The sequence below is a fragment of the Anabrus simplex genome, chromosome 12 (genome assembly GCF_040414725.1).
Source record: "Anabrus simplex isolate iqAnaSimp1 chromosome 12, ASM4041472v1, whole genome shotgun sequence".
Taxonomy (NCBI): domain Eukaryota; kingdom Metazoa; phylum Arthropoda; class Insecta; order Orthoptera; family Tettigoniidae; genus Anabrus; species Anabrus simplex.
The window spans coordinates 16,952,466-17,024,554 of record NC_090276.1 but is presented as its reverse complement, the minus strand read 5'-3'; the positions used below and the strand labels follow the sequence as shown (position 1 = coordinate 17,024,554).

The 72,089-nt window shown below is 38.3% G+C and overlaps 2 protein-coding genes across 2 annotated transcripts in view; one reads left to right on the top strand and one right to left on the bottom strand.

The window, feature by feature from the left end:
* LOC136884440 (ankyrin repeat and BTB/POZ domain-containing protein 2) overlaps positions 1-4,669 on the top strand; it is a 309,915-nt gene extending 305,246 nt beyond the window's left edge. The window contains exon 21 of the mRNA XM_067156605.2: positions 1-4,669. This exon is cut by the window's left edge and continues 1,021 nt beyond it. The gene's annotated coding sequence lies outside the window, so the exon portion shown is untranslated.
* Positions 4,670-29,669: 25,000 nt separating this feature from the next.
* Positions 29,670-58,187, bottom strand: Syx13 (syntaxin 13). The gene is made up of 5 exons (XM_067156817.2): positions 57,713-58,187; positions 57,401-57,566; positions 45,421-45,688; positions 35,283-35,365; positions 29,670-32,407 (listed from the first exon to the last, which is right to left on the bottom strand). Exons 1-5 carry the CDS (start codon positions 57,943-57,945, stop codon positions 32,312-32,314), a joined length of 846 nt encoding a protein of 281 aa, XP_067012918.2. The 5' UTR covers positions 57,946-58,187; the 3' UTR covers positions 29,670-32,311.
* Between the last annotated feature and the right edge of the window lie 13,902 nt (positions 58,188-72,089).

Genomic DNA, 72,089 nt, shown 5'->3' with positions numbered 1-72,089 from the left:
TTAAGTAATGACGAATTTTACTGTTCCAGGACAAGCATGATTTGTTATAAACATTCTTTGTATGTTGAAAAGCAATTTCTGTTTTCTGAATTCTTGAAGCTACTGATTTATTTTCATTGCCATATTCTTTTGTTTTTATCATATATTCAGCTTATAGTCTGTTCACTCAGATGAAAATGCTGCAGTTTTTAAGTTACAGTAGCTTGTTGATTGATCCTGAAACTACTAAGTGAGACACAGGGATCACCCTTCATTCCAGAACTGCAAATTTTCTTAAGTGGGGAAGAAATTATTACACTTTATATCAGTAACCATCATCATCATCATCATCATCATCATCATCATCATCATAGGCATTCACTCGCTGGCGAGTACGATTGTCTTCTGAGTGTATTTGCATTGTTGGTTATGAGATCCTTATGTGGTTAAAGAGATCATTTCTCGAACCTGGTGATTATTCCTGCTCTTATTTTCTCATCCTTAAACCATGCATTACATGCAATGAACTTGATGATCTGATCCATATTGTACACTGTAGTTAGGCAAAATTTCTTCTAAAGAAATCTCAAGCGCAAAATCCACCAATTCAATACAGTACATATGACATTTAATAACAGGACATGTTTCAATCTTAATTGGGCCTTTTTCAGCTGAATAATTAGGACAAGATTTAGAAGTTAAAATAACATATTAAACAAGACAGAATACTAGTTTATAACCAACATATTGATATGCAGACTATGCAGCCAGCGATTCAGTGTCGAGTGTTGGGTGGCGGGAAATAACCTGATGCCCTGAGAGGGCCAATGGCTTAGGGCAAAGAAGCTCTCTTGGGGAGGTGATGGTCCCGCAGAGTAGGAAACGCCTCTGAAACCCATCAGGTAGTGTCTGTATTTCAGGTTAGGGGAGGCTGAAAGGGCGTCTCTTGTTGAGGTCAGGAGTGGCTGTTTAGATCCCTTGGGAGGGTTGGAATCAACAAAGGCATGTGGTCGTAAAACTTTTCTCCAACCAGCCAACAACAGACCTCGCCAAAGACTGTAAACTGTTCAAGATGACGGTGGTGATCATGATCCTGTTACATCTTTTAATGGGCTTGTGGGTTCATCGCTGCTGTTCTGAATGTTGTGAATCCTCATGAATGATATGGCAACTCATTATAAACTATAAATTTCATACAGATTCCATAGTGACTTGACAATTCATGAATATTAATTCTACAAGAATTGATATTTGTTGGTCCACCTATTCAATACATAAATTTAGTCATATAAAAAAATGGTACACACCGTATTTATGTGAATAATCCCCGTACCCTAACTTTAGGAGGACTGAATTTGAAAAAAAAAATGCCAACATTGACTCAAATAAAACCTGCACCCCAATTTCGTGCCTCAATTTTTTTTTAAAAATGCGCGGGTATTATTCGTGTAAATATGGTATTTCAACCCTATTTGGGGATCTTCCCTTTGTCATTTATTCCAAAGCAAAAAGATACTCCAAGACAGACCCTACACATTGTTTTTTTAACTTAAAAATTAGTTCTTCAATGTTTTCATCATTTTATCTATTTAAATTGTTTTAACATATTTTATATCTGTTTAAGATGTCTTTCCAATGCATATAGTTGGCTGAAGATGACCTACAATTAGGGTTGAAACATGTACCATGTATTATTATATTATATTATTATTATTATTATTATTATTATTATTATTATTATTATTATTATTATTATTATTATTATTATTAAATTTCACTTATTTATAGTGCTTTAGTCTTGTAGAATTAATATTCAAGAATGCATCTGCTCATTGGCTGATCATATGCTCTGTCCTCCCAATTACCAATATAACTTTTGCACTTCTTCATATTAGGCTTTAGGATGTCCTTGCATTGTTTATGCTATCCTCTCAGATTTCACTGTCCATCGTTCAATGAGAAAACACCATGTGTTAGGGAAGCAGCCAGTTCCAGTGAAATTGCACGCAGTAGTGTATATATTTATACATTCTGATGTAAGCTTTAACAACGAGCTTGAATTTCCCCAGAACTGCTTTTGAGGCTGATATGGAACAGAAATTTCTGCTGGGGAAGTTCAAGTTGTTTTGAATAGTAGGTGTATTTTTCCTTAAAAGCATTTGTGAAAAATGTGGTGTTGGATTAGTTGCCCCTCAAGAATCATCTAGTTGAGAGCTAGAGGTTGCATTCAGCCATAATTTTGCAATTCTAAATATGAATGTTTGCTGCACTTGACTAATATCAGGTATATTAATATTATAACTGAGAATGTTCCCGTTGCCTCCTTGGCATATTAAGTTGCTCTATAAGCTTCTTTTGTTTCTCTTTCATTGTTCACATTCCCCTAAGGCCCAGTGAATATGTAATAGATTGATGTACTATATAACAAGTGAAGCAATTTGCTCCTGTGTGCGTGTATGCTCAGTTTGTGTGCATTGTATATAGACTTGTGTTTGCTTTTTCATCCAGTCCCTATTTCACAGTGATCCTGATAATCCTACTTCTTTTTTTTATTTTCAAGTAGGATTAAGGTGAAGATATTGGTCAGTCAACAAGATTCATTCCTAGTTCTATCAGTATCCAGCTAGTCATCAGAGTGATAACATCACATATTTTCACTTCTCTAGTATGCGATGTACTGCTGTAAGAAGCACTCTCTGTCAGCCATCATCATAAATTTGATTAATTGATACTCACTTGAAATAAATTTGGACGGACCATCTTGTGTTTTTAGACATCAGAAATTTTCTTATTACATTTAAATCATTTCCATTAGCATATACAAATATCTGAAATATGCCAGCCTTTGAATTAGGTTATCAGTAATCCCAGTATTAAATTGCACCCCACCCCCCTCAAAAAATGATTAATTCGGATTCAAAACATGCTTCTCCCCTCTCTATAATGATACTCCTTTGTCCTTCCCGACAGCAGTACATCTAAAGTATATTACACAATAAAATAAAATGAAAGTTCTGTGAGAAAAAAATCTTTCTAGCTTGTTTCACATCCAGCAGCTGGTTTTCAGTTTAGGTTTTCTTGAAGCATTTAGCCCCCTATAATGACATTTTCATCTTCTGAACCACAAGCTATTCCAGTGTAGATGTGCTTAATGTAGGCCTCAATTCTGTCTGATTTTTCCTAACAATGAACACAGTTTCTGTGAGGTATGCTTAATACTGCAAATACAACGTTACTTCACACGTTCCCTCCGGCAGTGAATTATGATGACTTGGTTCTACGTCGTATAGGCCCACCAGTAACCCGTTGTTATCTTTAGTTATTATCGGTTCGGGTCACCGATGACTTGACAAATTTGATTTTGGTTAGTCCCTACAATGAAATCCAAAACAATGCAGATGCATTATTGTTCAGGAGACATTCCAACTTATTTACCTCTGCAACAGTTTTACGATTCAACAAGTGCGTGACCCAGAAATGACCCCAGAAGTAAATTATAGTTTCTCGTTCATTGATCTGTTTTGTTATGGGAATATGATAGGCCTATGTTGATTATATTTTTATATTATGCTTAGTAACAAAATAATATCACAAAAGACAAAGAATTTATATTAAGAACAATATTTAGTACAAAAAAAAGAAAACAGTTAAACAGCTACTTGCAGTTTAAATGGAACAAAAAGGTACAGCTATTACCATCTAGCAGACCCACAAATGATCAAGATGCTAAGTACAAAGCAGCAGAAATATTGGCATCGTGAGTATTTTCACAATTATCTCTTTCATTGATATATCAGTGTGCTGAGTGCAAGAGGGTTAAATTTAAATCGCGTCTCTCTCAGTTAGTACAAAATTCTCCTTAGACAGGAATTGACTATATCCGTCCCTCTCCGCTTTTGCCCTCGTTCTATCCAAAGTTTGTGAGTAGTGAATTCATTGGAAAATATATTCCTGTTTTTAAATTCAGTGATTACTTTACCTTTGTCAGGGTATCTTTTGGGTTTTTATCTTTGTGAGAGAGGTAAACTGTTTAATCTTTACATCTTACTCTGTGTCTTCAGAAGAGAAACTTGATCAACCACAACTGCAATTAGAGCACTCTACAGAAAACTTAAATATATTATAATGTATTAATCTGGGCCATAAAGCACCAGTCAAAATATTTTTTATTTGTTTAGGAGGTATTTTCAAGATATAATCTTCATACTCATAAACAGTTGACCGACTGCTATGCACATGAATGGAACAAAATGAATGAATGCTTTTTAAAGTTTTACCTTCATTCCTATAGTCTTATTGTGTCCTGTGAAATATATTTATATATATATAAAATCCATGCCAGATTTGTATATTATTACATGTTTTTTTTTTTTTTATGGCAGATTTTCATTTTGATGTTCCTTCTCTCAGGGACTTTTTTCAGTCAGTATGTTGAAACTGTAAATGTGCTGCCAAATGTATGTGCATCACATTTTGAAACACTTTTCACTTACATGGTTCAGTCATATTTGTAATCCAGTGTATGTATGTCGAACCTGTATCCCGTTTCTCTGCAGGGTCGGGTATATTTGTAACCCAGTGGTTTTTTATATCTTATATTTTGTATGTGGTTGTAAAATAATGTCATGTTGTATGTATGGTGTAAATTATTCTTATTGTACAGTAAAATTCAGCTCAGACTGGTAATTTATCACTTGCCTTGTGTGCTTTATTTTATTTTCGTGATAATGTGATGAGCAAGTAATAGACAATATCTCTGCAGTACAGTATTTCTCCTTTGCAGTCATAGGTCATCATCATCATCATCATTTCCCCTTATCCAGCTCCTGCCGGGTTGGGGTATTTGTGACACTTCTCCATCTTCCTCTTTCTTTCCACCATTCCTCTTCCACGATCTTGTCCCAGTGTAAATTTCGTCTTCTTATGCCACTCTTCACTGATTCAATCCACCTTGTTCTAGGTCTTCCTCTTGTTCTTGCACTCTGCCTCCAGCATCTGTCTTGGAAGTCTATTCTCCTCCATTCTCTTTACATGTCCAAACTACCTTAGTTTATTCTTTTCAACTCTGTCACTTAGCTTTCCTATCTCAACTTCCTTCCTAACATCTTCATTTCTCCCTCTGTTTTTCCTTGTCTTTCCTATCATACTTCTTAGGAATTTTGTCTCACTGGCTTGAATTCCACTCTCTTGCCTGCTACTCAAAGTCCAAGTCTCAGCTGCATAAGCCAGTATGAGTACATAGTACATTTTGTACATTATCTCTTTACTTTTCCTTGGTACTTCCTTGCTCCAAACAAGTTTTCTTATACTTAGGTAGAATGCATTACCCTGGGGTAACCTGCTAATCTCCATGTCCACCCTAGCATTTTGCATTAATTCACTTTCTAGATATTTAAAGCTGTCCACAATTTCCAAACTCTGACTTCCAATTTTCACAGTGCCCTTTCCTTGCCTTTCCCCTCTCAACATCACCATAGTCTTGCTTTTCTCTGTACTGATTTTCATGCCATACTTATTAATTTTTCGTTCAGTTCATCTAGTTGTTGTTGCACTTCTTTGCTGTCCTTTCCCCACATCACAACATCAGGTATGTATTCCATTTATACAGTCATACAAAAAGTAAAGTTATACACAGACAAAAGTGTTCTTAAAAAGAAAAGTCTTTTGTTTTTCAAGTGAATGTAATTTCTTGAAAAGAATTTGAAGGCATTTTGAGAAAGTAATTTGCGACTTGCTACGAAAATGAAGTAGCTCCCCTTGTCCAGCTGCTGGCGGGTCGGGGCATTTATGGCACTTCTCCATCTTCCACCATTCCTCTTCCATCATTTTGTCCCAGCCCAGGTTTCTTTTCCTTGCACTCTTTATTGAATCGATCCGTCTTGTTCTAGATCTCCCTCTCGCTCTCTTTCCCTCAAACTTCATCTCCCTTGCCTGTTTTAGTGTTTTCTCCTTGATCGTCTTTCCGTGTCCAAACTATCTTAGTTTATTCCTATCAATTCTCTCATTTAGATTTTCTTAATCTACCTTGTTAATATTGTAATGGATATAGTGTCTGCCATGCCAACTTTCTATGGGATGGTGACATCACTCTAACAGCCCACCTGCTTACTCTTCGACCGCACCAATAACGAACAAGGCTTAAGTGCTAGACCAGCCCCCTCTCGCTTCCGCCCGTGGTAGCGTGGCATAGGACTATGGAAATTACGAGACGAGTAACCTGGAGTCTTCCATCTCGCAAGGTTCCTGGATACATCCAGCATCTGGACAGTTCTGGAAGGACTGGTACAGATATATAAGACAGGAATGACTCGCCTGGGTTGGAATTGGTGCAGTTCATTTGTGAGCTCAGTCAATGAGTGACTGAAGTAAGTGAACTGCTGTGACTGTCGGGCTAGTGTGCCACAGTGCGGACTGACGGCAAAGGAGAGAACGTGCAACGTGGGACCTTGTGTGTGAATGTAAAACTGTGTAGGTGTACACAAATTTTGTAGTGTGTGGCTGTTTTTTAAATACACTGTACACTGCTCTAGGGTGCAAGTGTGTGTGATGTGTGACTTTGCAAGATATCTGTTTAGTTTGTAAGAGTAATCTGTAGTGTTACAACAAGTGAGAAATTAAGAGAGAGAGAAAGAGCGTGAACTTTGTAAGTGTATGTTATGAGTGAAAGTTATGTGCTTGCTAGTCCTGTGTAGTTTTAGTGCTTAGCTAATAAATCTTAGTATAGAAGCTACCAGTCTAGTGTTAATTTATCAACTCATCACAATACATTTTATTGTCATTAAAACCGATACATGTTTCAAGAAACTTAGTTGCTCTTTTCTTCAGCAGTGTAAATTACCAAAATATTCTCAGACTTTTACATTTATATACACCTCAGTCCCGAACCTTGTCTCATGAACATAATTTTAGATATCCATAAAACTGTTAAAAATGATTAAATGATCTTTTTTTTTTTTTTGCTAGGGGCTTTACGTTGCACCGACACAGATAGGTCTTATGGCGACGATGGGATAGAAAAGGCCTAGGAGTTGGAAGGAAGTGGCCGTGGCCTTAATTAAGGTACAGCCCCAGCATTTGCCTGGTGTGAAAATGGGAAACCACGGAAAACCATCTTCAGGGCTGCCGATAGTGGGATTCGAACCTACTATCTCCCGGATGAAAGCTCACAGCCACGTGCCTCTACGCACACGGCCAACTCGCCCGGTATTAAATGATCTAAAACTGAAACTGTGGCTTCTTATGAGATCACACAACCAATCAGTTCTTGTATTCTCATTACCTTAAAAAACTATAAAGAAATAAAAATGATAAAATGATATGTCTAAATGTTAAAAACTAACAGCTTTTTTGTCACAACCGTTTCATTATTGACTTTCAACACTATACTCTGCATGGCTTTACGTCTAAATTGACGTTTTGCGAAACAAATGAGCATCACCTCACCTCTGTTGCCGCACACTACTGCCGCGAGAACAGCTGATGCAATACGGCCCCAGTAAACAGCCCTCGTACAATGTAATACCATACTCGGAAAAGCTAATGAATCGGGATTGAAAACAAATTCACTCAAACTACACTTACTAACAACATCTGACACTACAAAGAGAATACACTATTAAGAACAAAAGAGAATGAGGAAAAAACACATCACTCACCGCTAATGGCTGGGAGAGGAAGAAGGTTATGCCCTACAAAGGGAACACTCCACTGATCTCAGCATCACTTTCCTGCCACTTGTCTTTCCCAAACTACACTGAGACATACAAAACACGCATGAACTATGTACGCTAATGAACACACGGATGTAAATAATAAATAATACTACAGGTATTTTTATACACTAAACCTTTATTGTACTAACTTATGCTGTGCTAAACTGTAAGCTACACTAGACTGTACTATACTAGAGAGATAAAGACTAATATGAAAAATACTAATCACGCAAGAAAAATGGAAAAGATCGCGAGTCGTACCGAATACCATACACGCTGGGCGAGATAGGTTAACCACTTGGTGAATGTAAATATTAGAGTTGGCAACTAGGTTTCGAGATCACACTCTGCCAATATAACTCCATATGAAAGGCAGCTTCGGGTTGGTTGGATGTCTATGTTTCAATGCATAACCACCAGACACACCCAAAATCGGCCAAAAGTCAATTTAGAAATAAAGCGGCGCGGAGTATAATTTACACCGCTGAAGAAGAGAGCAATTAAAACTTCTTGAAACATGTACGGATATTAATGACAATAAAATGTATTGACAAGGTTGATTAAATGTGTTAAATACATAAATGTATGATTAAGTTGAAATCAATACAGACCTAATTAATTGATCATTATGGTTAAAATAATTAATTCCATTCTAACATTGTCATTTCTCAATCTATCTTTCCTATCATACTTCTTAGGTATTTCATTTCACTGGCTTGAATTGTATTCTCCTCTCTGCTTGTCATTGTTGAGGTCTCAGCAGCATAAGTCAATATGGATACAAAATACATTTTGTACATAATCTCTTTACACTTCCTTATTCTAGACAAGGTTTCTTACACTCTGGTAGAATGCATTGCCCTGTTGCACCCTCATGCTAATCTCCATGTCCAGCCTTGTATTCTTCATTAATTCACTCCCTAGGTACTTGACACTGTCCACAATTTCAATCCTTTCACCACCAATTTTCACAATGCTTTTCCCTTGTATTTCTCCTCTTGATATCACCATTGTCTTGCTTTTCTCCGTGCTGATTTTCATACCATACTTCTCAATTTTCTTGCTCAATGCCTCAAGTTGTTCTTGTTCTTCTTTGTTTTTTTTGTTTTTTCCTCCAGACCACAATATTGTCTGCAAGGAGTAATAACTTCATCTACCTATTCTCATATGCTTCCTTTGTCTCCTTTACAATTTTATCCATAACCATTAGAAACAAAAAAAAGGTGACAGCACACTCCTCTGTCTTAGTCCAGTTTCATTTCTAATGAAGTCCTTTTTATATTTTATTTTCGCTTTGCTCTAATTGTGTTATTCGACCAGAATATTATTTCCCTCTGTTTCAAGTTCTTTATTCCTACATTCCACCCATTCTAATTTCATTCTTTTTTTTTTTTTAATAGAAGAAAACCTTGGGTTAAGTCACGACTTCAATCTCTGAATGATGACCTGCTTCATATTTCTTTCATTAGCAGTGCATTTCACTTAGCATTATCCAAAGTAATAATTGAATACGACTCGTAGAAGATCTTTTGTTCAAAACTAAGATTTCAGTGGGTTTTTTTTTTTTTAGCACTTTGCGTACAGATGTTGCATCTTTGAATCCAACCAGTCATCAAGCTCATGACTAAAAAGGAAAGGACTCGGATATATTTACTCTTCTTCAGGGTAATTCTTTTCTTAAGGGGCAAAATATTATACAAATTTAACTGTGGTATATGTTGAATATCCTTTCAATTGCTGTAGATCTTATAGAGTTGTCAGAATTTTACCCTGAAAAGGTGTTCTTAACCGTGCCCTACGAGTACCCCATCACACACAATTTTCATTTGATCTTTCTCTCTCTCTCTCTCTCTCTCTCTCTCTCTCTCTCTCCATTGGTGCCCTGATATGTTACAGTAGAATCAGAGTAACCTTCATCTATTTTAGTGTTATCCAGGAGTATGAAAATAAGAAAACCTAAAACCTGTTTTCCAGTTAATGACCGGGTCAGGGATGGAATGAATGAAGCCACCGTCTTGCGGCGAGGATAGAAATTGTAATCGAAATCAACTTTCAACCTATTAGGTTGTGTTACGTACATTTAGTGTGTGTAGAAGGGATGTTAAATACAGAACAAAAATGGCCGACCAGACACCAGTGGGATCCGAACCCACAACCTCCCAATTCCACTGGTGTCCTGTTGGCCATTTTTGTGCTGTACTTAGTATCCCTTCTAGACGTACTAAATGTACGTAACACGACCTAATATGTTAAAAGTCGGTTTTGATTACAGTGCGGTCATGAAAATTCCATATTCATTGATGGAAATTATGACGGCTGCTGAGGCGTGTCACACTCCTATTGGGCAATGATTAATGACTGACAGATGAAATGAAATGATATTGAAGAGTGTTGCTGGAATGGAAGATGACAGGGAAAACTGGAGTACCCGGAGAAAAACCTGTCTTGCCTCCGCTTTGTCCAGCACAAATCTCACATGGAGTGGCCATGATGAGAACCACGGAACCCAACAGTGAGAGGCCGACACGCTGCCGCCTGAGCCACGGAGGCTTACTGTTATCCAAGAGTAGTTTTCAGAATCAATGTAAGGAAAGGGTAGATTATTAAAGTCAATCAAAGGCATTTATATTGACAATTGGGCTGCAGTGAGAATTGGTGGTAGAATGTGTTCTTGGTTCAGGGTACTTTCTGGGGTTAGACAAGGCTGTAATCTTTCACCTTTGTTGTTCGTAGTTTACATGGATCATCTTCTGAAAGGTATAAAGTGGCAGGGAGGGATTCAGTTAGGTGGAAATGTACTAAGCAGTCTGGCCTATGCTGACGACTTGGCCTTAATGGCAGATTGTGCCGAAAGCCTGGAGTCTAATATCTTGCAACTTGAAATTAGGTGTAATGAGTATGGTATGAAAATTAGCCTTTCGAAAACTAAATTGATGTCAGTAGGTAAGAAATCTGAGAGAATTGAATGTCAGATTGGTGATACAAAGCTGCGACAGGTAGATAATTTCAAGTATTTAGGATGTGTGTTTTCCCAGGATGGTAATATAGTAAGTGAGATTGATCAAGGTGCAGTAAAGCTAATGCAGTGAGCTTGCAGTTGTGATCAACAGTATTCTGTAAGAAGGAAGTTAGCTCCTGGACCAAATTATCTTTACATCGGTCTGTTTTCAGACCAACTGTGCTTTACGGGAGTGAAAGCTGGGTGGACTCAGGATATCTTATTCATAAGTTAAAAGTAACAGACATTAAAGTAGCGAGAATGATTGCTAGTACAAACAGGTGAGACCAATGGCAGGAGGGTACTCGGAATGAGGAGATAAAGGCTAAGTTAGGAATGAACTCAATGGATGAAGCTGTACGCATAAACCGGCTTTGATGGTGGGACCATGTAAGGCGAATGGAGGAGGATAGGTTACCTAGGAGAATAATGGACTCAGTTATGGAGAGTAAGAGAAGTAGAGGGAAACCAAGACGACGATGGTTAGACTCAGTTTCTAATGAATTAAAGATAAGAGGTATAGAACTAAGTGAAGCCACAGCACTAGTTGCAAATAGAGGATTGTGGCGACATTTAGTAAATTCACAGAGGCTTGCAGGCTGAACGCTGAAAGGCATAACGGTCTATAATGATGATGTATGTATGTAGGTAAATATTTTAAACCCTTAACTGAATTTACTGAAGGATGGTACACCACTTACACTTAGAATTCAGGGCATTACTAGAGAACCCATGTGTAGATCTGTATGATTTCATATTCCTGTGAAGACATTATACAGCCAAATTTCAGTCCTTACCTACAGTCAAAATCTGTTATGACGACTCCAAGGGGACCACCAATCAACGCTCATTGTAGCCAACAGTCGCACAAACCGGTTTTATCTTTTGTTGCTAAAAATGTATTATCTGTAGGCTTTAGGCTGCACACTTAAATGTTTAATTAACGTCATATTAAGTTAAAACTACAAACAGCGTAACTGAACTAAGTCAGGTCCATTGATCGGCACATTATTTGTTTTTTGCTGCTAAAACCATCTACATAAAGATTCTTCACTATCTTTGTGCAGCCCGCTTGATTTTCTTTTCATATGCCCAGTTCCTTCAACATGTTTCCCTAGTTTCCAGTCGCCAAATTATGTGTGATTTTTATCCAATATTAAACACTTTCCTTTTCGTTTACGACATCTTCACAGTGGTGCTTGTCTTGACTATTTAACAGACAGACTGGTTTGAAGTCTACAATAATAAGTGTTACATTGTTGTCAGCCATCCCCAAAAAACACGTAACAAAAAAAGGTTATTGGATGTTATAGCCAACACATTTCTCCAAAAATGTGAAAATAATACGTTATTTTAAATGATGTATTGTGATAAGCGACATCATACTAAGCAATCTTTTAAAAATACAGTGTTTATACAGAAATCAGACAGGACCATTAGATTTTGCCGTTATATCCAATATGTCGTTAAAAGCGATAATTTTTTTAAAAAATGTTTTTTAACTTAACCATTGTGGTTTGATTTTATAATGGTCCATATTGACTACAATCTCTACTCCAATAAATACACATTTAATATTAAAAATCAGCCTTCCCAATATTTAGAGTTATTTAATTAATTATTTATTTTCACTTAATATACTGTACATGTTCCAGGGATTTTTATTGTCCTCTTCCTCAGCAGTTTTTCTCACACTGCCAAATCTCTTCGACCTATTCACTTACTAAAAAACACCAATCTTATTCGTAGCAAATCTTCTTGTAACCTTTATTGCATATTTAGTTCTAAAAATCACATAGTTAATATTTTATGTGTGTCATAAATAAAATATGTCAATAATGAGCACTATTCTATTTACAGTCTTAATAAAATATCTTTGCCTTGTCTGTTACCTACGAATATAACCAATATATTAAAAGTAACGTGTCTTAGAATTTACAAAAATCTTCCACTCTAGAGTTTTTGTCAGTTAATTGTTGAGGCTACTTCCACCTGTCCTCAAACACTCCCTCCTCACTCCACACTAAGTGAATCTATGACACATGTAAAATATAAACTAAGAGATGTTTAGAACTAAATATATATGATAAAGGTTACAAGAAGATTTGTTAAGAAAAAGATTGGTGGTTTTTAATAAGTGAATTAGTGGACCCATGTTTCTCCGCAGCATTCATTATAAATAGATCAAATAACTCATCTTGATATCTCTGTCGTAGTCATATTGTTTTGCCTGCCCTTTTCAATGGTTTTATGACCATTTAATAAGAAGCGCGTTATGGTATGCCACAGTTTGTAATTAGAATTAATTCATTCTGACGTCATAGTGTTGTCTGTTTGGTAAAAATATATCCATATATTCGCCTTTTATTCCTGTAGTTCTTGATGTAAAGCTTTGTATTGTGTTGTAGAAGGCAATGGCATTTTTAATCGCAGTTCTTCTGTATAGAACCGTTCTCCTGTGAGCTCATAGGTTAGTCTCAAAGGAGCCTTTTTTGCCATGACGAGAACTTTTTTAAGATACATGGCCTTCACTCTTTCTAGTGTAGCTAGGTTATCCTTCAATAGGTATTCCCAGATAATGTCTAGGGCATATGTCATGATGGATTCTGTTTCTATGTAGACCTTTTTTCTCACAGCAGCATGTAAGTTACAGTATTGGGAACGCTCTGCCATCTGTTGAATATATTTGGAATCTGGGAAAGTTAGAGAATTGAAGAGTATCTAACAGCAAATAGTATTCTTCCTTGATCAGAGAAAGTATATACTCTCTGGCTTGACAGGTAGCAATCAAATATGGCTGCATGCAATGACATTAATACGGATGAAAAAAACATATATCAGAATATTAATGAAAGTGTTAATCGCTTAGCAACCTGCTAAGTACAGAATGTATTGTGGGCTCGGGTAAGCATTCACCTGCAATTATTGGAGTGATCATTTAATGATTTGATTTGATGATTACTCACAGTTGGCTGAACTTAGAGGCCTATCAGTGTCTCGTGATTCACCGGCAAGTAATTCCGGAGAGAATGAAACAAAATTGAAGCAAATCAGCCCAGTAGAATGGACGAACAGACTTCCAAAGCTGTTTTTACTAAACTCTTTTAATATATAGATAGGTCCAAGAGATATTTGGCAGTGTGAGAAAAATCGCTGAGAAAGGTCTTCGAAACATGTACGGTATAGTAGGTGAAAATAAATAATTAATGGGATAACTCTTAAGTATTGACAAGGCTGACTTTAAACATCACATGTGTGTTTATGGGAGTAGAGTTAAAAGTGATGTTGCAATAAACGGTTTTGACTACAGTTCCTATTTGAAGTTACTGTCCATTTTGTCAGTAGAATATAAAGCTTTGATCACCAGTCTTCTTACTGAAGTAAATGTGCTTGCTTGATCAGTTGGTAAATAGGATCTTTTGTAAATAAAGTGTTCTTTGTACTACAGAATGTGTGCGCTCAGTGCATTCAATTTATGTAGGAAGATATTTGTTAAGATTCTGTTATGTACAGAGCAATAGCAAATTTTTATTGTATAATATTCCTGAATTCTTCTAACTGATACAGTGTTGTTACTTTCTGCTACCTCTTGTAAATTGTTCCTGACTTGAAATGTTCGAAGCTTGTGAGAAGATTGTGCTGTGTAGATTAGGTGAAAGCCATAATCTCTTATTCTATGTTACAAACACATGCTGTGCTGGATTACCCAGTAAGGTTTTTTTTTTTTTTGTCAAATGATGTCTGTAGAATATTTTGAGTGGTATCAAGGATAATATTTCTTTTTAACAGTGAGTAATATTTAAAGTTAAAAACTTCATAATTGATCCATATTGAACTGAGAATCACAATGCTAAAAAGAGAGATGTTCCACCTATTCAATACAATAATAAACTGTTGCACAAATTAATGTCCCAACATGTTTAATATGGTTTGGGACCGGTTTCGACACATATCTATGTCATCATCAGCCGATAGAAAAACGTGACAAGAAGTCAACACACAAAAAACATTAAAGGGTAACTGTAACACTTATGACACTTTCTTGAAGAAATTAATAATCTAAGTTCATGTAGCACTTTTCAATGAAGATAATTTTTGTAGAGATCATAAGCAGTGTGATGTTCTTGAGCACTCTTATTGTAGATCTGTAATGACATTTTTGGAAAACGCAACAGTCATTCAGGTGCGGCGGGTCTAACATCATCTAAAACGAAAGATCAACGAATATTACTACATAATATTACGGCATATAAGTTGTTTATTTAATACCATATAAAGCCTAATTCTCTTGCGCATAAATATCACTTTAAGTGACAAAAGCTTTGCATCTGTTGAATGATGCGCTCTGTTTGCCGTTTCGCAGAGGTAAACATAAGGAGCTTAAATTCAGTCGGGGTGCACTTGCACATTCATTGCATTAAGGAGTGAGGGTAATTGTTTCCACCTATTCAATAATACACCAGTGTGACGTCATTAATACATCACGTATTTATTAGATTTCAACATTGGGACCGGTTTCGGCATTAGTGTTTGCCATCATCAGCCAAAGGAAAATTGTTACAAGGCTTTATACAAATCAATATTAACATAATTTTAAAATATATGTACATACAAATTGAACCATAGTCTTAAATTCTTTTGTAATTTGGTGTACAGCATAAAACTTTTAATTGAAACTACTAGCATATTTCTTATGCAATATATTATAATTTGTTAACTCTGTACAATCTTTTGGATATGAATAGTTAAAATGTTGTCAAGTCCTTATAGTTGTTGCAGAATGCTGATTAAGCATCCGGTTCACTTAAAATCAACATAAGATTTATTCTGAAGCCTCCACCTTATCAATACATTTGTTTACATACTATCATTCACAGTACCGGTTTCGACCCTTCAAGGGTCATCCTCAGCTGACAATTACAAATATAGTTCTTAAAAAAGCATCACAATGGGAAATATTGTACAGTCGTGACAATTGTCCAATTTAACAGACCATCGTCCGACTCGTTGGCTGAACGGCCAGCGTACTGGCCTTCGGTTCAGAGGGTCCCGGGTTCGATTCCCGGCCGGGTCGGGGATTTTAACCTTAATTGGTTAATTCCAATGGCATGGGGGCTGGGTGTATGTGTTGTCTTCATCATCATTTCATCCTCATCATGACGCGCAGGTCGCCTACGGGTGTCAAATAGTCAGACCTGCACCTGGCGAGCCGAACCCGTCCTGGGATATCCCGGCACTAAAAGCCATACGACATTTCAACAGACCATCTAAAACAAATGATACAATTAAAATAATAAAATAAGTCCTCTTTTCTTGGTTTATAAAAGTATTATGTAGTATAAAAAGACATGTCATTTGCAAATATTTTGTTATTTTGATCAGCGTAAAAATTGGAACTTGCAATGTTATGTATGCACTGATAGTAGTATTCTTGAAGTGTCCATTATTTTTGCGTTAAAACTTATGGCTAATTCATTAAAACATTTTGGATGTTTATTCTTGCGATAACTATATCGTTTATTTCCCCGTGTTCCTCTGCTGGTAGTATGAGCGTCTTGGAATGACTTGGACACTCTTTTTGAGGAATTGGGTAGTTGTCTAGTATTCAGTTCGAGGCATTGTCAGTATATATGTACAAGATTCATAATATATACTAATGCTGAGTTGATAGTAAAATGCGTTTTTAAGAATAAAAATTTTTGTTTCTAGTGCCGTGCTTCTTAATTTGAGGTTGTATAATTTTGTCAAGTGTCAATTTGTTTTACAATACTTGATGTCTTGAATTTTGAATGATAGTGTGAAGGCTTCTTCCTTTTATGTTGTAGACCGTATTTATCTGTAAGTAGAAACGAAGTGTGTGAGAAGTTGCGTCTACTAGGTTTTAAGTTAGAGGTAAAAGAGTGTGTGTTGTACTTACCACAGTAACACGCAGTTACCTACACTTGGCAGTTCTATTCTATTTAACTTAAAAATATGGTCAAAACTAAAATGGATCTTCTTCTCTATCATAAGTCTTGAGAAAGGAGGATATTGATCCTGGGGCTTATTTGACCCACATATTTTATTTTCATCTTCTTGACATAACTAATATTGAAATGTGTTGTCAAACACTAGTGGATATTTAAAACCGATTGTTATAAATAGACTGGTCAAGAACGTTGTTGTGAATGAAACTGTAAGCGTCTTGACTTCGAGTCTCATGTAACGTCAAGGAATTGTCAAGAGTACAATATTAAGCTGTTTCTTAGTTTTAGGCTGCTGCTTAATTGAGAAGGAACATCCTAGACACTTGATACAGTCTTGTACAAATATCATTCCCGTTGATGTGTTGCTTGTAATGAATACTCCAGTCGCCTGGGTGTGGTTAACTAGCCTCCTCCACTCTTTTCTGTCCTTCCACTCTTCCTGCTCCATTACTTCTGCCACATTCAATCCAGCTTCTCTAATGTCCTCCCAGATCTGATCCATCCACCATCTTCTCGGCCTTCCAACTGGTCTCTTTCCCTTAACTTCTCTTTCCAATTTCCTTCTTGCTACCCGTTCCTGTCCCATTCGTTTTACATGTCCGAACCATCTCAGTCTTGCTTTCTGTATGTTCTGTATTAACGGTTCTATATTTAGCTCTTCTCTGATTTTAATATTTTGAATTCTATCTCTTCTTGTCTTTTTAACCGATGTTCTTAAAAATGTCATTTCCACTGCTGGGATCTTACTATCTTGTCTCTTATTAGTTACCAGCGTTTCTAGTCCATATGTTACAATTGGTATGAAATACTGTTTATATAATGTAAATTATACTTTGTCATCCCATAAAAGCTCTTTGACTTGATAAAATGTTGTACCTTTACTTAGTCTGTTATTAATTTCAGGGTTGATTTCATTACTTCTGTTAATAATACTACCCAGATATGTAAATTGTTCTACATTCCTAACCATTCTCCGTCTACGTTCACTTGGCTTCTCTTTTCCACAGTGCATGACTACAGTTTTCCTTTTACTAATTACCATTCCAAACTCAGATTTTCATTCGAAACGTCCAGTCTCCTTTGTACTTCCTTTTCTCCCTTTCCCCAAATCACCACATCATCTGCAAATACCAAAGCATTCACTTCAGCACCACCGATACTCTGTTTTACATGTTTTATTATTTCATCCATCAGTATAATAAACAATAATAGTGACAGTGCACTTCCTTGCTTGAGACTTTTTTTTTTTAATAAAATGTTTCAGAGTCACCACTCCCCACTTGTACACTGCTTTTACTCTCATGATACAACATTTTTATCTTGTTAATTACTGATTTTGGTACATTCCTTTTCAGTAGGCATCATAAGCTTTTTCCAAATCCAAATCCAAAAACACAAAGATAATTTCCTTGTTCCTTTCCAGATGTTTTTCCATTATCGTTCGCACTATAAATATCAAGTATATTGTTAATCTATTCGGTCCAAAGCCATATTGTTCTTCCTCTAACTGTGTTTCTATTATATCCCTCAGTCTTTTTTCTATGACTTGCTCCATTATTTTTAGCCCATGTGATAATAAGGTTCAGGCCCCCCCCCCCCCAAAATAATGAATAAGCCTTGAAGAACCGGACCAAATGATGGGAATTTTTGATTGTTGTTGCGATACCGAGCCAACAGTGGAGATAATATCCTTAAAGACCAATTAACGACCAGTGGTTGGAAGACGATGTACACAAGTTCTTTCATTCAAAATGAACACATTCGGTCACTTAATGCAATAAAAAACTGTAGAAAATGTCAGAAAGTCTGTTTTTTATTCCGTTTTAGCAGATGAAATCACTGACATCAGCCAAATGGAACAGTTTTCTCTCTGTGTACGTTAGGTAGAGGACCAAACCTTCAAAATCAGAGAAGATTTTCTGACATTCGTCCCCGTTTTTGACGTCATTGGAGCAGGTTTGGCCAACACAACATTGGAGACCTTGTCAACATTAGGGCTTGAGCTAAACAAAATGAGAGGCCAAGGGTACGATGGTGCTGGCATTGCTTTCACTGCCCTTTCAAGTTCCAACCATGTTATCGGGTTCTCTTCTTTTTCTCCATCTATTATTTCCATTTTCTTCTCTCCTTCTTCCACCGAGCAGTCATCCTCATTATGAAGTTTTTCAAAATACTTTGCCATCACCTTCTGAAGACCCTTTTCGTCATGTACTATGGATCCATCTTCTCTCTAATGCCTTGGTTTTTTCATGATTTATTCTTTTCGATTTTATTACTCTGTATAACATTTTTCCTTTTCTTCCTTGATACTCCTCTTCACTTGTAGTTTCAATCTTTTGTATTCCACATGTAATCTTTCTATCTTTTTCTCATCTCTCTGAAATGTTTTTTTGCTTTTCCTTATCCATTTCTTACTAATATAACTTTATATATACAACTCGCTTTTGTTCGTTGGGGTCTCCGACCCCAAAACCCCAGTTGCTCTTTGTTAGAAGTGATCATTTGGAAAACTACTGTGGCAAAATGGTACGTTGTATCAACAAACAGATTGCACCACCAGATGGCACATTTAGTGACCTACATGTTTGGTCCTAATAAGTTTCTCGTATATTGGAATTTTAGAGCATACATGGAGGTAAATGTTTCGATCTGGGGCAAATTTTGAACGTTTTCACAAGCTGATAAAATATTTCCTCACAAGGTGGACAGCTAGTCTTGAAACTTGGGAGGCATATCAAGGATGAACCAATCTACAATTTTGGTTCTCTGACGTTTAGTCGTATCTCCACCAGGTACACTTTAGACTGGTTTAGAAACTTAGATTAGGCTGAAATTTGAGTACAGTCTCCACTTATTTCTTTCATTATACCATACTTACATGGCAGCTAGAATTATGTAATTTGGCTTGCATATGACCCACAGACTTGCCAGTGAGTCTGCTGAATTTCATTATTCCATCAGTCTTGTAGTGAGGAAAGCAACGGGAAACTACCTTGCTCCTCATTTCCCTAGTACGCCTCTTCAGTGATGCCTAGGCCATCTATGACAGCTGATGGCAGAGCTGTTGAAGATCCCACACATACATATCAGTCCTGTAAGTGTGCCTAACAGTAAAATTAATTGTGGGAAATGTACAAAATTGACATAAAATCAGAAAATGTAACTCTATCAATAAGGCATAAGGGATCAAGATGCAACTAAAAGTCATAGGACAAAAGTTGTAGATCTCTTCATGACGTGTGACAAATAGAACGTTTTGGAATTTCTCTGTCGGTTAGAGGCTAAAAGTTATAATTTAGCCACATTTCAATTTTCTAGCGCACATGAAAGTTTGCATCTGCCCTTTTGTTGGGGGTTTTTGTAAAAATGAATTTTTTTTTAACTTTTTGGAATTTTTCCTTGGGGTGCACCCTAATAGCTATCAAGTTTGCTGAATTTCAAGTTTCTAACTCATCTAGAAATGGGTAAAAGTTAATGTCAGTGAGTGAGTCAGTTAGCCTTCTGGCTTTATATAATAAGAGATTTGATATGTATTACCTTGTTCTAATGGCAGCCTGTAAATACAGAAGGATCTTCAACAGCTCTGCCATCAGCTGTCATAGATGGAAATATGTATTGCTGGGTTAATCCAGGTACATTCTTTCCTGTAGCTTATGTATTATTATTTTTTTTTTTTTTTTTCCCACATATCTTACACCAAACAGATTCTGGCTTTCACTATTCTCAAATACATTTTTGCATTTTTTGTTAATATTATTATACAGGTGCATAATAAATTTATCTTTCCTGTACATATAAATGGCCGTCATTTATGCACATCATATGTATAGTACTTAAACATGCTGTTCTTATAAAAAGGCATTGTATAAGTTACATTATTGAAGAAATATATATCTATATGAAATGTGATTTTCATTTCAGTAACTGGGTTGACTGGATAGTTCCAAACAATTTTGAGTTGCAAATGTTTGAGCCCTTTAAGTTGGTGAGCTCAATCCTGGCAGAGTGTGGTGGTACGTGAAGGAACTGAAATGTGCCAGCCTTGTATTTGTACACTTACTGGCATGTTAAAGATCTCATGGGGAACAAAACTCTGGCATCTTTGTGTCACTGAAAACAGTTGCTCTGTTAATATCAGTGAGTAAAAGTAGTATTGTTGATATGTTGTGCTTCTTCTTCTGAGTCTGTGCTGTGTGGGGTAATGGACCAGTGATCACCACTTCTACATGTTCTTCCACCATTTTTCTTTGAACACTCTGGCCCAGTTCACACCTCTACTCTCCACTGCTTCCTGAACTTTGGTTATCCACCTCTTCCTTTGTTGCCTCCCTTAGTCTTGTTCCAGTCACACTCCGTACCATCATTACTCTTCGGGCTCTCGTTATTTCCACCCTGAAAACGAGGCCAAACCGCATCGGTCTAGTGATCCCTATTTTGTTTTGTAGCTTCTCTATCCCCAGCCTTATATAACAGCTCTTTGCATCGTGAGAGTTTTTATTCAATACTGTATCCCTTATGCTTTGGTAAAATCTCCCTGCCATTTGCACCCCTTTACTGACTTCTTGCGTTATAAGGTTGGTTTACATGAAGACACTAGTTTTTGCAAGCAAGTTTCGCAACTGGCTTTTATTTGAATGCGCATGCGTGAATTTCAGTTGCGACACTAAATTACAACACTAGCAACTTTCGGCTGCTTCCAACTTTTCATGAAACTAAACTGGTAATTCTGAGGTTATAAATCTTTTGATCTGTTACTTAGTTTGCAAAATGAAGTAGGGTTGTAAAGAAATAGTGAAATGTCTCGACTTAAATGCAGTCCAGACGTGTTTGTAAGATATTAATGATATTACTTTAAAAATAAATTCGAATGCTTTATTGGTATTAAATCTATTCTGGAGGTTAGCAATAAGGATGAACTGACAGTTGATGAACTCAAAAACAAAATCAATTCTGTTAGGAATACCTGCACGTATGAACTTACAAACACGAAGATATAGATTAGTTAGAAGTCCAGTAGTGGCATGGAATAAATTATTTATTATAAATTGTTTATTAATTCCTGAGTTCAACACTGCTGATTTCCTCCTGATGAAAATAATTTCCAAAAGAAATTATTTAACCCTTCTTTAGTCGTGCAAAAATTATTACGTTACTAGTCGCGCACGGAGGTAACGTCCAGGGCTAAAATTGCGCGTCATTTTCGTCCTTTGAGATGTTGTTTTGGCATGTTTGTTTGCAGTATTCTTCGGTATAATTAAAAGAAACCCTTTTAAGTATTAGTAGGTTATTCTTACACAGTTTGTTTGATCTAAAATCAGAATACTGTGGACCTTAACTGTGACGAATGGTCTTATGATATTACCTACGACGATCACATCATATGAAATATGAAATATTATTTTTCTAAAATATGTTTAGAAGAACAGAACAACAAAGTCATCGACCTAGAAAATAAATAATATGCACTAAAATATAAGGTTTTTTGCTTATTTGCACACGGAGGAAACGTCCAGGTGATGTCACTTGTCACAACAATGATCCCACACTCACTCACAGGATGCACGATCACACCGAAATGCTGACAGGACGAGTCCAAATGAACAAGGAGAAGGTATAGGGGTGGGGAGACAAACAGTTCAACTGAGAAGTTCAGTACTGTGCAAAATGTAATCGGCCCGGAGGAAATCTCCATGAGCGACTAAAGGAGGGTTAAATTTGTTATGCATGATTTATTAATGTTTATGAAATATCACATTAAAATATATAAGGCTAGATATTTTCTTTTTAGATTTAATCCTCTTCAATTATTTTTTTCAGTAAGGTTCTAGGATATCCTAAATGTGACCTATGTTTCTTTTGCCTGCCTTTAGAGTAACTAATGACACCTCTGCCATGACTGTAGCAGCTGCAAAGGTGCAAGCATCTGTAAGAATCAGATAATACTGAAGTAAAATGCAGAAGATATCATGCAACTACAGTAAGCGCTAGTGTGTCTGTGTGAACAACCACCCATGCAATTGAAATTAAATCTCTTTCATAAAATTCGTTGCAAAACCTAGTGTCATTGTGTGAACTAGCTTATAGTCAAAGTACAGTACTTGAAGATGTCAACTACTTGCTCAGGCTCACTGTTTAACTTTATTATACCTCTACCAGTCCCTCTGTCTCCTCGTCACCATCATCGCTTTACTCTTGTCTTCACTTATCTTCATCCCCCAGTCGTCACTTACTTCATACTGTAACTCATGCTCGCCCCATATCATTAGCAAATAACCAAGCTCTAGTATTTCCTGACTCCATCTTCCTTTTGACTTCCTTCTGTACTTGGTGCATTACAGTGACAAACTAGAAAGGGGACAACACACTTCCCTGTCTCAGTTCTGCCTTCACTTCAAACCAATCGGGCCATAATTTAGCACACTGACTTACTTACTCTATTTCCATGTAAGGGCTGAGGTTTGAATCTTGGTGAAAGTTTCTCAGAGTTCTTAGTTAACGATGTTTCAGAGGTTATGTCTTTTATTGATATGGTACAGGTAAGATGACTAATGTTAAGAACCTCATTGTTGCTGTAATCAAGAAATGTATTGGAGTTGACCTATTGCCAGAAGAATGCTGCTTGGAACAGGAGCCAGAACAAAATTGTGTAATCTTGCTCATGAAAGCCTTGTATAAGAAATATTTCACTGAGGTTACCTTGTAACTCAAAAACATTACAGTGACTCCTTACACAAAACCAAAGTCAGAAATCACGAATGCCAAAGGCACCAAGTCTGATGCGACAGTCGGCTTTATTGATATACGTAAAGCCTTTGACAACAATGAACATCTGAGGATAACTTTGGAAAACTCCCCCAGTCCCTTCGAGAATTAAGTGCCCTTATCTTATCATTATAATAAAGAAATGAGACCCAAATTGAGGTTAATCATTCAACAAATTCTATTAATTATTGAGAGGTGTAATGCTAGATTCACGCCTTTTGCTTGCCCTATATAATTTAACCACAGACCACATTCTCAACAAGCTTTCTGAAGAAAATGTAGCAACCAAATATGGGTTTTAACTAGCAGCTGGTCTGAAACTTTTAATAATCCTTGCACTTGTTGATGTCACAGTCATATTATGGGAAAGGGCAAGGATTCTGCATTAAAATTGACAAGAATGGCCTTACAAGGATTTAATGAGATTGGACTTGAAATCCATTCATTAAAATCTAAGCTCACTGGACAAAAAATTAGTCACCCCAGAAGAAATCATTACGAGCATCATTTAATACCATGTAACTCCACCTCTGGACTTCATAACCACCTGGATTTGCTTAGGAAGCGAGTCCACAAGGTTGTGCAGGTACATCGCATCCAGGTTAAGCCACTCGCCAAGGATTTGATCGCCCAATTCCACGAATTTGCAGAGACGCTGAAGTCAGCGTTTTACCTGCTGTTCCAACATGTACCACAGATTTTCAATGGGGCTCAAGTCGTCAGGTGATTTTACAGGCCAATCGAGATGTAATAGGGAGGGAGTGTTCCTTATGCATGTATTTCTGTAGTACAGGTCTCCATGTAATGATAACTTGAATTTTTGGAGCACCTAAATTCCATTAACAGAGAGACCAAGTTCATAATAGAAGTAGAAAATGAAGGTAAACTACCTTTCCTTGATGTGTGAGTATATAGGAAGAATGATGGTACACTAGGCCATGCAATGTACAAGAAACTTACACATTCTGAAAGATACCTTCACAAGTCCTCATACCACCACCCCTGCCAAAAGCAGCTCTCCTTCGAACGTTATTTACAAGGGTGAATTAAGTTGCAGGTGCTGATAACCGCTAGAGTGCATTAAGAGAACTGACAACATCCATGAAGAACAACGGCTATACGTCAGGGGACATAACACGAGCTGTGAAGGTCAAGGAGCCTAAGTATCTTCAATACGGATAGCAATGATTTTTATCACTTGCAACAGACAAAGGTCATCGCGCCTGTAAAAGACTTCTATGCTCGACTTGTGAGGGAAGACATAAAGATAGAGCCGTGCCCAAATAACATCAACAGGGAAGATGGCTTCAAGTTATCAAGTACACAGAGACCTGTGCATAACACCACCATGGCACAGCACGACGCACTCGAGAAATTGTCGACGCAGGGTGGTGAATCAGTAATTTCCCTCCCAACCACCACAGCACAGCGCGACGATCCCCAAGTCCAATTAGTGTGGGGCCTGTGGATAGCATGGTTTTTACTTCCATGTTCCTTCGAAGAATTTCTTTGTTTACTGTCGGAGGCAGACCTTCACATGCCCTGATGAAGGCCAACGTAATTTGGCGGAAAGTTCGGCTTTGTTAAATACATATAAGTGGCTTTAATCCCATTAGCGCTGGGCTGAGTGGCTCAGACGGTTGAGGCGCTGACCTTCTGACCCCAACTTGGCAGGTTCGATCCTGGCTCAGCCCGGTGGTATTTGAAGGTGCTCAAATACGTCAGCCTCATGTTGGTAGATTTACGGGCATGTAAAAACTCCTGCGGGACTAAATTCCAGCACCTCGGCGTTTCCATAAACCGTAAAAGTAGTTAGTGGGACGTAAAGCCAAAATTATTATTCAGTTAGCATACTTATTTCTTCATTCTAATACAATGAGCCATGAAAACCTACGTTCATTAATTAAGCTTAGTATGTTCTTTTGTTTATATATCCTTTTTTTAATTTTACATTTTCTCCCTATGGGTACTATATAATAGATACAGTTTACATGTTGCTGGATATGTACCAAGTGACAACACCAATATACATCAATTGTATATTCATTCTGGCATTTAAAATAATTATTTACATTAATTCATGGAGACAGTTGTACAAAATACATAAACAAATATCAGACACTTCTTTGTTTTTGAGACGCCATTTTACTGGAAAACCAGGAAAATCCGTAATAAGTGTACACATGAAAAAAACTTGTGTTACGCAACATGTGCATTATGCAACTCCCACCAATTGGAGAGGAAACATTTCAAGATACCGAGAGGATTTCAGTCATCAGTAGAGTTGAAGGAACAGCTCCTGCCATCTGTGAACATATCTGTGTACCTCTTTGGCTAGTGAAAAAATGAAAATGAAAACCTACAACCTGTTTTCTAGTCATTGACCAGGTCAGGGATGTAATGAATGAAACTTATATAGGCTGTTACAATGGGGTTGCCACTCCCAAGGTGATTTATTAATGAGTGATAAATGCTATGAAATGATAATGGAGAGTGTTGCTGGAATGAAAGATGACAGGGAAAACCGGAGTACCTGGAGAAAAACCTGTCCCGCCTCCGCTTTGTGTTTGGCTAGTAAAGCCGAAAAATTTGAACAGAACATATGTTTTCGCCCTGAGAGAAAGAAAAGTAGAGTATATATATGTTTCTGCCTGCGAAGAGTTCAGAAACCCTCTTCAGCGATTATCTTTAAAATTCAATAACTTGTTTTATTACACACTTTTAGCTGGTACCAAGTACACTCTGTCTTTCAGGCAACCTCTACTGTAAATTGAAGAAGTGTTACTATGCAATATATACAGTATGTTGAGACTGATCTTGCACTTTTAACATGTTGGCTGACGTGTACGTACATTACTGTATATGATCCGGTTTTGCTTGTCTTTACTGGTCAGCACAGTTGTTGGGTTTTGTTCTTTTGTAATGGCACTCAGTAAATCGATGAAAAAGGAATGTAAATTGTGCCGCGAAAGGGGGGAAGAGAACAGACTCCATTTATTATCGTCTCCAGTTTTTTGAAAATCATGCGCTCTGTTTAGAGCCTTGCTTTAGCATTTATTAGTGATGGGGAGCCTGAGACGAGGTCTCGAGATTTCTCTGGATTTCTTGAGACTAGCACAGGCATTAATTCTCGCGAGAAATTTTGAGAGATCTCGAAAGCGTTGTCCCCGCTTTGTGCCCCGTGCAGGATCGTAGGTAGGCGGAGCTGAATGTTGTTTGTGCCGAGTATGCGAATAGCAAACCACGCCCCTTCTCCATTCAGCAAGTAGGTGTCGACACGCGATTAGGGCGTTCATTTCTTTCATTTCTACTGAGGTCTATTTTGACGCAGTATAACATAATTGTAAAGGTTACGCATTCTCTCATTACATGCAGCTCAAGTAGGCCTACGCGAATGAATAGGCTAAGTACAGAAACTGACGGCTACTGTAGGTACACCTACCTGCCTGGATACTAGAGGCGTGCATATTTGAATTCGAGACGAGGCAAGATGCGCCTTGCAGCATATGCAACCACAATTACACACAAGTGTAATCTAAAATGCTTGAGTATGCTCCAATTCTTTCGACAGGTAGGTGTACATTGTTATCAGACCCCACATTCAATATCATACGACCACTGCTTGTGTTTACCGATATTTTGGTGACGAAAGAGATAATTCATTACAATGTTATATAGTATTCGTGTCATAATTAGGTATTTCGGTATATGGCGGTGCAATGTGTAATTGTGTCCAGTTATATGCGAAACACAACTTAAGTCGTGGATGTCGGTTATTTTGAAGAGATGTCACATAGCACAGTCCGCTGTGTTGTTTGTTCAAAAGAAGTAAAATACGTCGGCAGAAATACTTCCACGATGATCCAGCACTTAAAAACACATACACACCTTCGGGCCGGTCTGCATCACAAGAAGCTACCCAGTCAACAACAACTGCGAGGTATCCAGGTGTGTGTACATCCTGTATACAGTTTTTAACAAATTACCAGGGGCGGTGCGTGGTATTGTTGCAGTGTTGCACAACTCCCAATAAGTTTGCACTTCATTTGTCGTCTTTTCTTCTAATATTTTAGTTTAATAAACCTAACATGTATTCGAAAACATTAAAATCAACCCTCTTTGATCGTTCGCTTACTAAGGCTTCGTAACGGACCAATAAACGCTGCTGGCTTCGAATCAAACTCAGGGGGTTTGCTTTCCTACGCCAACTCCCTAGCGGACAGCGCGACGCAGTGTACCTCCGCAGGGACGAGCGTAGCCTGCATAGCATCAGGTAGCATGCTCGCCGGTATCAGTCTTAGGGAGTTGCACGAGACTAGCAAGTCCCCTACCAAGAAACAGTTCCAAATGTCCCCGATAGATTGCGCCACTCTGCGGAGATTAATTCATTCCTACTTTCTCTCCTCTCGCAAAGATAATTTTATTTCCATGTTTTAAACTTACAATTTTAGCTTAACGTTGAATTGACGTAGATAGGTCTTACGCTGACGATGGGATAGGAATGGGCCAGGAGTTGGAAGGAAGCGACCATGTCTTTAATTTGGGTACAATCACAGCATTTGCCTGGTGTGAAAATGGCAAACCGCGGAAAACCATCTTCAGGGCTTCCGACAATGGTGTTCGAACCCACTATCTCCCGAATGCAAGCCTCACAGCTACGCGACCCTGACTGCGCTTCTAACTTGTTGGGTAATTTCTTTTCAACGCCATATCAGACCACCCACAATATTACCAACATCTTGCTTCAATGAAAATCAGGACAGAAAATTTTCAATTTAAGTGAGGCAAAAGTAACTTTTCCAAGCTGATTGGCTCAGACGGTTAAGGCGCCTTCTGACCCTAACGTGGAAGGTTCGATCTTGGCTCACTCAGGTGGTATTTGAAGGTGCTCAAATACGTCAGCTTTGTATTAGTAGATTTACTGGCATGAAAAAGAACTTCTGCGGGACTCAATTCCGGCACCTCGGCGTCTCTGAAAACCGTAAGAAAGTCGTTAGTGGGATGAACAGTCAATAACATTATTATTATTATTATTATTATTATTATTATTATTAAGAGTAACTGTAGTTACAGTTTATAATTAACCTCTTATTTCCGGTGTTGTAATTGCCAGGTATATTTCAGTTTTAGTAGGAATGTAGTTTGTTACTTAACGATAATAGTTTCTTGTTATTTCTGTAAGGTATTAAAATGTGACACTGAAAATTTTGGTGCAACACCCAGCTTCAGATACCACCAGCCGGCACTGCAAATTACACGGATTGTTCAGCTAAGAAGTCCACCTGAAATCGGTCATGAAAGTTTAAGATACTGACATTCTGTTTTCACTTTTGTTAATGGTATTAAGGAGCTCATAGTTAAACATGCAGTGCTTTTCTAGGCTTTTGACAAAATGTATTGGCACACACATTTCCATATGCAAACTGGTGGTATACTATCAAGCTTACACTCGTAGTTACTGGGACGTCACAAAGCATGCAGCATAGGAGAATTGGTCTCGAGATCTGCGACGTCAGTCTCGAGCAAGAGCGTTGCCCATCGCTAGCATTTTATCACTAGTGCTACATGATGTGAATGAATGACTACAACAATATTCACTACTGCGTAAAAAAAAAAAAGAAGTTACCTAAGGATATTCTTGGAATGAATGATTATTACGTAAGTAACATCATTTGTTACAGTGCAATGTAAATAGGCTGTATTAATAACATCCACATTGATGACGCACGTGTGCGTCTACCGGGATCTACGATATTATATCATTCATCAGTGCCGATGACTGACGTGCGTCATCGATGATTTTCATCTGTATGAGTAAAATGTTCACTTGTAATTTTAAAACTACCATCTACTACCTTCTAACTAATAGAAAGAAAAAAAAAATCAGCTCCTGAGGAATTTACAGATTTAATTCAGGTGGCAGTGAACGTGTTAACAGAGTGGCCGTTAAGTCTTCGTACTGAGGTGCATTTGCTGTCATTAAGGAAGTGATTTGTAAGGAAGTACAATGCCCCACGCAAAGGATGTATAGAGCCTGGGAAAAGGTATGCAGCATCAAGACCTAAAAAAATCATTCAGGTCCCTATTATCATCTGAATTCTTTTGGACAAACATTTTCAGAACATTCTGTATATACCATGTATTATTTATTGTCTTAATTTGGTACATGTCATCTTTAGTTTTTGGTCAGCAGTTCATAATTTCTCATAATTCTCAAGAGTTAGGAATGGGTTTGCAGATAAAAGACTAAGATCATTATCAATAAGACCCATTTTTTTTTCTTTCTTTGAAAATAACATACAACATATCATATATATACAATGAAAAAAAAAATCAATATACAGTACATACAATTAAGCACAAATGATTACAAGAAATGCAAGGGCTGGAAATGAGTCTCAATATAGTATTACCAAAAAGTAAAGCGAGATCTATTGTGATGTTGTAGTAATAATAATAATAATAATAATAATAAGAGAAGAAGAAGCATTTGATCACCCTTAAATTGCTTATGTATTTAAGAGATGCCATGAGCAAAAAAAAGTTTCTTCTGAAAGTAATTATCCATCTGTTATCAAATCTGCTTACGTCATTTTGTCTCTTCCACCAAAAATCTCTCTAAAATCTTGTTCGATGCCAGGACACAACCCTGCAACTTTGGATACAGCAGGTAAGCTAACCAACAGAGCCAGTTCTTTCTAACATACTGAACCGGAAGAAAATGTAGAGAGATGAAAAGGCTACAAAAGAATCTGCAAAAGCAGAGTGTTTGACTGATGAGGATACTGAATCAGATCACTGTACAGTGAAACAGTCTCGTGTCTTAATCTGACGTAACATTTTTCGCAATACTTTGCCCTACAATAGATAAATACCCTGTCTGTTCTGTACCGGCTTTGAATAATAAAATAATTATCCCTTTAAATGGAAAGTGATATATTTTCCACCATTCAATACTTACAGAAAGTATTAATACCTAATATATTAATACACGTTTCAGTCTATGCGACCTTCAGCTAATGAATTTAATGTTTGTTTAATGAACTGTTCTTCTTCTGGTCGATTTTGGCCACTATGGAACACTGAGTAACAACTGCGGTATCCTGGATCATCTTTTCCCTTCCCTGGCTTTTATCTTCTGCCAATATAGCTTAATTCATTGGCTTATCTGTTTCCTTCTTTCTTCTGAAAAAAATAACTTTTGAAGATTTCTTTTCTCCTTCTTCTCGGAAGCCTCTGAAGTCAAACTAATTGTCGAAAGTGGTTCCTGTTTTGGATGTCTTCATGACTAATTTCCATTCTCTCCATATCAGCATGTATCTCGAAAGGAACATATATAAAGATTCTGAGAATGTTTTTTATCACGACTGAAATTAAATATTGTTTGAATTACCAAATGCAAATGGAAAGAAACCACTTTCCCTTTGCAAAAATCACATGATCATAAATATGTCTCCCGGTCATGGCCACATCCATCAACGGCTGTTAATTCCAGATGACATAGCCTGCACGGTTGTTAGGTAACATTGTCTGTCTGACAACCGATTCATTCTTTACATCACAGCCTGCACAGTTGTTAGGGTTACACTACCGTCACACATTTTGTGATGCCAACTTCTGTAACGCACATTTTCAGATGACCACCAGCCATATTTATGTTGTTGTTGCTATTTGCTTTACGTCGCACCGACACTGATAGGTCTTGTGCTGACGATGGGATAGGGAAGGGCTAGGAATGGGAAGGAAGCGGCCGTGGCCTTAATTAAGGTACAGCCCCAGTATTTGCCTGGTGTGAAAATGGGAAACCACGGAAAACCATTTTCAAAGGCTGCCGACAGTGGGATTCGAACCCACTATCTCCCGGATGTGAGCTCACAGCTGCGCACCCCTAACTGCACGGCCAACTCGCCCGGTCATATTTATGTGAAAACAGGGCAGGACTAAATAACTTGTCTTCTGCGGAAGGCTAATGGGCCTGACGAATTAACTCTTTCTGTGAAAATATATTCCCTGTTACGAATGTTCATTTCTCAGTGGAAACTTTGCAGTTAAGAGGTTTACTAAAGTTCACTTCGACCATACTACATAATAAAGCGAGTTGCCTAACCTTAAGGAAATGCTCAAATATGTCCAGAAGTGTCCTTTAAAAAAAAAAAAAAAAAGGCGCACGAGCAAGTGGCAGCCCCTGAAACCGAAAACTGGATATCTTTACAACCATACAAAAATACCAGTGGGCAGACCCAGAGGAAAATGGACAGATATGGTGAAGAAAGATGTAGAGGAGAGAGGACAAGACTGGGAGAAGATTATAAGAGAACATTGGTTCATGGGCAAAGATGGAGGGGGCTCATACACCACACCCGAGCTACTGGAGATGGTCGACGATGATAATGATGATGACTGCTCAAAGAAACGAGGAAGACTATCTTGAAAATACTGGTAAGCTACCAATAGTGAAAGATGAATGTCTACCATAGCACTGTAAATACAAAGCTTGCTGCCACCTCCAACTTCTCTAATGGAAATTCAAATTACAGCCATCACAAATTCCACTTCTCTTGGGTCTACACACAACCAATATTTCTTATTCATTATAAAGAACACTTCCCTTCTAGTTTTTATCCTACTTACAATTATCAAAACCAATTCACTAAAATGACCATTTCCAGTTTGCATTTTCCTTTAAAAAATTACTCTATAATAAAAATACTTATAACAAATATTTAAGCACATTCTTTCACAGGACATAAACAATGAAAGATTAACCAACAATAACAACAATAATGAACATATCGGGCTATATAGATTCAAAAGTACAAACTATGCCACCGGCAAGGGGATATGAATGTTCTTTCACCATCAGTCTTGGGATACAACGCAAGAGCATTACTCCGCTATCTTCTCACTTGTGTAACGATTATCACTGTTAAAATGATCCCGATGATAACTGCAATGGCAATTAAGAAGCACAGCTTTCTGCGGTACTTGGCCTGCAAATAGCAAAAACATGACAACTGTCCAGTTAAATATCATAGAGGATAAGGAGACAATAATATTTCCATTAGCACAGGTTTGCAAACCTATACAAGTCAGATAAGAACACACAAAGAATACACAAAGGATGAACTCCATTCCTGTTCCATACTGACTTTAAACATCTAAGATAAAATTCTAAAATAATTTAATTGCATAAAGTTCAATACATGTTTGCCATAACAGACCATTTATTTTTATAAGAATTTTATCTTAGACACAGAGGATATATGAAACAACAGGTCAGCGAGGGTAGAAAGAGCAAGACAAAGGTAAAAACATGGTCAAGTTCATCGTTGTTTTTTATTGATTTCTGTATCCGAGTATTTATTCTGCGTCTCTACCAACATACGTTCTTAAGTAAACATTTCTTCTCCTTCATAAGACTGAAGGGTAAAAATAAATATTATAGAAGAAAAAATTAGACATAAAAATACTATTAATGGATCATTTCTGAAAAGTCTCATTTGAATCGAACAGAACCAGGATTGCTGCCACTCCTGCATATCCAAGGTGGCTCATATACGGTAACACCAGGGCCAAAAATAGTAACTTTTTTTTTCTTCTTCAGTGAGACTGATGGAAAAGGGTGTCAACAGGTTGGAAAATGTAAATCATGGGAATAATATTTTAACAGAACTGCCATCTTTTCTGACAAATGCATTTTCCATTTTTTTCTTTTTCCACAGCACCACTAGGCATCATCTCCCATATAAACTTGCACCACTAGGGATCACCCGCCAACAAAAAGCAAATATCACACACGCTACCACTGACTGCCACTTAACACTATGCACTGGGACTATTTAAAATGGCACCACTCAGCAATATAATCATAGTTCCATCAATTATAGTGAAGTAATTATTAAATGTTATAAATATATTCTACTGTAGAAAAACCATGAAATCCGTCAACAGTCACACCAGACGTGACTGAGCACATGTGCTTATGAAATGTTGTTCACAGGCATTACTACCAGTTATGAGCGAAAGATAAAGACATCTACTGGTGGAAAAAGAAACCAACAACATTCTAGGCAATGACTGAATCGATAACATGACTAGCTGAATCCGAAAACTCGTGGCAGCAGCATTACTACCAGCAGCATACAGGCGTGCTAATTGTGGCAGTTATATTACTGCTGCAAGGGTATATGGTGTTAAATTGCACAGTAGAAATCCCACATGCTCAGTTGACCAAAGTGTGGCCACGTGTGACATCGGGATGGCGATAACGGACCTACAGCCAAAAAAAATACCATCTGCAAACAGAAACCTGGAGCAATCAATTTGAAAATCAGTGTTCCCATCCAAGAAAAAAAAACCAAATGCATATTATGAGGAATAACGTGTCCATATAATAATGGAGGGAAAACAATATATTGTAAGAACAGGCCTAGGTATGGCACGACATAAATGACAGGAAAATGTATATCATAGCAAGGTAGAAACAGAAGTTCTAATATATACTCAAACCTTTTATCATCAAAATATAATTACTGCATGAAAATATTTTACAAATTTTTTTTTTTTTTTAATGCTTGGACACACAAAATTGTCTGAAAGGTACTTGGGAACAGTTTAATTCTTGATTTGTTTTACTAGTTTTCTCCATAATTTATACAAATACTACAAGTGAACTTTAAATGATTTAACCTTTTAAGTACAGTAAAACCCGGCTTAACTGAACTAAAAGGAGCAGACCCATTTCGGATAAAACATTTTTCAGATAAACTATGGGAACTACCATATTTACTCGCGTAATTTCCCCCTCCCCTTTTTTAAATACATTTTTCAACCTCAAAAATGGGAAGGGAAAATTATGCGAATCTAAATTTAAAATGGAAATAAAAAATTAACAATAATTACCTTACTTAAGTTACAAAATGTATTTAGGCCAAAAATAGTACAAAAATAATTGAAAATATGTATAACACAATTAATTTTAATAAAAAAATCGAAGGCAATAATTATATGGAAACCATCATCTTTTAATGTCACGCGAGAATTCGCTGAAGATAGGAGCCAGGTACGTGAAATAATCAGAATAATGTATTGGGGTAAAATCTGTAAAATTGCCAGCACTAATAGGTTCGTAAGAAACAACTTCCTTTTCAATTTTTGGATGCTTCCCAGTTTTTAGTCCCTGAAATGATAAAGTTGTTTTCTTTGTACACTGTGTAATTCTTCTTTCTGCTTCCGCCAGTAACGTACGTGTGATGGTGCAACAGAAAATTCACGAGTTGCAGCACCATTGACGTTATTTTCGGAAAATTCTATAAGAAACAATTCAAATTGTACATCGTAACTACTGTTTTTCTTTCCTATCACGTCGCTAACGAACACTTCGCACAACTATTCACACGTAAGAACACTACCGAAAGCGATTACTGTACGTGTGCGAGTCACAGCTGATAACAGGAGCTAGCAGTGACGGGTGTGTTCTGGCCCTGGGCGCTGGAATGTTGAGTAATCAGTCACTTCCCCCTCTCCTAGCATGGAAAACATGAACTGGAATTTCCAAAATAGTTTCCGATTTTCGTACATCGACAGGAATCACGAAGACAAGATAAGTCCGCGGTTCGCAACTAGAGGAAACCGTAGATAAAACAGGGGAGTGGGGGGAGGGAATATGTGATTATTTTTCTTTTCCAAATTTTCATTCTAAAAATCAGCGAGGGAAAGTTTCGCGAGGTGAAAAATTATGCGAGTAAATACAGTATTTTTAGAGCGAAAGGGACAAATATCCTACTTCAACGGTTCTGAGATTCCAGGGTAACTCTGCTGACTACTGCCATCTTGGAACATCTTGTGTCTGAATATTATACATACCTGATATTCGGCAGCCTTCTGTAATTCGTCACGTCCCTGCTCCACGTTCCCATGAGTATTCTCAAGATTACTTTCAATTGTATCTGAAAGACAAGGGAAACATATTTCATTCTTTAACCAACACACACAATTCAGACTTCATGTCACAGGAGTTATCAGAGCAACTTACAAAATTGTTCAAATTTCTGTTTTACACATATATGGGAACAGAAAATAAAAAATAAGAAGTGCATCTTGTCAGCAATTTGATGATATAGGAAAATAGTTCAAGGACACCTCTTATGACTAAAGGCTGCTAATGGAACCTATTTTTGCACTAACCAACTAACTCCATTTAAGAATCCTATCTCGTACCATCTTCAAAACACTTATAATAGACTAAGCAAGTTGCTATATGGTTTGGGTCATGTAGCTGTCAGCTTGCATTCAGGAGATAGTGGGTTTGAGCACAACTGTCAGCAGCCCTGAGGACGGTTTTCCATGGTTTCCCATTTTTACACCATGCGAATGTTGGGGCCGTACCTTAGTTAAGGTCAGGTCGATTTCTTCCCAGTCCTAAACCCATCATCACCATGAGACCTGTATGTATCGACGGTACGTGCTCATGTATGGCATAGAGATGAACAGCTAGATATAATGAAACATTGTATATAGGAATTCTGTAGAATAATAGATGCACTCCGAGAAGGAGAAAGATGGAGAAGGTGATTCAATAATGAATCATACTCTATCTATAAAGATCCACCCATCAAGAACACTGAGACAGACTGGACATACCAGAGGGATGAGTGACAGCGATACCAAAAAGGATATAAAGTGGAAATACTGTTGAACAAAGAGGACAAGTTCAAGCTAGAACCAGATGGTTAGATGGAGGAGAGCTAGATCTACAAAAAATGGGATACAGGAATTGGAAAGTACTGGCACAGGATTGGTATAATTAGTGCAAAGTAGTAGATGAGGCCAAGGTTCAACGATGACTGTAGATTCAAAGAAGAAAATGAAAATTGAAAAAGGAAAATATGCAGCTTGTAAAGTGATTTAAAGATATAGGAAAACAGTAAGAAGGAAGCATGAAACAAAGCTGGATGCAAGGAAGACAATAGTTACACTATACAGAATGAGTTTCTCTGCAAAAGAATGTGAAGTAATTGTTAAAATATTGATTGGTACACAAGGAGTGAAATGTGAAGAGGAGAAAAACTGGAGAGTGTCTAAAGTTTCAAATATTTGCAAAAGGGACAAGTTCAGGCTAGAACCAGATGGCTAGATAAAGGTAGGCTAGATCTTAAAAAAAATGGGATACAGGAATTGGAAAGTACTGGCACACGATTGGTATAATTGGTGCAAAGTAGTAGATCAGGCCAGTAGTAGAAAAGTAGCAGAAACAGGAGAGAAATACATGCAGTAAAAAGACAAAGGATTTCCCTCATGGTGATAGTGGTGGTGGTTTTAACAAGAAGTACAATTAGGCAACCATCCAAGAACCCCATTTTGTAGCAAGTACCACAGACACGCACAGGAATTTTGTGCAAGAGCTACTATGTAGCCATATTAAAAAAATATTCCTGTCGAATAGCACCAAGGGGTCTGTTCAAGGCTTAACGTCTCCACCCGACGGATGAATCACCATCAACAGCGTCATATGCCCTCACTCCATACGAGCACTTCAGAGAGGTTTGGAATTTAATCTACGCTTTTAGCACACAGTCTAGAGATTAGAAATTGTATACCATACCCTGCCGGCTAACATTCTGACGGTGAAATTTTTTTTCGACCAACGGGATTCAAATAGGATAACCACGGTGTCAGACCGTTTTGACTTCAATGCCTTAACGATCATGGCCACCGGGTAGGCTATGGAAATAAATAAAAAAAATAATAATAACAATATGGTTTTACACCCCACTAACATTTTTTACAGTTTTGGAGAAGCCAAGTGCTGGAATTTTGTCCTGCAGGAGTTCTTTTATATGGTAGTAAATCTCCTGGCACAAGACTAGTTACCACTGTACTGAGCCGGGATTGAAACCTCGAACTTGGGCTCAGAAAGCCAGCGCTCTGCCGTCTGACCAGGTGTGGAAAGGGAGTGACCAAGCGAGTTGGCTATGTGATTTGAGGTGTGTAGCTGTGAGCTTGCATTCAAACCCACTCCCCAAAGATGGTTCTCTATGGCTTCTCATTTTTGCACCAAGCAAATGCTGGGGCTGTATCTTAATCAAGGCTATGGTCGATTCTTTCCCACTACTTTCCAGTTCCATCGTCACTGTAAGACCTATCGGTGTCAGTACAACGTAAAAGCAAACTGAAAAAAGGAAGTGTACCATCGGCTCTTTTGTTCCTTATTTTGATGGACGAAATCGATAAAAAGGCGAAAAAGAACACAGAACCAGGCTCTTTGCAGATGAAGTAGAGTGAACAGCAGGTGCAAAGGGAGACTGATGTTTGGAGTCTAGTAAATGAAGAATGGGGAATGGAAATAAGTTGCGAGAAGAGTAAATCTGGGGTAATAACAAGAGGGAACATGGATGGAAGAGATGTTATAAAAGTCCAAGGAGAGCAACTATAGGTAGTCGACTGTTTTAAATACTTAGAAAGTATGGTGTCGCAAGACGGAATTAAAACTAGAAAGTTTTCCAACAAAATACAATTAACAGAAGAGTGTTATTGGAGAGCAAGAGATCTGTTATGGAATGACCAGGTACCAAGACAATGTAAAGCAGCTCTATATACCGTATTTACGCGAATAATCCCCGCATATTTTTTTTTTAATTTGAGGCACGAAATTGGGGTGCGGGTTTTATTTGTGCCAAGGTTGCCAACATGCTCCTGGCTCACCTAGTTTTCGATGCCGAGTGTACAGTTATGCTTTGTGCAACCGTAGATGGAAGAAAATTGTCCCCATATGTCATATTCAAATGAAAAACAACTCAGACTTTTAATTCTAAACTGACTTCACATTTTTTTTAAATAGCATATTTTACAGAGTAATTAAAATTCAAAATTTCTCCGTGTCACGAAAGAACGCGTCTTCCGGAACGTGCAGGGGTAGCTTTCCGCACTTCGGTGTGTCTATAGTGTGTTTCATAGTTGAAAATAGAGTGAAATCGTAATTCTTTTGTATTCAGCATTTTAAGGAACGCCACAATATCACGTAGCAGGCAGTACGCGGAAAAGCAGAATCCGCGAAAACTGGCGAGAGTTGGCATTTCTGAATTACAAGATGGCTGTCAATTCAAAATCACGTAATTGGAAGACCGATTTCTGTATTACAAAGACTTCGAATTAACGAGGTTTTACTGTATCACAAAACTAACATCAGATTTCGCTGGTGTGTCTATTTCAAGTGTTTACATTGCACGAAAAGAATTATCCACTACCGGTCGTGTTACTGTCCAGTAAAAAGAGACCACGTGTGAGAAGTGTTTTCGACGTGGAGTGTGACGAACTTGTAATTGAGGAGAGGATTCTAGTGGTGCAAGAGACAACGAATCTTCCCATCTACAAGGATTCGAGCCTATTGCAAGTTCAGATTAATGAAATACCTGTCACGTTAGTAGGCCTACTTGCTCATTTTCATGGAAAATATATTTCAAAGCAGTAATAATGTATTTTTATCATCTAAGGCAAAGCAGCTATATCCGTAAATTTACATATTCATATTTGCGTAAAAAACCACATGGACCTCGCGGAGTGATACGAAGTGTTCGTTTATGCCTACATTACTCTTCCGATGGAAGGAATTTTAGTTCATTTCATTTTATTTCAAAATGAGCCTTCCTAAAATGAGGGTGCGGGCATTATTCGATGGCGGGGACTATTCAGGTAAATACGGTATATATGAACTTTTATTTCGAAGTATTTTATTGTCAATACGGACCAACAATGAAGTTTTAACCTGTAATAAGCTGTATGTTCCAAGAAGCAACTATGTAGGAAGAAGCCTCTTAGGTATGCCTCCTCCCAGGAACAGAAGAAGAGATACGCCCTGACGTCTCGGATCTCAAAGAACGGAAGTTGGAGGAGGAACTAATGTTCAACAGAAATGATGGAGGAAATGGACTTGCATCAGCGACCCTGCATGTCAGCGGGACAAATAATGTTGGAGGAGAAGAAGATTACTCAACTCGTCACCTAGCCAAAAAAAAAAAAAAAAAAAAAAGTCTATGAGGAACATAAAAATAAGAATTCTCATAGCCTGCCAACGAGAATTCACAGTCCCTTCACCCATCTGTTAAGAAATAAGCAAAAAATCTCAAAAAAAAAAGAAAAATATTAGCATATTACAATTTTATTTATTTATTTAATTAATTATTAGATACAGCCTATGGAGGGCCATTTTACAACAACAACAACAACAACAACAACAATAATACGTTTACATAAGTATAAAAGATAAAGGAATAAACAACAATATTAAGTATCAACAATAAATTAACAATTATTAACAATAACAATGTAACAACAATGGCAATGATAACTGGCAAGTGTTAGTTACCGAAATTAGGAAGAAGAAAGGTCGAGGTTGGATGGACGGAAGAAAATGGAAACCTGGTCAGGACTTCAAAGGAATCTTTTAATTTTATTTTTTTTATTTTTTGAGAGATGCAAAAGGTGTGAATATGTCAATATCGGGTAGTGAGTTACCAAGAGTATGGAGATGGTGGAAGATAGAGCGTTGTTGTAAGGTCGGGCGCGGATGGGACACATGATGAGTGTGCCAGTTGGGTGTTGGGCAGGGAGGAATGTGTATAGGGAAGTATGCTGGAAGAGTATTACATTTGGTGTAGCCATTGATAGTTCAACATGTCAGATTTAGTTTTGTTTTTAAAAACAGGATTGTAAGTCTTATCAATGAAAGTGAAAAGGTTAAAAATACTATTTAGTTGAGATATATTAGTGTAGCAGATGAAGACCAAATAGGGGAACAAAATCAATAATGGGGAGAACATACGAGATAAAGTATAATTTTAAGGCGTTAATATCATTAATTTCAGTAAACCTATAAAGAATGCCTAGGGTATGCATAGCACGGGATTTTATAGACTGAATATAAGCAGAGAAGGTTAGTTTACAGTCTACTGTAACACCTAGGTCTCTTACCTGAGAAGCCGATTGCAATGTATTTCCCTGGATGGTATAGGCAGTGTTCATTCCTTGCTTTAGCAATAAAAAGGAGATTGTATTGCACTTCTTAACAATGTGAGAAAGATTCCATTTCTTAAACCAGTCACCACAAGAATTGAGTACAGTCTGTAATTCATCACAATCATCAGGCGTAAACATTTCTCTTAGGATTTTTAGGTCATCAGCGTATACGAGGAGGGAACACCGACTATTTTGGGTGCAGAGAATTATGTCATCGATATAGAGAACAAAGAGTAGGGGTCCCAGAATACTGCCCTGAGATACACCTGATAACACTGATAACCATGATGAGGCAGATTCAGGGAGTACCACTCTGTTTTCTGTCGGAGAGAAAATTTGTTATCAATGACAAGACAGGGTCATGGATCTGGTAGCGAGCTAATGAAGAAGAAGTGCGTGATCCACTGAGTTGAATGCTTTGGCCAGATTTATATAGATTACAGCTAAATGAGATTTATTTTCTCTTGCTGAAATGATGTGGTGATTGAGAACTGTGAGGTTAGTGAGGCATGATTTTCCCGTAGTGAATCCATGTTGTTCTTCAGATAGGTAAGGCTGTGTGAAAATGAGGAGTCTGCGGTGGATTATTCTTTCAAGGACAGAGGATAGTATTGGGATGATAGATATTGGGCGGTATGATGAAATATCATGTTTGTTGCCAGATTTTAAAATAGGTGAGATATCAGCTTGTTTCCAGCTGTCAGGGAATGTACCAGTAGCCATACACAGGTTTAAAATTGTAGATAACGGTGCACAGAGAGATGCAGAAGTATTTTTGAGGAATATAGGGCTAATATCATTGGGCGCGGTGGAGCGGTTTGTTGGGAGACTATTGAGAATATTTTGAACTTCGTTAGGGTTCGTTGATATTTGTGACAGTGTGCAACTGCAAACACTATTGATTTGTGGCAGTTCTGTGATACATGTGGAAGGGGTAAAGGTAGAGTGAAAGTACTCATTGAATTTTTGAGACCTTAATTTAGTTGGGACATCATCACTATGTAATTTAAGATTCAGTGGTATCCAGTGTGACTTTCTACGTGACGAAATGAGGGTCCTAAATTTTTTGGGTTGTTTTTAAGGTTTCCAGTTACAGAAGTGATGTGCCGGTTGTAGTCATTCTTAAGATGCAATTTCGGAATTTTCCTGAGGTGTTTAAAAGTATTATAAGTGTGCAAATTGGGGATGGACTTCCAGAGTGATCACACATGGGTTTTGTTCTTTAGTAGCAGTTTAGTTTGGCACTCAGCCAGGGGTGATATTTGTGTGTTCTGGGTTTGGAGAAAGGTACATGCTGTTTAATAGTGGTAAATATTAAATCCTCAAACAGGGAAACCGCACTGTTGATGACACGCTCAGCTGATAACCAGCATCAAGGGAGGGACGACAAGTCCTGATTGACAACTAGCCAGTCTACTTTACTTCATAGAGGAAATGCTTGCCTCGCAGCGGGTGGGAAGTCTTTATGTCGATAAGCAGGTAGATGAGGGTAGCTTCGATTGAGTCATGGTCAGCGCTAAGAATGTTTCTGCCAACAGACACACTAACACTATAGGCTCCGTGCGTATAGCACTGTGCTGCTGCGGGTGGATACTACGAGAACTACTTAGAGTCATCTTCATCAACAGCTCGCCATAAGAAGCTGGAATGTGTGTGACGTTTACATGCATTTATTCAATTATTTTACAGTGCTGTCTTCAGATGATAATTTTTTAATGTCACAACGTTCTGACAGAATGATGTGCTTGTTCTTGGCTGATACTGTAGTACAGAGCTGTCATTCACGACCTCACGAAATGGATTTGAAAAGACGGTGGATCTTAGCAGTAAATCGCAGGAAGTGATTCTGGATTTGTACATTTACAGTATTTAATACACAGTTACTCTTAACATAATGCAAAGGTTAACAATTACAAACAAATTATTGAAGAAGTTGGATGACAACACCAAAATCTACAAGACCATGCAGAAGACGGTGATTGCCACGACTGGAATTGTATGGAAATGTATGGGTTCAAATTCTACGTAAAACTGGAGTTTACATTAAGGTTTATTCTGCTTTGATTTCCTAAAATCTGTACAATTGCTTGAATATCATTACCACGAAAGGGTGCATAATAATAATAATAATAATAATAATAATAATAATAATAATAATAATAATAATAATAATAATAATAATAATAGCATACCGTACTATAGACCACAATGTGAAATTTTAGAGTATTCTGTTACAACCTCACGACATGGATTTAAAGAAGGCAATGGACAAATATACTGTAATTTAATTATAGATATTGTCCTCCATTACACAATATCAATAGCTCACAGAAATAGCGCATTTTACATACGTTAAGTTCTGTTCTCGCCCCGAGGTGGTGCAACTCTTTTCAAGCAATCAAGCAACCCCTAATGAACATGAGCTGCATGTACCGTCATGTCAACCTTAAATTTCTGTCTGTATCGGGAATCAAGCCCGGGCCCCCGACGAAGGAAACTAGTAGTGCTAACCGTCATATTATAGAGGTGGTCGCGATCATATTATAAATACAGACACAATAATTTATTGGCAACGTTAATATATTCTGATATTTTAGACTGGTCCAACATCAAACCTGTGCCTTTTTATCGGAAAAAGTTCCTCTGTAAGCTCTTCTCCTTGTACCTTATTTCTCTTTCCGCGCTTTTTAGATGCGACGTCCAGACAATTCACAGGGTTGATTGGTACACGAGGTGACATGTTCTGAGTAAACTGTATAAATAACAGCAGAAATATGCTTACATTTCATGGAAATATTTTTATTATTTTACCAAGGCCTCCCTCGCAACATTAACCTACGCTAACATGATATAGTATTAGAGATAGGCCAAACATTTTTCTGAAGACAGCATTGTTGAATGTGTACATGAAAATTAATCTCGTTATCACCACAAATAATACATAAATTACTATGTTGCCTCTATCGTGAAATGGTAGTCTCTCTAGTGAACCAACGTTTTTCTCTTAACATATTTGCAGTTATTTGCTCTGTTGCTATTTCCTGCGAACAGTTTTTCTTGTAAATTTAATACATGACCGCTTTCTTGAAGTTTGGAATAATATGGCCGACTGTTGTTGCATAAAACACTCTGAAATCGCACTGTTATTATTTAGTCGGCCATAGCAACACGCTGTGAAACGACAGAGATATGTGCGCGGTGATCGCATTAACTTACAATATTCGCCACTCGCAGCGCAGCGGTGCATTTTTCCCAGCAGCGCACGGAACCTATAGTCCCGTTTCTATGAGTTTCGACTTGACAGTTAAGTCAGACACTGGTGCCAAATTGTTACGAGTACAAACAGCTGATTTACGACGCACAACACGAACGGAAATGTATATACTCGAATATAAGTCCAGAATCAATTCTTCTTTGTAGCAACATGCATGACTGACATAACATTAACCATACCACATAACGTATTTAGGATGAGACTATAAGATAAAATAGATTAATGTTCGACAGGTAAATGCGAGAGAATGAAATGAAATTTTTACTCACAATCTAGAAGAGCTTGCGTTGCTGATAGATTGAATTTCTCCTAAGGAAGGAAAAAATCCTATAAAGGGAATACATCACTCATTTCTGAGTATCGTTTCTGATACTTTCCCTCTCCTAAGCTTCACTTATCTCGGATTGTGTCTCATAAATATTGCTCCAGTTTTCCGCACTTATATGGCCTACGGCTTCCCAAAGAAGTCTTCCAGCTTCCGAAAGCTACATATTCCTTCACTTGGGCCCAAATCATTTCTATGGCGTTAAAATGGCAATGGTATGGTGGAAGGCGAACAACTTCATGCCCATGCCTTCTGGCTATTTCATCCACTACGTAAACTGGGTACTAGGGCTTGTTTTGTTTCACAAGATGCACGAGATCCCCCCTTCCTCATGTCAACACAAACCGAAATATTGTGCTCCTTCAACCACTCAATCAACTCATTATTTCTAGCCCCCATTGTTGGTGCTTTGTCAAGAATGACCGAGTGAACTGACAAAGACCGTGAAAAGAACTGAGCACAATAAAACACACAGCTGATAGCATGTGGTTTCATTAAACAACAGATCGACAACACTTAACAGGAAGTGGAGTCTAAAGTGCTCTATCGGACCGATCGGCTGCCTACGATTGGCTATTTATTAATTTACTTAGCCTCCACCAAAAGGCAGCACTCAAATGTCAAGTCAAAACTCATAAGAACTGAACTATAGTTACTGTAGAGAAGAGGAGGTTCAATGTTGCCAGATTTCTGGTGAGCTTTAAGCAGAACTGATGTAGATGAAGACAGTATCTGAAATTTGATAAAATAAATGAGTCCGCAGGGTTGGTTACTGTTCCAGTGGTTGTTGATTGCCAGGATATGTGTGAATTGAAATCACCGATTAGCATAATACCGTTGAATTTATTCAGACCCAAAACCAATGAATTAAAGCAATCTTCTAACGCTGTGATATCACCGGAGGGTGGACAGTAGAAGCAGCCAACTAACAAGTTTTTACTGTACTTCTGGAGATCGTAATTTCAACCTAGGTTATCACGCATTCGGTTTGTAGGTCGGGTCTGTGACGGGCTTTAAGTTCATTACTAACTGCAATCATTACACCGTCAGTTCATCGTCCGAGACAAAATCAGGTAACCAAGTTTCAGTGAAACATAAGAGATCAAACTCGCTAACTTCAGGTTTACTGAGTACACAGTCAGTTAATTTGTTTTTCAGACTCTGGGTATTCTGATAATAAATATTAAGCGGTCCTGGATTTAAATGAACGCAGCCATAAAGAAGAAGTAAGAAAATGAACACAGCACGTGAGGAAGCATGGCAACCTTTTATTTCTGACTCCACTCATTTCCATACAGCTCCCTAATATTCCTAATAATGTTCTACGGTGCTTTTGTAATAAAGTAGCAGCTCAATGGTTAAACTTGCAAAATGATTTTGAAAGAACATACCAATAACTTGTCCCTGATCATGGACCATTGTCCCCAGCATTCTCATGGTAGCATTGATATCCAGGATATCATTTTCTATCATTTTGATCCTCTCTTCTTGCTCCTGCAGCTGTTCCTGCTCAAACTGTAAGTCCCTCAGAACAGACTTCTGAGTGGCAAGGGCTTGTTGTTCCTCCACCAACTTCACCTCGTCATCCTCGTTGTAACCACTCGTCATTGAGGAGGTCCGACGCGCCAGCACATGAGCCTTCATTTTATCCACCACTTGCTGCAGACATTCACAAATAGTCTCAATTTAAGGGAAAAAAAAAAGAGGAGTTCTGACAATTTTCTAAGTTTTTTACATTAAACCTTCTTGGACATAATGTGAATTTTACATACAAATGTACATTAAACTGTCACAAAACTTGTTTAACCTTTTAAGCACTGTGCACACATATACACGCTCCACAGCTATAGACTGTCACCGCATATACACATTTTTGGCATTTCGTTCTTAGCAGTGCTTTTGCGTAAACGCAATGGACATGGACGTTAAATACATTGGTCTGCCAACTGTTGTGAACCCTCAGAACTAGTCGGAATATCTCTGAATTACTTTTTCCTGTCTCAAGATGCAACTAAAGGAACACTGTTTGTTTACTTCAGTGTCATAATGGCTGATCATATGTGGGCTGGTTATAGTAGTAGTAGTTCACATTTCATAAGAAAGAGGGCAAGTGATATATCATCTTAGATGACATGAATGAAGAATTTGCTAGTATAAAGAGTACTAAGATCACGAGTTTGTCAGTGAAAGAAGTAGTACAGAAGAGCGAGTATTTATGTTAGTGTTGTGAAACAATTTGTACAGTAGAAGCTGAAGTTGGGACAGGGGAACAAAAATGTGCTCCCAAGTTTCCACTAATATACGTGCATTAGATAATTTATGCAGTTGTATAAATGGTGTAGTTCCAAAGGTAACAATCTGGATTAGGAAGTGAAGAAATGACTTACTCAGTCTACATGGAGAACATTAGGGTATTTAACGTTAAGAATTTCATTCTTCAGGTTCCGTATTGAATCAAGATTCACAATAAACAAAGAAAATAATAAGATCCACCTTTTCAATACTATATATTACGTGAAAATTTCTACATTTCTGTTAAATCATCGTGTTTATGAACTTTTGGTACCGGTTTCGACAAAACTGTATGTCATCATTAGCCTAGGACACATTATACAAAGACAATAAAATACAATGATCACGACTCTTATAGTAATATCATAATAGTAATTAAGAAAATTATGACTAAGTGTTTGTTTACTTCTTTTAGCATGTCAAACATGGCTATAACTCCTCTTTAAAAATGAACCTGACTGTTCAACAGATAAAAATACGACAGATCAAAAGCTGATAATTATATTTTACTACAAATATATAGTACAAAAACTGAATTTTCTTTTAACATGTCATTCTTTTTAATTATAATTACTAAGGTGTACACCTTATAAAAAATGACCACTATTGTATTAATGACTATCAGCTTATATATGTAAATATTATTTTAGTTTTAACATGTATATTTTCTAAATTACTATTATGATATTACTATTAGAGTCATGATCAATGTATTTGATTGTCTTTGTATAATTTGTCCTAAGCTGATGATGACATATAGTTTTGTCAAAACCGGTACCCAAAGTTCATAAACGTAGAAATTTTCAAGTAATATATAGTATTGAAAAGGTGGATCTTATTATTTTCTTTGCTTATTGTGAACATGAGGGTAGCTTAAAATAGCACATAAAAGGTTAAAAAAGTTATATTCATAAACTGAGCATCATGTGAGCTTAAACATTATATAGGCTATATTTCACGCTATCAGGCTCAAGGGAATGCGTGCTACTAAAAGTTTTTTTATAAAGAAAGGGCGCTGGCCTTTTGTCCAACCTGTCGTGTTACCCTTTCGGCTTACAGGGTTGCTGGCTTTTCTAATTCAATACTGGAGTACCTATGGTCAGTAGACATGACACATAGATATACAGAAATATGACCGAGTTTGAAAGTTTGTGTGATTACCTGGTGTAATTACCATCTAGGTCGAGATGTTTTGTCGTGTACTATAACTCGTTGGAGATCTTTAAGAAGTACATTCAATGCTACAGAATAAAATAAAAATGAACAAGATGGCAGCAATTACAGATAAAAATTTAATCCCAAATATTATGGGAAGAATTTTAGTAATTAAAATCTAGAAATTGTAAACAACACTATCAGATACGCAAAATACAAAAGTGCAGAACACAGCGTATATATTCTCCCAGTAAAACCACAGGACAGAGCAAATTCGTCACCTTGTAACCTACACAAATACATTTCTTTTTTTTTTTTTTTTTTTTTTTTACAAGTTGTTTTATGTTGCACTGATACAGATAGGTCTTATGGCAACGATGGGACAGGAAATGGCTAGGAGTGGGAGGGAAGTGGCCGTGGCCTTAATTAAGGTACAGCCTTGTATGAAAATGGGAAACCACGGAAAACCATCTTAAGAGCTGCCGACAGTGGGGTTCGAACCCACTATATCTCCCGAATACTGGATACTGGCCGCACTTAAGTGACTGTAGCTATCGAGCTTGGTGAAAGAAAAATTAATACTATATTTGAAATATACTACCTCCTGGTAAAGTAGGCTACTGTGGATCATCCTTGAACTGGCCTGTTCAGGACTGAACCCTTGGCCAGATAATAAAATGGCCGGTTACATTTACAATATTAAAATAACAGGCCTATCAAGCAATTCGGAGTTTTGGTTTTTAAGATTTTCTAAACAACATTTTAAAAATGTGCTAGGCTTATTAACTCACTCAAAAAGTCATCCACAATAATTGTAAATGGTTAGCAATATGAAACAAGAGAGGCAGGGTGGGAGACAACATGGGCATTCGCGACTGTGCGAAACCAGAAGCCACAATATTCCCTGGAATCAATAAATTTTACCATTTTTGGTCTTGGATTGGTCCGTGTTGACTAAGCTCATGAAAAATACCATGGTTAGTTGTTGGGTCTGTCTGCCCTGCAAATATTTATTATAAAATTTGTAAATTTACATAATTATTACCAGTACATGTTTTGAGAGCTGGCCCACTCTCTTCATTAGTGAAATTGACATCTCAAAACAAAAATAGTAAAATCGTAAAATATTGTTACAAAAAACACACACACTAAAGTTTCCTTACTAATGCTTATCTACATAGCAGTGTTGTATCTGTCTATTTTTGAGGAAGCAATTTAAAAAGTATGTATAAAAAACCCTCAATCTCTTAGATTCACTCAAAACAATTAATATCTTGGTCTTGCTTGCTGTTAAAAATCCATCTAAAATGTTCTTATCATCCACTGAATTACTTTCTACATCACAAGATCTATTTGGAATAAGTTGTAAATAGCACATCTACCAAGACGCATGGCTAGTGCATACCGTGAAGGCGACTCCGTACTGACAAGCTCAAATCAGCACACTGGAGCGAAACGCTGGCAACAGAAATGAGTTAGCTTGAAAATTTATTATGTCCAATAAGGGACTCATTATATTGGTATTACTGACAGTAATATTAGGTCTTTTCTTTTTCCAACCATGAGGTATGAGGTTCTTCAGTCTGTCAAACCTCATAGTTATAAACTAAGTTGCAACTGAAAAAAAAAAATGGCTCCAATTATAACAAAATTTTAAAAAATAAAAACATAAAATTCATGGAGTGACTTCACCAAACTCTCACCAAGCCCTGTAACTAACAGTCATCAATGATCTGCATTTAGGACGGTCGCTCAGATGGCAGATTCCCTATCAATTGTTTACCTCATATTTACATTTATTTACAATTGTTTACCTAGCTTTTTTCTTAAATATTTTCAACGAACTTGGAAATTTATCGAACATTTCCCTTGATAATTTATTCCCATCCCTTACTCCTTGTCCTATAATTGAATATTTGCCCCAATCTGTCCTCTTGAATTCCAACTTTAACTTCATATTATGATCTTTCCTACTTTTAAAAGGTCCACTCAAGCTTATTCTTCTACTTATGTCATTCCACGCCAGCTTTCCACTAACAGTTCGAAACATACCAGATAAAGCTATTTAAAAACTAGTTAAAATAGTTTGTGTTTAAGCGAATTCACAACATGTATGACCGGGCGAGTTCACCGTGCAGTTAGGGGCACACAACTGTGAGCTTGCATCTGGGAGATAGTGGGTTCAAACCCCACTGTCGCCAGCCCTGAAGATGATTTTCCATCGTTTCCCATTTTCACACCAGGAAAATGATGGGGCTGTACCTTAATTAAGGCCACAGGCGCTTCCTTCCCGCTCCTAGCCCTTTCCTATCCCCTCGTCGCCATAAGACCTATCTGTGTTGGTGCAACGTAAAGCAAATACTAAAAACAAAAACGAATGTATGAATAAATATTCAATAAATAAATAAATAAATAAATAAATAAATAAATAAATAAATAAATAAATAAATATTCAATCTAAGGCAACAAGACCGAGATCGTTCCAGGAATGTGAAAAAGATCTGAGGCAGATTGGTATTTCAGACCAAGAAATTCATGCATGACAGGAACGCATTCAAAAGATTGGTGAACAACTATCAAGGTTTCAAAATGGCATCAACTAAAAATTTAAAAAAAATAAAAATGGCATCAACTTCCAGAAGACAGAAAGACCTTTGTCTGAAGAGCATAAACAGGCACTCGTCGTTGGGCTCAGAAGATATTGGCAGGAAGTCAAAGCCAGAACGAGAACAAGACCTAGACACTAAAATGAAGTTGGTTGTTACCATGCAGTCCATAGAGGCTCAACTTGATTAATAAATAAATAAAAAAGAATTTCAATTATAAATTTATTTAACGTGCACAATGTGCAAAGAATTACTATATAAAACATTAATCATCGTTGCAAAATTTCACCAGTGATTCTGATCGCTGTTTACAATTTAAAACATGGTACCTAGTACAGTGTGCACCACATCTTAAACATACACAGTTCAAACCTGGTTCATGATAACGCTTTATATTACACAGTTTATAATGGAACCCATGAACGGAGAACCTTGTCAGCAGGTGTCGCAGTTCATATCCACCTTGAACCCACTCGCGATTTAGCATGGCATCGGTAGAGTAGAAATCTTCCCAGATGTCAGGCTTCTTCGATCGTAAGTCTCGAAGCAGATGTATATAGGGTGTTGTTGCTGGAAGTAACAACTGTAACCTTAGCTCTTCCACATAAAATCCCTCTCTGGATAGCTCATACACGAGCCGGGAAGGAGAATATTTGGAGAGGCATAGGGCCCGTTTCAAGTAGATTGCCTTCAACTTCACGATTTTATCTAACTGTTTCATACTCAAATGTTCCCAAATGTTTTCCAAGCCGTATGTTGCTATAGGGCTGATTTTTAGATGAAAGAGTTTTATGGCAGTTTCTAAAGACAAGTTTCTCAGATGCTTAATGTCAGATATTGCTTTCATAGATGCATTTATACGGTCCATGAGATGGAGGGTGAAAACATTACCTTGGGTTTGAAAAATTACACCCAAGTATTTAAAATGCTTTACGGACTTCAGTTCTTGGTCTTCATAATAGAAGATTCCATGAGGACCCCCTCTTCTAAACGTCATGGAAACTTTTTTCTACCTTCAGTTTGAGTTCATTTTTATTTATCCAGCCTACTATTTGGTTGAATGATTCCTGGAGTTCCTTCTCTGACGTTGATGTTAAGACCATATCATCAGCGTACATTAATAGTTTGACGCTTTTCTGGTTTTTCCAAATCTACTATGTCTGCTGTCGCAATGATGAATAATAATGGACTTAACGGGTCTCCCTGTAATACCCCGGTTGTTTGTTCCAAAATAATAAGATTTGGTAATGCCATCATCTACTTCTATTGAATTGTTGAGCAGTAAGTTCCTAATCAGCGGTATAAGGTAGTTCGTACTACCAATGATACTCTCCAATTTTTCTAACAGTATGGTTCTGCTTATGGTCTCAAAAGCTTTCGAATATAATTGAACTTAATAGCTTTAGAAAAGTCAATTCAATTCAATGTTCTAAAGGGTAATGCCTTGTCGATGCAACCACTCTCTTCTTTCAATGGCTGTTCGTTTCAGTTCCATGTAATTGCCACAACCTAACTTCCTGATGTCGTCCAAATACTTCATCCTAGGTCTTCCTCTCCCTTTCTTTCCCAGCACTTTCCCTTCAAGAATGTTAGTGATGAAAGTATTGTGTCTGATGACATGTCTAATAAATTTTCCTGTTATCCATTTCCTTTAAAAATCTTCTCTCTTCTTTAATTTCCCTTAAGACTTCCGAGGCTAGGAAAGCAACAGATAGGGAATCTGCCACCTGGGCGACTGCCCTAAATGCAGATCAGTATTGATTGATTGATTGATTGATTGATGCATGGTAATAGATGGGTTAAGTCCATAATCTGAGCATCCACATACTATCGGTGAATGGGGAAACTCCTAAAAAAAAATTACTGAAGTTTGGTTTTTCTTTCCGTCCAGCTCGTTCTGGTCATTTTCTGCCATATCCACAATTCAGTAGCCTCAAGTCGATTCCTTTCTAATTTACTCAGACTCCATCTCTCACTTCCATACTGAAGTGTACTCCATACAAATGATTATGCAAAGGATTTTCAGACATCTGTATTCATGTGTGTGCTGGTTAAAATGTTTTCTTAGTCATAAATGCCTGTTTTGCCAATGCTATTCTTCTCTTTACATCCAGGAAGCATTTGTTATCCTCTGTTATCATACTACCAAGATAACAAAATTGTTTCACCTGATCAATTCTAACGTCATCAATTTTTATCACCATCATCATCATCATTTCCCTTTATCCAGCTGTAGCCGGGTAGGGGCAAATATGGTTCCTCTCCACTTTCTTCGGTCTTTCCACCACTCCTCCTTCAACACTGTGTCCCAGTCCAGGTTTCTTTCTATAATGCTGCGTTGGATGGTATCCTTCCATCTCAATCGTGGTCGTCCACGGCCTCTCTTTCCTTGGATTTGCATTTCCATCACCTTTTTTGGCATTCTTTCGTCGCTCATTCGCTTTATGTGCCCAAACCATCTTAGTCGGCTCTTCTCTATTCTATCATTCATTTTTTCCACTCCAATTTCTTCCCGGATTTTCTCATTCCTTATTTTGTCTCTTCTACTCTTCTGTATCATACTCCTCAAGAATTTCATTCCGGCTGCCTGTATTCGACTCTCATCCTTCTTTGTCATTGTCCAAGTTTCTGCTCCGTAAGTTGTTATGGGTACGTAATACATCTTGTACATAGTATCCTTTGCTTCCATTGGCACATCTTTGTCCCATAACATATTTCTTACACTATGATAGAAACAACTTCCAGCTTGAATCCTTTTACTAATCTCAGCATCCAGTCGAGCATTCTCCATTAATTCACTCCCCAGGTATTTAAATGTTTCCACTACTTCCAAGGGCTTGTCTGCAAGTCTAATCTGACCTTTCCCTTCTTTCTCCCCTCTAGTCATAACAAGAGTTTTACTCTTTTCTACACTTATTTTCAATCCACATTCTTCAATCTTCCCATTCACCACATTCAACTGTTCTTGAACCTTCCTGTCGTCTTCTCCCCAAATCACAATATCATCTGCAAATAACATCATGTTCATTTCTCTTCCTCCATATGCTGCTTTTGCCGTTCTCATGATGTCATCCATTACTATTGTAAACAGGATTGGTGATAGAACACTTCCCTGTCTCAGCCCACTAGTTATTTTGAACCAACTTGTCCTGCCAACTTGTGTTTGCAAGCAACTACAACATTCCTTATACAATGCCATGATCATTTTTATTAATCCCTGTCCAATTCCTTTTTGCACCAGACTGTCCCAAACTTTCGTCCTAGGGACACTGTCATATGCCTTTTCAATATCAATGAATGTCATCACCATATCATTCCCGTACTCCCAATGCTTTTCCATTAGTTGTCTCATAATGAAAATGGGCTCTATTGTTGACCTTCCACTTCTGAAACCAAATTGATTTTCCTGTATCTGCTTCTCAACCCTCAATCTTATTCTACTTTCCAGTATCCTTTCCATTATCTTAGCAACATGGGATATTAGAGTAATTCCCCTGTAGTTCTTCAAAACTTTCTTATCACCTTTCTTGAAAATTGAGATGATTATTCCTTTTTGCCAATCCTCAGGGACCTTCTTATTCTCCCAGACATTCCTGAGAACCCGATATGTCCAATGCAGGCCTACAGCTCCAGCTGCCTTTATCATCTCCACTGAAATTTAATCTATTCCAGCAGTTTTTCCATTCTTCATCTTTCTTACTGCCATTTCAATTTCATTCATTGTAATTTCTTTATCCATTTCTTCGTCAACTAATTGCCTTTCCTGGTCGTCCATTGAATGACTGTCATCCGTTCTTATGTTCAGCAGCTTCTGAAAATATTCTCTCCATCTATTTCTTATTTCTTCTGGCTTTGTTAAAATTATGCCACCTTCATCCTTCACAAATCTGGTGTTTACTTGATCTCTCTTTTTGTTTCTTAAGATACCATACAGTAATTTCTTGCTGCCCTGCATATCATCTCTCAACGTCTGTGTGAATAAGGCCCAGCTTTTCCTCTTTTCTTCCTCCACTACTTTCTTGGCCAAATTCTTTGCCTCCACATATTTTCTTCTACTTTCTTCAGTCTTAGATGTTTTCCATGCTATTTTCTTTTCCTTCACTTTAATCTTTACCCTATCATTCCACCAGTGTGTTTCTTTGTCTTTCACATTTCCTGATGTTCTACCACACACCTTTTCTACACATCCAACCAGTGCTTCCTTAAATCTTTTCCATTCCTCTTCAACATTCCCCACCTCTGTCCTGGGTACCAAGGGTATTATTTCCCTTTGAAATTCTTCTTGTATGCTTTTCTCCTTCAACTTCCATACTTTAATTCTTTTCTCTCTTCTTAATTGGGGTTTTTCAATCTTTCCAACTTTCAATTTTCCTATCACAACTTTATGATCTCCACCAAAGGCTTCTTCAGGCATGGCTGTTACATCTACAAGGTTCTTCCGGTGTTCTTTCTCTATGATTATATAATCAATCGTGGTCTTTGTCCGTCTGTCTCCCCAGCCATACCTTGTAATCTTCTGACTGTTCTTCTTCCTAAACCAGGTGTTTCCAACAATCATTTGATTCCTCATGCAAAAATCCACCAACAACTCGCCTTCTGGATTTACATTTCCATATCCAAAGGGCCCTACAACATCTTCCTTTCCTTATCTTTCCATTCCAACTTGTGCATTTAGATCTCCCATCAATAGTACTTCCTCTCTCTCCACTTCCTCTAAGAAGTCCTCTAGATGTTCATCTATGCAACCAGTTTGTGGGGCATACAACTGAAATAGATCTTTCACGCCATTTTCAAACTGGAGTCTCATCATCATCATCCTATCGCTGACGTACTTTGTATATTCCAGATATTCTTGGATTTCTCTTCCAAGTATGATGGCCACTCCATTGTTTGCTTCAGGTCCTCCACTGTAATACAGCCTGTATCCTTCTCTCAGAGGGATCTCCCCTGTACCCCTCTTCTTGGTCTCGCACAGTCCAAGTATGGCTATATCTTTTTCTATCATGAAGTCAACCAGTTCTTCTGTCTTTCCCGTCAGTGTCAGTATATTAACTGTTGCAATTTTGACGTAGTTTAGTGCTGGTTGCCCATTTTTCACAGTTCCCCCAGCACCTGAAGAGCTGCGCGTCGCTTTTAGCAGGGGACGCCCTAACCTTTTCCGAGGCACCATATCTACTTTGTCCATATAGGCTATTGTTACGATGGGCTCGCCACACCCAAAGGCATTTTATACCTACTGCCAGGTTCAAAATTAGGCCGCCCCTAACGTGGAGACAGACGCCTTTTGTAGCCGCTCCTCTGGAGTACAGACGCTACGGGTATGCCCCTTCCGCCATCTCCGCCGTACCCAAGTCCACCTTCTCCGCCGTAGATGCCGTTGAGGTCTTCACTCGTAACCCTGAGCTGGGGCCCATACCAGATGTTACACACCGGGTCAGTGTGCTCTGGGACTCACATAGGCAGGGGCGCCACTCCCTGGGTAGGGCTGCCTCCGAAGAGGGTCCCTACCTGCTACCTTGATCAATTTTTATATTGGTTTCAATTTCCTCCATAATTTTCCATATTACCATTACTTTTGTTTTCAGTTTCTTTACTTTTAATTTGCATATATTAGGAGTGCCTGAGAGGACTTTCAGCAATACAGGATCAAATCAAATACCTATTATGGTTAAGTTTATCAGCATACCACATAGTCGAGCATCTCATCTCCCTACTCCCAAGTCCTCCCAGCCCAAAGTTTGCAACAATTTTGTAACACCATTCCTTTGTCGGAAATCACCCACAAATCATGCTGCTTTCCTTTGAATTTTTTCCAGTTCTCGTATCAAGTAGTCCTGGTGAGGGTCCTTTACAATTGAGCCGTGCTCCAACTGCTGTCTTACCAGAGACTTACACGCACTCTCCTTTACGTTCTTACTACAACCCCTGAATACTCTCATAACCCTGTGAAATCTGCAACCTTTAATAACTATCTCATTTATATGATTACCCCAATGAAGATATTCCTTATATTAACAGCATGTGGTACAATCACCCCATTAACACAATATTTAAAAATAAAAGGACATTTCCTCTTGGTGAAACTTACAACTTGACTTTTCATCCCATTTACATTCATACCATTGTCTGCTGTCCATCTCACTACATTGTTTAAGTCCTCTTGCAGTCGCTCACAATCCTGCAACTCATTTACTACTCTATACAGTGTAACATAATCCGCAAATATCCTTATCTGTGATTCTAGATCTTTCCTATAAATATATAAGGAAACATAAAGGTCCAATAATACTGCCCTGCGAGATCCCCCCTCTTAATCATTACAGGATTAGATAATGCTTTGCCTACTCTAATTCTTTGAGTTATATTTCCTAGAAATATAGCCACCCATTCAACCACTCTTGTCAACTCCAATTGCCCTCATTTTTGTCAGTAATCTTCCATGATCTACCCCATCAAAAGCCTTGGATAGGTCAATCTACAGATACGAGGTTGATGTACATGAGCACCTTCAAATACCACCGGACTGAGCAGGATCGAACCTACCAGGTTGGGATCAGAAGGCCAGCACTTCAGCTGTCCGAGACACTCAGCCTGGCAAGTACTCACTGTAAAAGGATTAATTTTATACACCTTTCCCTACTCATGGTAGTGTATACACATTTTCAGTACTGACAACTGTATCTTTCAGTATTCATTCCATGTTTCTGAATGAACAAGGCATCTCCATGATTTTTTTCCTGCCCTTTTTCCCAAATTACCGCAGATTACTTGTGAATTTGGCCTAGTTTTATGAACAGATGCCCTTCCCTACGCAGAAGGATGAATTAATTAAACTTAGCGCTTCTATGGTGATTGGTAGAATGATGTGTTGAATGTAGGTGAAAAGAAGGGTAGCAAGACAAACACCCAGTTTCCAAGTTGGAGTAATTAACCACACCGGGTTAAAATCCCTGATCCAGCCAGAACTCGAACTCAGAGCCCTTTGAACTGAAGACCAGAAAGCCTTAAGGTACAGCCTGGTGTGAAAATGGGAAACCATGGGAAACATTCTTCAGGGCTGCTGACAGTCGGGGTCAAACCCACTATCTGCCAAGTGCAAGCTGATAGCTACACGACTCAAACCACGCTGCCACTTGCTCGATGAATGGGAAACTGTTTACTAATCTCTAATCGTGTGATTCGCACTTGGCGAAGTACCAGTTTGTTTATAATATCAATCATCTCATGTCAGATACCTCCTGCTCACACTGTTACTTATAAACATGTGATTTGACACACAGATTGATTCAAAAGAAGAAAGATTCACAGAAAAACGTACCTGCAATAACTTGCCATAACACTGCACAGCATTTTGAAAGTCGCCTCGAAGTTTTTCAACTTGAAGCTTCTGCTGTCTATCACCCTTCCTTACTATAACACTTAAGCGTTGGAGGTCTTTTGTAGTCTGCGACACAATCTGGTTGCAACTGAGTTGGGTAACATGACTACAGAAAATAACAGAAAATAATACGTTAGGACCTAATGTCATTTAAGAAATTAAGATTAAGAGCCAAACATACAGAGGAGGAAGCACCGAACATGGGATATATTCTACAGACTACTTATTGTAGTCTTTAACAGAAAAGCTTACACTTTATCTCGGACACCCTGGTTATCACGATCTGTTCCAATACTCTTTAAAGCTTGTTGCAGAGTTTTTCCACTGGAGTTTATGGTGTAAATATTCGTTGCAATATTTTCCGATAAATTATACAACTCTGTAGGACTGAAATGTGTTCCAGCAAATCCAACTGTTGGTTCCGCAGACGGATTTGTGGAGCCATAATTTTTCTGAACTTCGCCAGCGAAGCCTTTTGATCCCATTTTTATTTGTTTATGTTTTTATGAAAATTCGAGTACACTGGTAAATTCCTCTATTGCGAGTCGTAAGTGTCCATCGACACTTACTGTAAGATACGTATTTAAAACATTACGAAAACAATTCGCAAAATGATGAAAATGACCAGGTTCAAAACTATACACTATGAACACAACGTTTCCAAGATCGGCCACAAAATAATATTTGACAGTTATTCATCAACTATTCCTACGACAAATGCGACATATTGCACAGTCGTGCCATCTAGTGAGGGTAATAGGTTTTAAGGATATCATGATCACCGCCGTCTCGATCCTCCTATAAGAGGTGATCATGACACGACCGTTTTGATCTGGTGGAGATCAGCCTCCGGCATGGCGTAGATCTACTTGGCCGTGATCAATATCCCTCTCCATCCCGTTTTACAATCCTTCATTGTTTTATTTTCAGCATAATTTGTTCAGAAGCAAGCCATTCTTTCAGCCACAGCTGCTGGTTGATGGTGTCCCCTTTGTGCACAGATTCTGTAACGGAAACCATGAACGGCAGTTCTTGTAAAGACATATCGTTACTTCCATTCGTTTGTCTTCATGGCCAGTGTTTGAGTGTTATAGCAGCAGTAGCGGCGCTAAGAAGCGCCCATCCCACCCCCGGCTATAATTGAAAATGGGCCCCTCGTTTCCTAATAAGGGAAGATACGTACAAGTTTATTTCGTAGTACAAGGTTGTATACCGGTGTTATGACAATGAACAACAACGACGCAACGATAATAATAATAATAATAATAATAATAATAATAATAATAATAATAATAATAATAATAATAATAATAATAAATGTGTATGACGCTCTCCTCTACCGACATCATGTTACCTACTCGACAAGCCCATCACCGTGGTTACGCAACAGCGTGACCTAGGTGTAATATTCGATACAAAATTACAATTTAAGACCCATATAGAAACATATACAATCAAGGCTATGAAATTACTAGGCATTCTCTATCGCTTCACAGAAATTTCTGACCCCATTGCTCTTCGTCACTTCTTCCCCACGATCGTTCAACCTCTCTTAAACTACTGCTCTCCGATTTGGACAACAACCGCCCTCTCCAATACTAAGCAGTTAGACAGAGCAGTGTCCTCCTTTGCTGCAATTGTAAGAAACAGAAACCCCAAGCTCAGAAATCTGTCTACGCAGCAGGTATTAATGGCAATTAATGTGTCACCGCTGCACATCAGGCGACAGGTAGCTGACCTGAGTTTCCTCCACGAGATCTTAAATGGACATTACCGCTCGGAACATCTTGTTTCTCTCTTCTCTCTCCGCCTACCTTCCCGTTCCACCAGAGCCAAAGACCTTCTCCACATTCCCCACACTCAGCACTCAATACTTCAACGATCTTTCCTAATCCGCCTCCCAACACTCTTTAACAATATTAATAGGAGACAAGAGCTTGATATAGCATCAAATAAAAGTGAATTCGAGAGGTGTGTAAATAGTATCTTAAAGATAAGTTGATATGAAGGGATTATACCGCCATCTTGACCCACGACGACTTGGCTATGAACATGGACATTCTATGGTTTTCGATTTGGACAGTTATTAGTAGGATGTGTACCTGATCTTGTTATATTTTGTTATGTTTGTTATATTTTATTATGAAAGTTTACGTTTGTTAAATAGTCTGTTGACAGTGCAAGTGAAATTTGCTCAGTGCAGCTGTATCTTGTGCTTCGTGAATAAATAAATAAACGAATAAATAAATAAATAAATAAATAAATAAATAAATAAATAAATAAATAAAAATAAAATTTCTGCGGCTCTCGTAAGAGTACCGGTCCCGGTAATGAAAATGCGAAAGGCATTTGCAGGACAGCCAACGTGGGATTTGAACCCGCTGTATCTCGAGTGCATTGATTCGGCACACGAATGCTGTGACATAAGTGCGTTGAAGCTGTTAATATTCTTTTTAAAACTTACTCCGGTTTCCGATAGGAACTCGGGAGTTCAGTGTTGAGATGAGATTCACATAGTAGACTACAGGTTTCCGTAGAGAACAGTGGTGTAATGGGTGAAACTATCTAGTAGTGGAGCCTATTCATTAAAACGTGCCGATATAGCACTGGAGCTTTTAGGCTAATTGTGCTATCATATGTTTATGTTGTTATGTATACAGATGAAGAGGGATGAAGTACGACAGATAGCCGACTAACACCAATTCGCCGAGCCTTTGCCATTCGCGGCTATGATCTTTCGGAAATCGAAATCAAGACCAGGGTTCTGGTCACTCGTCTACAAAGTTTCCGCTCTGACCAGCAGAACTGCTTATGAACTGACCAGGAATCGAAACCGGGCTTCAGCGGTACAACGACAGTAACTAACCGCATCATTAACGTATTCGACTAGGAAGAAAAACAGAACAATTGAGAACCAAATTTCAGATAAAAAGCGTAAGTGGAAAGATATTTGTGTCCACATAATTGATGTAATTCGTATTAGCTGTATGTTCTTTACCACTCCGTGGGCATAGGGAGGATATTCGTACCATCGGACCAGAAAGCGGAAGAAACAGTCATGGGCTCCGCGGGAACTCGGGATCCTTATCGCCGCAACTGCATAGAATTCTGGATCTGCAGCTTCTGAATCTTCTTCCTTTTCCCCAATAAATTCTGCATACGTTGGGCGTGCGTACGAAGTTTGAGGTTCACAAATAATTTCCTGAAAAAGAAGTCAGTCTTGACTAGTAGATTCAGTGCCGTCCTATGTCCTTCTAAAATAAATGACCTTTACAGAATTCTCAGATTTACCGGAGTAAGCTATAACCATATTTTTGGAGTAATATTGAAATGGATAAAGCACGTGGAACTGTCTTGGCATTCACCTTAGTGCAGGAGAATAGAAAATCACAGAAAACACTCTCAGGGCAGCCGACGATGATGATCAGCCACTCTCCGTCTCCCAAATACATGGGTGTCGAGTCACAGGAGGGCCGTGGCCACGGCTTCTCTGCTCAGGTGGTCAGTAGGAGTGCACAGCTGTCGGACCAAGAACCAGCGGTGACCACTTGTAGGCCAGAACCTACTCTGCATCCGCGACCTCCCAGTTATTGGTCTGGGTAGACCAATCCTGTCGCCGACTGTCAGCCAATTGAGGCTCAGAATGAGCTCCAATAGTTATAATAGTGTGTTCTCCTTGCCTAAGATGTTGGAAACTTTGTTCAACAACTTGGCTCTGTTGAATCCATCGAACGCTTTGGCGTAATCCCAAGGCAGCATATATACACCCCCTTTTAAATTTTGTAGCATCCCATGTGATAACCACTCTCGCCATTTATTTTCCAGTGGATCTTCCTGAATTGAAGTCGTATTATTCATCAGGCATGTTCTCACTTGTTTGTGGGGATAGGCGGGGGAGGAACGTGGTTCAGAATTATCTTCGTGAAGATTTTGGAAGGTACACATTCTAGGGCTATCCCGCGATGTCAGTTTGGTGTTTTCCTCTGTCTGATGCAGGCATTGAATAATGCTGCCCACTTCTCAATTATGATTGGCAGCGATTCCTTTAAAACTTCATTGGTGAGCCTATCAGGTCCGGCGAATTTGCGTGGTTTGTATTTCTAGATGGCAGTTGTCATAGGGGCGATCTCTTGTGCGTTTTGGGTAGATTCTCCTTTTATGCGTGTCCTCTGGCAAGGGGGTTAAGGGGTTAAGGGGGTTGAACACCCCCCTCCCCCGAAATAAAAATGACTTGACAAATTTAAGCAGCACATACGTGTTTCCAAACAATCAACCCTTAAATTTAAGGCTATAATAAAATCAAGACTTAGTAAAATAATTGAATTTAAACTTAAAGGTTGAATATAGTTAACAATTTTGCTAAAAATAAATTGATATAATGTTTTAATATATTCTGGACTATCATTCAATTATCTACACTTCATACCAAGTCATTCTTCTCTCAAATGTTTTGTTTGAGCCTTTTATTGGCGTCGCATAAATACAGAAAGTGGAAAACATAAAGTTTGTCTAAATATTGTTAAATGTTGAAGTACCAATGTATTTGAATGATTATATTCTAGAAATGCATGATAGTCTTTGACTGAGTGACTGACAAAGATTTTTCCTTTTCCACCCTGAAGGGATGGGGCGTGCCACCTAGAGGGTTACGCCCTCTCTCTGGCGAGAGGTTGGGGATATGTGATGGAGAACGAAGGGGTAAAGTTTGAGAAGAAGGAAGAAATGGGAGTGGTTTGGCTTCTTAGCTAAGGGGTTTGCAACTTTATTGTATTACAGTACGGCATTATTTACAAAAAGATTTGTTTTTCTATTTGTTTGACATGGACATCTATATATATAAAATAAGAGTTTTGTCTGTACATTGCTCAGAATTTGAAAAAAATGGTATTTCTGTATCGGTCATGTCCATAGTAACAAGGAAATGGAATTTTTAATTTTCCGTAATGTCTGTCTGTCTGTCTGTCTGTCTGTCAATCAATACTGATCTGCATTTAGGGCAGTCGCCCAGGTGGCAGATTCCCTATCTGTTGCTTTCCTAGCCTTTTCCGAAATGATTTCAAAGAAATTGGAAATTTATTGAACATCTCCCTTGGTAAGTTATTTCAATCCCTAACTCCCCTTCCTATAAATGAATATTTGCCCCAGTTTGTCCTCTTGAATTCCAACTTTATCTTCATATCATGATCTTTCCTACTTTTATAAACGCCATTCAAACCTATTCGACTACTAATGTCATTCCACGCCATCTCTTCGCTGACAGCTCGGAACATACCACTTAGTCGAGCAGCTCCTCTTCCTTCTCTCAACTCCTCCCAACCCAAACATTGCAACACCTTTGCAACGCTACTCCTTTGTCTGTCTGTATGTACACGCATCACTAGAAAACGGCTGAAGAGAATTTAATGAAAATTGGTATGTAAAATCGGGGGATGAGCCGCTATAATCTAGGCTATAAATAATTTTACTCACGCTGAGAGAAATGGTAGTTTAGGGGAAGGCCTAAAATTTAATTCTCAAATATTTACTTTATTAGTGATCCTATTGATAAATACTACATAACGAAAGTTATATATATTTAAATTTCCGATCATTTATGTCATACATTGTTACCGTACCGGCTTCAATAATACATATATTCATCAATTTGTATTTTTGTTGCCAAGTCCACATCAACGCCGAGCCACGAGAAAATGGGTTAACAGAATTTAATGAAAATCGGTATATGGAGTCGGGGAATAAGAAACTACAGTCTAGGTTGTAAACAATTTTATTCACCCTGGATGAAATTGTAGTTTAGGGGAAGGCGCTTAAAATTTAATTTTTAAATACCCATGTTATTGGTCCTACCGAAAAGTACTACATAACATAAGTTATAGAGAATACAATTTCCGATCATTCATGTTTTATTCAGTTTTACCGTACCGACTATGATAAGAGTGGTATTTCATAGTCGGAGGAAAACTAAATGTGGAGGCCTACAATATTCAAAGTGCATAACAATGATCAACAATAACATTACATTGGCCATTGTTTGTTGTGATGTTATTTGTCTCTTATGCTGCTGCTCTACTCAAATAGATGGGATTACTGCTGCGTAACGAGTATAACAGCCTGACTGAATATTGGCGGAAAATAGCTAGGGAGATAGAAAACGTTCTTCTCTAGCATGCCATTCCTCAGGTTCATATATTTTCGGATGCTGCAGGTACGTTACAGACTGGTTCACCAGAGTATTCCAGCTATTCGATCCCTACTCTGACGCACTGTTTTGAATGAGAAGTGTGCACAATTAAGGCAAACGCTCACTTAGTAGTATTAGTATGACCTGGTCTAGGTTTACAATTTAGAACTAATCCAAATTATAGCACCACAATTCACGAAATAACTCAAAATTCAACCCTGAAAAGAGCCGTTTCTTAAGGAAAGCTTCTTCCTCTTCACTTTTATTAAATTCTACGTGCATTTTATTCCAAATTAGCAGTGAGGTGGGGTTTCTCCTCTGGCTTGGAGGAAAAATTTGTCCGCCGCCGGCGTCGTGAAATGAGATTTTCCGACTCAACGGGCACTCCTATTAAACAGATTAGTAAGAGGTCATCGTTTTTGCCCTGGAGTCTCCACTATTCGACACCCCCACCCGGCCGAAGATAAGACGAAGTGTGTTCACGGATCACGGTTCTCTGCGGCTTGGTCATTCCAGCTCTTGAACTTTGGGCTGTTAGATCGGCAGAGAAAATGTGAGGTTTTTCATTTGATCGAGTATTTCATATAAAGACATTACTTTTAATCGCGCCATTCATACTGACGTCATTGTAATGACCTATGTTCATTTCAATTGGGGAAACCACTAAGATAGTCCTTCTGAGGATGTAAAAAGGCAGGTGGAGAGTGAGTGACTGTCATTAAAATGAAAACTTCCCAACCTGATTGTGACTGATGGTAGGCAAGGTGGCCTACCCTTACAATGAAAATTCCCTAACCCAGTCTTCATATGAGAAAAAACGTTTGGTGACTTCCCCGTCGTGTTTCTAGGGTAACGTTAAGTGCTACGCAATTTAATACAATTTTTCTCACAACGTGTACACTACCTAACCTAGAATACTGTATACAATGTAGAATTCCGTAGCGAAGCACGGGTACATCAGCTAGTTGGTATATAAATTAGTTCTACAATTTTACAGTATTTGGGATATTAATAGCAATTAAAGAGTTGTATTTTTACAGTCACGTAAGGAGGTATATAGTTTAACATAGTACTGATTAGAAATCTTTCCATTGGTTTCTTCGCCAAGGTGGTCTCTTCTGAAGACAGTGGGGGGGGGGGCGCTGGTAATGTGTTCAAACAAGGGCTTCTAATGGTGTGAATTTAGGCCGGAATAGTTGGTTAGAAAGTGAAGAATGAATGTTTGATTTACTGCGGCTTGTAAGTGAGTGAGATCTAAGGTTCTATTGTAGGGGTGGATATTTAAAAATGAAATGGTGACAAAGGGAATTAGATCCTCCACTGTAGGTGATTGAAAAGGGAACGTCTAGTTGATGTAGGTGGGTCAATGGTTCAGATAGGGGCTATGAGTTGATATAGGTGGATCACTGGTTCTGATAGGGGCTATGAATTCTGGTTGATTTTGAGAAGGTGCAGGGTGGCGACGGCAGCGGCAAGTATACACTGCGTGATTACCTCCGGCATTGCGGGGTTTGATGCGTGTTGGGACACTGGATGTAGAGTGATTTTGAATGAAATGTCCACATTTAGGTGTTTTAGACTGTACACTGAATGGTGGTATGATAATTGTAGGTGAGACAGCGTTCATACCGGATGACTTGTGGAGGTGGGGTGCGAGATAGTTCCGCTTTATGGTGTTGTCTATGTATGGAGACTATGCTGGCCAAGACACGGTCGACATCTTCGGGCGTTGGCAGAACAAATCTCACCATATAGGTGGGACCCGTGAAGTTCTTGATTTTGAATTCCTTCCTGACTGTTATGCCTTCCGCGTGGAGTTCGGAGAGTATTGTTTCTTCAGTAATAGAGGGGTCAACACCTCGTATTGCACAGCTGAGAAGGCGGTAGCATGCTGGGGAGGGGGGAGTTTTGATGGATTGAGGTGGGAGTATTTGAAGAGTAGTACTTGATCCAAGTTGGTGAGCTCCTATTGCGGTGGTGAGTAGCCGTGGTGTCCCCATTAACTTGAATTATGACTCCAGTTGTTATTCGTCGGATGTCCGCTATATCCTGACGGCACATATTAAATCTGATCAGGTTGGAGAAAGTGGCGTGGGGAGATCGGAACTCAGGGGCAGGGTTGGAGAGTAGAAATGAATGCGTTCCTGAGGGGGTAGGTTTGAGCAAACGGGAATGATTGATGGGGCGTCTTGTGCCGGACACAGATGAAACTCCGAGAGGGGGAGGGGTAGTGGTGGTGGTGGTGGTGGGGTAATATTGGGAGGAATGGGCAGATAGATGGCGTTCGTGGACGACGGGATCGCACTTGTAATATCTGTTGATGGTGCAGGTTCCGGGTCTAAAGCAAGGCGTCGTGGAGCTTGTTCTTCCTCCAGAGCAGACTGTGGAGAAAACCTCTTAAACTGGAATTGAACTCTAGTGTTGTCCCATTGCGAAGCTTGTGTCATGGGAAGAAATCTGGCCTGGTAGTCAGGAGCTGCAAAACTAGACATTAAAACAAATCGAATCGAAATCTCTTTATTTGCAAATGAGGTGTCTACCTCGGTGGCAAATGGTACACTAAAATACATTATTGTCAAGCACTAAATATTAAATTAACAAGAGAAGAAAATTTTCCTATAATACAATATTATACAATTTACGCTAACAATTTTTTCTATTAAACACACAGCTCATCCTTAATAAGTTTATATTGTTTACAAACTTCTACTTATAATATCTCCTGTACTACTTACAAATATAGTCAAATATAGAAGTAGTTAGTAGTCCATTACTTTTTATAAAAAAACCCATTCTGGAACCTAAGTAGCATAACGACCTGCTGCGTCTTAACTAGAGCCCCTTTTGCCACCACTTTTCAGAGTTCCTGAAGGGCCTTCACAGCTACCGTAGCGGTCCCAGTGCCCTCGAAGTCCCCACTGTACTTCACCCCTACAGGCAGTCCTCTACTTTGGCTGTCGAAACTCCTTTGATCAGGGGATGGAATTAATTTATTCACACACATTTTTTATTTACATTAACCTGCATTGGTCGAATGCCCTCTAACATTTCATTTATTTTCTCTGTTGCTGTTTATTCTCTTCTTGAATATCTGTACAGATTTTGGAAATGGATCAAACACTACCCCTGGTAAACTGTTCCACTCTTTCACACCCTTCCCAATGAATGAAAATTTACCCCAATCGCTTCTGCTAAAATTCCTTCTAATTTTATATTTGTGGTCAGTCCTGACGATATAATTATTTTCCAACTGAAGCCTCTCACGGATATCTCCCCATGCTTCTTCTCCTGTATAGGTTCTATATAATCCTATAAGTCTAGTTTTCTCCCTTCTCTTACTTGATGTTTCCCACCCAAGTTCCTTTGACATTTCTGATACACTACTGTTTCTCCTAAAATACCCTGTTACAAATCTTGCTGCTTTCCTCTGCACACTATCTATTTTTTTTTCAGCTTGGTGAGGATCCCAAACACTGTTTGCATATTCCAATAATAATAGACAAACCATACTTAAGTAACTTTTCTCTTTTAATTCTTTGTTGGATCCTTTAAGTAGCCTAATTATGACATGTAACGATCTGTATGCATTCCCAACAATGTCATCCACATGACCCTTCGAATGCAAATTAATTTCAAATCTCACACCTAAGTATTTTCGCTTGCCATCTTTTGGGATAATTACCTCATCCAAAGTATATTCAAATTCAGTTTTAAAACTCCTGTTTGTAAATGTTGTAACAGTTGATTTGCCTCTATTAACCTTCATATTATTCTCTTCAACCCATTGTTGGATACTCTCAAGGTTCCTTTGTAATTCTGAACAATCCTCAATGTTATTTATTTCCCTATACACAATTATGTCATCTGCATACAAACTTATTTTTGATATTATATTGTTCCCTAAATCATTTCCATATATTAAGAAAAGTAAAGGACCGATTATACTACCCTATGCAATTCCCTTCCAAACTTTCTCTTCCTGCGATACATTATTTCCTACTTTGACTTTCTGAACCCTTGAATTTAGAAATGCTTTTATCCAACGTGTAACCCTTACATCCAATCCTATTCCCTTCAGTTTCTTTAATAATATTCCACGTTCCACTCTATCAAAGGCTTTGGAAAGATCTATGGCTATGCAATCTAACTGGCCTCCTGAATCCAATCGATCTGATATGTCCTCCTGAATCCCACCAGTTGTGCCTCACAAGAAAATTTCTTTCTAAATCCATACTGGCTCCTCACGGCCGAGTGGTAAGCTGCTGGGGCTATCTGACTGAATTCAGAGGTGGTGGTGGTGGAGGTGGACGTTGCTCGAGTGGAGACTTGACAATAGGTGAAAGCGATACATGGCGAAGATTAATTGTACTGGAGACTGTGAAGATATGGTATTAGTGATGATGGACTTGCCCTGAGGTGATACCTCTCGGATTTTTTTCTTTTCACCTAGTCAGAACACTTGTTTAATAGGGAATGTCCTACGTCCTGTAATTACGCTGTAGGAAAACCGTTGGTTGGCGAAGGGTGATAGTCTTCGCTTTTTGACATTGCTATCAGTTCATGTGGAACATGTAGTAGGTAGTTAAGAGATTCTCCTACTCTCCTGACCTTTTCCTAGTTATGTGGGACTGGCACTAACGTTAATGAAGCCCAGTTTTACGAATACCAGATGCCCTTCCTGAGACAAACGCTATGTGGTGGTGGTGAACTACTTTCCGTTGCACGTTTCTATATTGAATAGTGTGGTTTGTTGTGAGTAGGGGAATGTGTATCAGGATTATCACAAACACTCGCTCTCCGACTTAGAAGAATTATCCAAATGTGATTAATATCCTTGGCCCATCCTTGAAATGAAACCGGGGCCCTACACCCAGTAACGTAGATTGGGGGGATGAGGAGGGCAGCCGTCCCCCTCCATTTTGTGGAGAAAACATTACATTTTTATTCCTTTTGTGCTAGGTGAAACTGGGAATTATTAAGAAATTGCACAAGCCCTGTTGTCTTATCAAGTAAATATTTTCTTTCATTCCTATAATTATCGGCAAAATTACGCCCGGAAATACGCACAAAATATCGTTCATCGTGGCTAACCGATCTGCATACCATCACAGCAAGTAGCGAAGACTCGCACTGCAGTGTATACCACGTGCTGTGAAGAAGAGTAGCGGACTTCTTTTTTTCTACTAAGAACATGGGCACGTATGTATGATTACTTCGCTTGCCGTACGCATTCGTCATTCTCACAGTTTCTTTAGTGTCTGTTAGTTTCTTAGTGTGTAGTCAAGTACTAACTTATTTTTAATTGTATAATCAAGCCGTAAGTCTATTTAACTGTAATACATGTGCAATATTGTTCTTTTGGTGAAAGTTATATTGTATGATATTGAATGAAAATCTCAAGAACCTATTGTTAACGCACGTAAGCAAATACCGGTACCGGTACAGTATAGTAAGTTTGTAAACTGTCGGCCTTTACCTCTCTGTCGAAATTCGCTCAGACAGCATCAGAAAACTTACAGTTTTGTAGCTTTGAAAAAAATAGTTTTGATGTATATACCTCCGCCCCCCGACCGCTAACCCGGGTACTTTTTGTTGTCTCTAATTTTTCCCCTCCCTCCTTCTAATTTCCAATCGCTGCTACTATCACGCCAACACGCTGACAATTCATCCGGGAAGTGGACTTTGAGATATAATTAAGCGCCTGAAATAAACATACTTAAGAGAGTTTTCAAGAATTAATATCAAATAATTCAAATAAATCAGTTTTTGTTAACAAAATCGTCAGTTTCTAATCTCAAATATTCCAGTGTCCTACCAGATTTCAACCTGAATGGTTGTCACCCATTCATGTTTATAAACAAATATTTACTTTAAAACAGTTTATAGTGGCATCTAAACGATTTAATTATCGGTATTTCATTATTTTGAATTTTTCTTAGAATAATTACATTTTGTAAATGAAACATGTCGACTTATTACTGGCTGTTTGAGATCAACTCCACGAGATAGAATCTACTGTTTGGCTGGAATCGCCCCACTAGATATTAGAAGAGAAGTTTCATCCATGAAAAAAGAAATGGTCGCAAAGGGAACCTATAGCCTGAAAAAAACCCTACAGATGTGGGGCACCTTTTTCTTGGCTTGCATATTTGGAATGACATCGTTAGACGAATAAGTTTGAGCGGTGTCTTTAAAAGTAGGAATGATAACAATAACGGTATGAAGATAATGTTGGAATTCAAGAGGACAAATTGGGGCAAATATTCGTTTATAGGAAGGGGATTTAGGGATTGGAATAACTTACCAAGGGAGATGTTCAATAAATTTCCAATGTCTTTAAAATCATTTAAGAATAGGCTAGGAAAACAACAGACAGGAAATCTGCCAATCTGCCAATCTGCCCTAAATGCAGATCAGTATTGACTTGATTTAATTATTTTTGTTTCCCCGCCTAAAGTTTGTTAGTCTAAAATCGTATTCGAACATCACGTTCGTCTTCGTAGTGTAACTGTTAGTGGTACTAGCTGCCGTCCTCGGAGGTCCAGTACTGGCAGACATTTAAGAATGGGAGGAGGGATGGTATGAGATTAAAATGATACATGCAGCTCACCTCCATTGGGGCTGTGTCTGAAAAGAATTCTCCACCTCGGGATTAGCACAGGAATTTTGTCCAGCTTCATGGCCAAACGGTTAGCATGCTGGCCTTTGATTCAAAGAGTCCCGGGTTCGATTCCTGTCCGGGTCGAAAATTTTAATCTTCGTTGGTTAATTCTTCTGGTTCGGTGGTTGTAGGTTGGGTTTTTGTGCCATCTTCAGCATTATAATTATATAATAGTTGATGTTACTTCTGGATTGGAAAGATCAGCTGGTGTTAACACCTCACCGTCGCCCAGCGAACGCCCGAATGTAAATCATACACACTTCGGGGAGGCTCTTTCCGTGTCCCCCAACCTCTTCCAGTTGGTTCCAGAAGCTTCATATATGCGGATGATCGAGCTATTGCTACTCAAGCAAACTGCTTTGAGGTTGTAGAAGAAAAGTTATCAGAGGCTGTTTCTGAACTATCCTCCTACTACAGATGAAACCAATTGAAACCTGACCCATCTAAAACTCAGGTATGCGCCTTCCATTGAAAGAACAGACAGGCGTCAAGGAAATTACAGGTAGTATGGGAGGATACTCAACTAGATCACTGCCCAACACCTAAATATCTAGGTGTAATATTGGATCTTGCTCTCACCTACAAACGACACTGAATGAACAACAAGCAGAAAGTGTCAGCTAGAAACAACATCCTTCGTAAGTTGTCTGGAACCAGTTGGGGTACACATCCAAAGACGTTGAGAACTACGGCCCTGGCTCTTTTCTACTCCGCTACAGAGTATGCTTGCCCTGTTTGATATAGATCCAGTCATGTTAAACAAGTAGACATTTCTCTAAATGAAACATGTCGGCTTATCACTGGCTGTTTGAGACCAACTCCTCGAGATAGAATCTACTGTTTGACTGGAATCGCCCCACTAGATATTAGAAGAGAAGTTGCATCCATGCATGAGAGAACCAAAGCAATCGCATCATGTGCACACCCATTGTATGGATATGAACCTGCCCACCGAGATTGAGGTCTAGGAGGAGTTTCCTGAGTACAACCGAAAATCTAAAAGAATCTGCTCAATCCACAAGGTTGAGATTATGGAGAACTAGAAATCCTCACCTTGCTGGTTGGATGCTACCAATTGAACATCTCCCTCCAGGACACGAGGAACATTGGTCTACTTGGAATTCGTTGAACAGGCTTCGCGCTGGGGTCGGTAGATCAAGAATCAATATGGTAAAGTGGGGCTTTCCTGGCACATCTAGGCAAAGTGAATGTGGTGAAGACCAAACTACAGCCCATTTCATGAACTGTAGTAGCGGCAAGTGTCCTTTAAGTTGCACAATGGAGGACCTGATGGCTGCGACACCTAATGCCCGTGATTTGGCAAAATTCTGGGCAGACTCTATTTGATATGTATGTCATTAAGTACCATTATGTAAAATGCATGTTTCTGATACGAATAAATAAATCATTATAATTCATCTTAATAGGGACCCTTCATCACTGATACGCAGGTCTCCTCCAGGGTGTCATCTTATTATATTATTATTATTATCATCGTTGGATCAGCCTCTATTGTTATTGATCAGAAGGAATGATGAAGATGTCCGACCTTCGAAGAGTGAAGACATCGGCAAAAGAAAGGGAAGATCGACGAAGGGGGTGAAAATGAAAGACTCCCTAAAGGCCGGTCTCCACTGATTAACATTTAACACCAACATGTTAAATTTAACATGTTACAATTGACATGTATATTGTGATTGTGTCTTCCAATTGACTTTGCATGTTAACTCAGAATGTTGAGGTTAACACTTTTAACATGTTGGCGTGTTTTCCGCTCCAAGTGGAAA

Bases quoted from the DNA above. Each gene is read 5' to 3' on its own strand.
- Syx13 (XM_067156817.2), bottom strand. From the start codon at position 57,945: ATGGGATCAAAAGGCTTCGCTGGCGAAGTTCAGAAAAATTATGGCTCC. The intron at 57,567-57,712 runs GTAAGCTTTTCT...TATTTTCTGTAG, and splicing joins CAGGGTGTCCGAGATAAAGT to TCATGTTACCCAACTCAGTT. The intron at 35,366-45,420 runs GTATGTTCTTTC...CTTGTCTTTCAG, and splicing joins TGATCAGGGACAAGTTATTG to ATACAATTGAAAGTAATCTT.